We start from the raw sequence: 72,089 nt of genomic DNA, 5'->3' as shown, positions 1-72,089 counted from the left end.
CGTTGGATGCAATAATAATATATTATTATATTAATATTTAAACTGCTCTCATGGATTCAGGTTCGAACCCCGTCAACAACTTATTATATTTAAACTTTTATATTCTTTACTTAAACAATTTCTTAAACTTTTATATTCTTTACTTAAACAATTTCTAACAATTTCTACATGTTCAGGACTCGTGTCCTGTGAATAACATATTATATTATTGTTATTCCAAGTAAACTAACAATGAGTTTTACAGAAGGGGGGGTTGAATGTAAAACTCAAAACTTTTTCAAGTTTTGAGCAGTTTCTAGTCTATGTGTTTTGATGAGCAAGTGTGTATGAATTGCTTTGAGCTAATACAGACAGATATATATTCAAACACAAATGTAAAGAACACAACAGACTTAAAAACTTTTCTGGTGGATTTGTTGTTCCACCAGAGATGTGTTATTTCAGAAAATCTGTGATTCAAAGAATTAAATCACAGCTGCTTCCTAGTACAAACTAGATGATTTTCTCTCTGGATTTTTCTAAACAGCTCTGAAAAATTCACTTCTAATTACTAGCTACTACTTGGTTTATATTTCACCAAGTTTACAAGTGAAGAAAAAACTGTAAAATACAATTAAAAGGTTCTTCACATGTTTCTTCTTCATTTCTCTATCCAATGCAATTTAGGTTTGGCTGTGAATCTTTGAATACTTCCTTATTTGCACCAGAATGGAAATGCTGCATTTTCTTGATTCCTCCTAGAGGCTGTCACATTCCAGTTTGTCTCTGTCAACCCATGTGCCTCTGTCAGCTTATGAATTATCACTATCAACTGCTATTGAACTAAGCATCTGTTGAAGCTTTCATCCGTTGATGCTTTATCCGTTGATGCATTTATCAGTTGAAGCTTTATCCGTTGAGGCACTCATCCGTTGATGGATGTTATCCGTTGAAGCTTTAGAGACATCCATTGAAGCTTTGTTTCTTATCCGTTGAAGGTCTTTAATATCAGTTGATACTTTTTCACTTATACAAAATTACAGGGCATGAAATATTTATAATTAGCCCTCCTATTTGCATATCCACTAGTAGTCAACATGACTGATAATTTCCCACAATATCTAAGAAGTACAACTTAAATACAGAGACTGAAATGTGCTACAATACTAAACTTATTTCTAAGTAAAGCTACTCCTTCAATAGATAGCCAAGATGGTCTTATTCGTTGAGGCTACAAACACTAGATTTCTACTTAAGTGTTTTGTTTAACTTATCATCAAACTAATACACATATTCCTAACAATCTCCCCCTATTTATGTCTACTAGAATTGTAGGCATAAGTTTGGGTTTAACTTGATGATAACAAAACACTTAATAAACATATGAACTATAATAAAGTAGAAATTCAAAAGTGCTGCAAAAATGTGTATGCTGAGATGGAATTGAAGAATTACATTGTTTCCAAGGGTGCTCCTTTAACCTGAGCAGATTAATTTCTTTTCCTTTGACCCCTTGTTTTCTTTCCTAGCCTCCTGTCATTCTCCTCCATTTGGAGTTGGAGTTGTCTGTAGAACTCAGCTTCATCTTCTTCATTGATGTCCAACTTAGATTGCATATCCTTGAGAATTTCATTACTGGCAATCTTGAGCTGATCTTCAAGTCTGAAAAATCTTCTGACTCCTTTATTATCTCTGAACTCCATCAACCAGTGAGGTGATTTATGAACTGTAATTCCTTTTTCTTGGATGAGTAATGTTCTAGGCAAGGCATTGGGCTCCCACCAAGTCTTCCTTATGCTGGCAATCTTGTTGAGAATCTCAGTCTTGGCAGTCCTGGTAAAGCCAGAATCCCTTTTTATGGCTGAGTAAACTCTAACCAAGGTAGAGTAGCCTTCATTCAGAATCCTGTAGAGAGGCCAAGTCCTTTCCCCACTTCCTTTGTATTTGAACACTAGTCTTTCTGGAAGCTGTCTGTAGGCATCTATTCCCTTTACTTCCTCCAGCTCATCCAGATAGAGTTCAATGTCTGAAAATTCCTTTATGTCACAAATGTGAACATAATCATTCTTAGAGACTTGTGTCTTAGGCTTAGGCTTCTGAGTGAATTTGATTGAGGTTAGAGGAGGTGTTGATTTGATTTTCCTTTTCTGTTTCTTTGATGGTGGAGAAGTGGTTAAGAATTTGGGCAATTTGATGGTGTCCTAATCAATTGGTTCCTCCTTATGAGTGATTGTTTCACCATGGATGTTTATGAAGGGGTCAGGCACAATGGGTTTAGGAATAAAAGTTAGTGGTTTGGATTTTGATTGGGTTTCTTCAGTCTCATCTACCATCTTTCTTTTTGCATTGGCCTTCTTTCTGTTCCCTTTCTGCCATTCCTTTCTTTCCTTACTTCTTTCTTCCACATCATCACTAATTATGTCCCCCATACCTACATCTTCACTCTTGTCTTCAATTTTTTTCTTTTCTTCAGCTTGACTTGACTTTAGCTGTTTTTCAAGCTTTGTTTGTGCTCTTTTGTCAGCCTTTAGCTTTTTAGCTTCTTCCTTCAACCTTCTGGCTTCTTCCCTATTGGCTATTGAGAATTTGGGATGTCCTTGTATCACACATATACTTTTTCCCTCTCTAAAGATAATAGCCATGTTCATCCTTTCAACCACATCATTGGTCTCTTTGTGCTTCATGATATTACCACCCAAAATCTTATCTTCATCAGGCTTTGGAAGAGGAAAGTCCACTTCTTTCAGCTGAGCAAGGCTTAGAGAGTTCTTTGTAGAGTCCTTATTGGATCTGTTGTTGGGCTTGAGAACCATAGGTTTCAAATTCTTGGAAGAAGTCTCTCCAACCTTATTCCTCCTAACTGGCTTGAGCTCCATAATGATTGGCTCCACCTTTGTGCTATGCTTCACAGATTGTGATTTAGAAGTTGTAGAACCAAAGATTTGTTGCATCCTTTCATCAATTTTCTTCCTTTGCTCTTTGACTTTCATTTCAGCTGCTGCTATCTGGATTAGATCAATTCCATCAAGCTTTCTTTTAATTTGAAGAGTTGGAGAAGTGGTGATGACAGGAACTAGCACTTTAGATATTTGAACTGTTGTTGATGGCTCTCTTTCCCCTTCCCTTTTATTCTCCCCCTTTTTGTTATCATCAAGGATAGGGGTCAAGCCTTGTGCTTTTGCCAGCTGCATTAGTAGATTTGTCTGAGATTGTTGATTCTGAAGAATGGTGACCATAGAGTCTTCAATGATTTGAACTCTATTTTCCAACCTGGCCAGCCTCTTGTCAACATCAGATTCTTTCCTTAATCTCACCAACAAATCTTGCATAGTACCATAAGGCATGACTGAATCCAGCTTCTCAGCATTGTAGGATTTCAGATCAGCAATATCCTGCTTGAGTTCATCCACACTTAAATTATGTCTGATATGCTGCAACTACAAGAGATGCAGAGAGTTTAGATGAGCTTGAAGAATAGCATTTGTACCAGCATCTGTAGTCTCCTGAAGGGCCTTTTGAATAGTCATTACTTGCTTGACCAAGGCTACACCAAACTACCATGGTGTAGATTCTTTTGCCCATGCCCATTCAGGTAGATTTGGAACAGAACTTGGGCCTGCATCTCCCCCTAAGTTCATGCTCCCATCCAAATAATTAGAGTCATCATCATTAGAATTTGCTCCAAATTCTTCAGATGGCTCACCATCTTGAGAAGGCATGCTATTAACAGCAGCTTTGTCTCTTAGAAGAGATTCTGAAGTGTGTACAATGTTCAAAGTTTGCTCTGCCTCCACATTGCCCTGAGCAGCCAACAGTTGATAGGCTGAAACAGGATGAGTAAAAGTGTCAACATCCAAGGAAATGTTATCAATTTCAGCTTTGTAATGTTGCTGAAATTGTCTTCCCTTGTCAGCATCATCCACAATCATTGACTCACTAGCAATGGCTGGATCCACCCTTATAGCTTCTGTACCTGCCTTTCTCTCATTTTCTCTATATTCTTGCATCAGGGGCTCCCCCTGGCTCATACACACCCTCACACCCTCACCTTCACCTTCTAAGGTGGCACTCCCCTCACTTACTTTTGCCATGCTGGAAGAAATAGCATGCATGTTTTGACTCTCAGCCTCTCCTTTTGCCTGGGAGCAACCCAGCCTCTCACTCAAATTATCACTCCCTTCCCTCAATCCTAGAAGTGATTGTACAGTAACCATGTCTTCTACACTTGGAATTGAATCAGTTATATGTGTAGAGACCATCAACGGATAGGGAGTATCCGTTGAAGTGGGAACTGATGATATCAACTGATAACTGCTGTTAAGCTTATCCGTCGAAGAACAACCACTGGTCAACGGATGAGAGATATTCGTTGAAGAAGGAAAAGATGTAGATATTGAAAGTGACATAATTGTTGAATTTGTGTGAATTGATTTTGAGTGAGGTGACACAGATTCTTCAACTAAGTCTGAAAGAATTGGCTGATGATCCAACAAGTCATCTAATAGATGATGATCACCAGGATTTGAGTGGGGCTCCTCCCTAAGTTTTAAAGAGGGAGAATCAGGAATTGATGTGAATATCATATCCACATCCAGAGAGGGTGATGGAGAATTTGGTGATTGATGTGTGTCTATTATGAGAGAATGGGGCTGTGACTCCACATTTGCTGGAGCCACATCAAGCTGAATTTGAGAAGGCAAAGATACAGGTGGATGTATCTGTGCAGTGTGTGCCCCCTGTGTGGAAATTAGGGTTTTAGCCTTCTTTCTTCTTGAAAAAGCTTTGACAGGTGAATGTGTGGCTTCAGTGTCCCTCCCTCTTTTGTTCTGTGTCCCTGGTTGGGGACTATTTTCAATAGTTGCATCCTTTTGGGAGGATGCAACTAGGGATGTGTTTGACTCCTTTTGAACCACCACAGTCTTTTGAGAAACTGTGGCTTGGTTGGTTAGGGTACCACTCACATCTCCCACCTTATCCTGGGGGGTTTCTTGATGTTCACCCCTCCCCTCACCACTCACACCCTGTTCACGCCCTTCAGGGGTTTTGGTAGTTGTTACAACTGTTGTCTTTTGAGAAAAACAGAGGTGATTTTCTTTGACTTGTGTTTTGGAATTTTGGTTTTGGTGGCTTTGGTAGGGATCTGTTGGGACAACGACACAGATTCCATGACCACACTAGAAGGCAAAGAAACAATGGGGTTGGAAAAAGTAGGAGTTGCAGAAGTATTTACCTCACTTACCTGAGGTGCATTCATTATTGGTAAATATAATAATGGCACCTGGCTGTTGAGGTTGATACCATTTCTGTAACACCCCCAGATCCGGGGTCGGGGATCCGGGTCGTCACGGTCTTTCTTTCCACAATAACACTTCACTTAATTAATAATAAACAACCTTATGCTGTGACCCCACACTAACACACACCACAACCCGTTATAGTCTCAGAGATGAAATTCAAATAAGTACAAGTCTTTGAATCCACAATTTAAAAGTTATTACAACCCAAAATGATTACTTGATAAATTTACAGTTAATTGCCATTATCTGCCACAAGTTATAATTATACATAATTGATTCTCAAAAGTAGATGGTCTGATCTACAATAGATCTACCTCTGCAGCTATAGCAGCTACGACATCATCGGGAAGACGAGGGACGTTTCCCACGCATTTGCGCTGGGTCTGCTGGAGTCTGGCCATCCTTCCTAACTGTTGTTGTGTGATGAAGAAATAAAGCAAGAGTGAGCCTTACAGCTCGCAAGATAATACATAGTGATAACAATAATATAAGTATCTAAATGGATACTTACTAGAATCTTTATCGTGAGTAAGGTAATTACTTACTGGATATAAGTTTTAAAACAAGGGATGAAGTTACCAAATACTTCACTATACTTATATCATTTATAAAGCTACTTGAACTACCACTGTTCAAAGTATAATAAAATTCACGAGGTCATCCCATAGATGAGACCACAAATAAAACTTGAAAATATTTGATCTTTGAAATATTTTGAAAAGAGATGAAGTTACGAGATACTTCATTCAATGGATACACCAATAAAAATGTTTGACCCTGTCAATGCTTCGGCAACCACCTATTAGTAGCCTTTCGATCGAAATGCTACGGGTAGTGTTGCAGAATTATCCAAATGGATGATGAACTCATTACGGGAGTTTACCGCGCCAGGAAGACCACTTACGATGATCAGTCGTAGTAGTACAACCCCACCATTTTCTACATGTAGAGGAGAACCTGTCGGATTTACTTGTCAACCGAACACTGAACTCCTAAGGAATGGACCGCCTTAGCGGAACTTCCAGGCCATTTGGGCCAATATAATAAGGCTGGGCCGGCGCTACTCGACCACTTACGCCACTCCTAGTTCAGATGAAATCCATGACTCTGAAACGTAAAGCTCGTTTCCCCCTTTCCCCAAGTAGAAACTTGTTGATACGGCTCCACCAAGAAGTCGTATCTAGTTGGAAAGGAAAACTCACCGATATTTCCCAGGCGATGCCTGTTAATGGATTAACTTGTTCCAAGAATTTTACTTCCCGAATATTGGGTAAGTAATCAAAAACTCTTTTACCAAGACAGCAACCTTGTTGCGAATATAAAACACACCACCGAGCCGGATCCCCCATGTTTTGAGCGAGTATTTAAATCCCCTTTTTAAAAGGAAGATCTTAAATATAAAAATAGTTTTGGGATCCGCTCTAACTTTTGAAAATCATTTTAAAGACTCGAAAACACTTTAAAGAGTGTTTGGAGTAAAACTGATTTAATGAAGTAAATCAGTCCCCAGAATATTTAGAAAATGACTGAATATTAATATTTAAATAATATTCCCATAAAGAATAATCTTTATAAAAATAATTGAAGTAGAAGTATTAAAACTTATACTTGAAACGAGTACTAAATAATCAAAGATATACTTATATGAAAGTATTATCTTTAGTTGAATAATCGAAAATAAGTTTGATTATTGACACCTTATTCTTTAATAAAATAAAGAATATACCTCAGCAAATACTCGGAGTCATAGATCCTCAAATGAATATTCAAATAATATTCAATAAATAAAATAAGCTGAGTAATAAGCCCTCAAATGAATATTCGAAATAATATTCATTAAATAATAAGCCGAGTCATAATACCTCGAATGAATATTATAAATAATATTCATTAAATAAAATAAAGGAGTCATACATCCTCAAATGAATATCCAAGTAATATTCAATAAATAATATAAAGGAGTCATAAGTCCTCGAATGAATATTCAAATAATATTCAATAAATAATATAAAAGAGTCATAAGCCCTCGAATGAATATTCAAAATAATATTCAATAATAAAATAAGGCTAAAGTTATCGAATAAACCTTATTCGATTAATAGTTTGGAAAACTATAACCATATATATATATAAATATATATATATATATATATATATATCCATATCCATATATACAAGATTACTCGGGATCCTCGACTCCCGGTTTTTAGAAAATATTCACCTTTTATCCCCTATACTAAGGGTATACGCAACTACTTGCTTATTTCTAGCATAGGTATTATGCAACTATAAGTACTTGAACCAACAGATATATAAATCAAGAATACGAAACAGGCATGCATATATATACCATATCAGCATGCTTCAATATATCGCAACATTTGCTAATTAACCAACATGCATCTATCGCAAGATAATGCATATATATATTCATCACAACAACAGTATAACGGGTAGAAAACTTGCCTGAGCGACTTGGGGTGATAAAAGGCTCGGGACGAGTCTGGTAACCTATAAACAACAAGTAAGTTGGAATTAAACCAAAATCACTTGTAAATCTATACTTTAACTAACTTAGACTCTAACGCTTGTTTTGCGCTCACTGATTTGCTTAAGTCACTCGGGTACCCTCGGCTCCACCATTTTTAATAATTTAACCTTTACGAGTTTTAAAGCGATTCCTTCGCGAGTGTCTTCCCAACTGCCTAACACACTTACCATAAATGTTTCATACATTAATTAACCCTTTTTGGTCTTTAACCTATGTTTCAAAGTAAGGCGAGGGGAAAAGTTTCGTTCGCGAAACGCCGTTACTTGAAACGGTCGTTTCTCCTAAACCGTGCATCGGAATCGAACGAACTACATATCAAAACGAAGCTCGTAATATGAACTATCTAAACATGGCAATGGTCAAAATCTAGCAGGGGGTTCTCGGGTCCTAATGTTATGCACAAAAACAGTCTAAAGAAAATCGGACGTTACGACGGCTATGTTTACGCGATTTCCCAATTTTAACCATTCAACACCAACCACAAACCAACCTCAAATCCAACATACAACCAACATCCATCCTCATCACATCATAACAACCCCAACCAATTCAATTTAATCATTCATACTTATGCCTAAACTTAACTTTAATCATACTTAAGTTCCTTTAAATCAAAACCACAACAATTACCATTCCATTTCACTACCATTCCAAATCCCAAACTCTAAATCATAACAACAAGCTACAATATCAACCCACTAATCAAAATCATCTTATAATATATAGGAATCTAGGGTTTGGAGATGGTATACCTTCCTTGAAGTGGTGGGTGGAGCTAGGAAGCCTTAAGAAGCTTTGAGAAGTCTTAAGAATGCTTGGATCTTCAAGAAAACAAGAAAAAGTTCAAGTTAAAAACTTGAAAACACTATTCATTGTCTTCTTCTTTGATTAAATGAAGAAGATTGAGAAGGAATTAATGGCTTAAACTCATGATATAGTCCTAACTAAGCATGAAGATGATTAGGGAATTATCTTACCAATTTAGGAAGCTTGGATCTTGGATTTTGAATTTCTCTTGCCTTTTGAATAGTGAAAAGCCGTGAGCAATGAAGAACAAAGCCTTGGTTGCTTTTGATTTTTGATGAAAATGATTTTACTTGGCTTGGTTGATTGGTTTTTGTGCTTGCTTTAGTCAATTACCTTCTTGCCCTTGGATTTGTGTGGTTACAAAGCCACCACACCTCCTTCCTTCCAATGTCATGCTTATGTCATCCTCATGATGTCATCCTCACTTCCTTGTCCTCTTTCTATTGGTTGGATGACATCATTCCCACTAATCCCTTTGATTAACTTCCTAATCGTTTTCCTAATGACCGCTGATCTGTTATACGGTTCGCTTAACTTTCGTTCTCGTTTATCGTTTGAAGGATCATACCCGGGATCTTATTACTTAGGTTCCCTTAACCTTTCTCAATACATTATATTCCTTTTTATGATCCTCTATTATAATCCTTTAATTTAAATCCTTTTTATCCTGTTACCTTATACTCAATTCTCTCCGTATCTTGTGGATTTCCGGGAAAAACCAAAGTGTTCGGAATTGGATTCTGACGATCTTTACATACACTTATATACTTCATAGAGTACTAATAATATCCCATAAGATCAATAACAGAACCCCTACATAGCGTGGCATGAAAAGTTTTCTCGTTCAGCAAAAACACTATTCATAAGGGTTTCAAAATTTCTCAAAAATTGGGGTTATTACACAAAAGGTCTGCAAGGACCCTTTTCTCTTGTGCCCAACATTTTAGTTTATTGTTCTCATTAGTTATGACCAAACCTTCAGCAACATGGTTAGCCAATAACATAAAGAATCTAGCATAGTAGATGTTATGAGGTCTATTAGCTTTGTTACCTAACCTGGAACCTAATTCTAGCATGACATAGTTGTTAAAATTAAAGTACCTATCAGAAACTAGCATGTAGAGCATATTAACAAGAGATGAAGTTATGGCATCAAAATTGCTAATCTTCCCAGAGAAAACCTTGATAAACGCATCTCCAAGAAAACTCCATTCTTTCCTAAGGCCCTTTCTTCTAATGCTTCCTAAACTAGCAGAATTAAAAGAATAGCCTATGGAATCTAACATAGCAGATACATCTTTATCAGTGTGTGGTGTCATGGCATTATTCTCAGGCAACTTAAAGCAAGACTGTATATCATCATAGTTAATACAGTAATTCTTACCTTTGAGAGACAAAGCAATGGTCATATCTGTGGAGTTGAACTCCGCAGTTGTCCAAATCTCCTAAATTACCTCACAGTAAATGGTTGGGGCTTCCAGCATTGCATAGCTTAGTTTGCAGTTTTTGATGAAGTCCATCATCTTGTGATAATCAGAGTGGGCTTCATTCTTTTCAACCAAGGCTACAAAATTGTTCTTTTCATAAACAAATCCAGACTGAGACATAATTTTGACTACTGGTGCCATTATTGTGAGTAGAGGTTGCAGAGAAAAACTTGAGAGTTTTGGGAGAGAAAGAGAGTAAAATTTACAAGAAAGCGTAAAGTGAAAATAAGAATTCAATGGGCTTTTATACTTTCTTGAATTAAAACGTAAATAAAATGATTAAATGATACTTTTAAATAAATTACAGCCATTTGAGAATAAAGAAAACTGTAGAAATTCTGAAAACTGCCTTTAATACAAATACATACACCTGTGTATATATGTATCAATGGGTAAGTAAAAGAATCAACGGCTGTGACTTACTTAAAGTAACTGATGTGACACTTCAACGGATGAGGTAAATAATTATTTGTTGAAGATTAACACAGTTTTTATCCGTTGAAGGATAAAATTACCAGAAATGTATTTGTCTTTCAACGGATAATGAACATCCGTTGATAGAACAATTTTGGCTTTCAACGGATAGGGAATATCCATTGACAGAATAACCTTTACTTAAAGCCAACTTTGTTCTTGCAGCAGATTCATTTCAGGCTTCAAAGCAGATTATAAAGAGGACATAAATTTATGAATAATTAAGCATACCTAGCTCACTTACTAATCTTGTGAATGTTGATTCATCAAGTGGCTTGGTAAATATGTCTGCAATCTGATTTTCACTTGGAACAAAATGAAGTTCCAATGTACCTTTCATCACATGTTCCCTAATGAAGTGGTACTTGATGTCAATGTGCTTGGTTCTTGAGTGTTGCACTGGATTTTCAGTAATGACAATGGCACTTGTGTTGTCACAGAATATAGGAATTTTGTCAACATTTAGTCCATAGTCAAATAATTGATTCCTCATCCACAGTATCTGTGCATAGCAACTACCAGCAGCAATATACTCAGCTTCAGTTGTTGATGTAGAAACAGAATTTTGCTTCTTGCTGAACCATGACATAAGCTTATTCCCTAGAAATTGACAGGTGCCAGTTGTGCTTTTCCTGTCTATTTTGCAGCTTGCATAATCTGCATCTGAGTAGCCAATTAGATCAAAACCAGACTCTCTAGGGTACCAAAATCCTAGATTTGGAGTCCCTTTGAGATATCTGAAAATTCTTTTAATAGCCACTAAGTGAGATTCTTTAGGGTCAGCTTGAAATCTAGCACAGAGACATGTAGAAAACATTATATCAGGTCTACTAGCAGTTAAATATAAAAGTGAGCCAACCATGCCTCTATAACTTGAAATGTCCACAGACTTTTCAGCCTTGTTTAATTCAAGCTTGGTAGCAGTGGCCATGGGAGTTTTTGCAGATGAACAGTCCATTAGGTCGAACTTCTTTAAAAGAACATAAATATATTTAGTTTGACTAATGAAAATTCCACCACTAACTTGTTTAACTTGTAAACCAAGAAAATAAGTTAGCTCTCCCATCATGCTCATTTCATATTTACTTTGCATTAGCTTAGCAAACTTTTTACAAAGCTTATCATCTGTAGATCCAAATATAATATCATCTACATAAATTTGAACAAGTATTGTAGAGCCATTAACATTTCTAAAGAAAAGAGTTTTGTCAACAGTACCTCTTGTGAAGTGATTATCTAGAAGAAATTTTGACAAAGTCTCATACCAGGCTCTAGGTGCTTGCTTTAGTCCATAGAGTGCTTTCAACAGATAATACACATAGTCTGGAAAATTTGGATCTTCAAATCCTGGAGGTTGGCTTACATAAACTTCTTCCTCCAATTCCCCATTCAGAAATGCACTCTTGACATCCATTTGATAGACCTTAAAATTGGCATGGGCTGCATAGGCTAGAAAGATTCCGATGGCTTCAAGTCTGGCAACTGGAGCAAATGTCTCATCAAAATCTATTCCCTCTTGTTGAGAATAGCCTTTAGCAACCAATATGGCTTTATTCCTTATGATAATGCCATTTTCATCCATCTTGTTTCTGAATACCCATTTTGTGTCAATGGAACTCTTGTTCTTTGGTTTGGGTACCAACTTCCATACTTTGTTCCTCTCAAATTGGTTTAGCTCATCTTGCATTGCTAAAATCCAATCTGGATCCAATAGAGCTTCTTCCACTCTCTTAGGTTCCTCCTATGACAGAAAGCTACTATACAGACATTCATCTTGAGTAGCCCTTCTAGTTTGCACTTTAGATGTAGCATCACCAATGATTAGTTCAAAAGGGTGATCCTTGGTCCATTTCCTTTGAGATGGTAGATTAGCTCTAGATGAGCTTGCCTCAGTATTGTCATGATGTGAGATAGACTGTTGATTGGTTGAGACTCCCCCTGAGTTGTTGATCCTTTGAAAGGAGTTGGGAGTCCTATCAACTGATGAAGTGAATTGATTATCCGTTGACAGACTATGATCAACGGATGCTTCATTATGAACTTCAACGGATGATGCACTTTGTCTTTCAACGGATGCTACATTGCTTCTATCAACGGAAGCTGAATTAAGACTTTCAACGGATGCAACATTCTGTGCATTATCCAAAGGCATATTTTGTATTCTTCTCGAGGTGCCTTCTTCATCATTCTCATCTTCACTATCATCACAATATATCCCAATGTTGTCAAATTTGAGTCCTTCATGATGTCCCTCATCTGTCAGTCCATCAATCTTTTTATCATCAAACACAACATGCACAGATTCCATGACAATGTTGGTTCTTAGATTGTAGACCCTATATGATTTTCCAGTAGAATAACCAACAAATATTCCTTCATCAGCCTTTGCATCAAACTTTCCTTTGTGATCAGGTTGATTCCTTAGAATGTAGCATTTGCAACCAAAGACATGCAGAAAGTTTAAAGTTGGTTTTATTCTCTTGAACAATTGATAGGGAGTCATGCCTTTTGCCTGATTAATCAGAGAAATATTCTGAGTGTAGCATGCACAGTTAACAGCCTCAGCCCAAAAGTATGTTGGGAGTTTTGACTCTTCAAGCATTGTTCTTGCAGCTTCAATTAGTGATCTGTTTTTCCTTTCCACCACACCATTTTGTTGTGGAGTTCTTGGAGCTGAGAACTCATGCATGATCCCATTTTCTTCACAGAACAACTTCATGGTTGAATTTTTGAACTCAGTTCCATTGTCACTCCTAATATTCCTTACCTTTAAATCAGGATGATTGTTGACTTGCTTGATATGATTGATAATGATTTCACTAGCTTCATCCTTTGATCCAAGAAAATGAACCCATGAGAACTTTGAAAAATCATGTACAATCACTAGGCAATATCTTTTCCTTGAAATTGACAATACATTGACTGGTCCAAAAAGATCCATGTGTAGCAGTTGTAGTGGTTCATCAATTGCAGATTCAAGCTTCTTGCTGAATGATACTTTCTTTTGCTTTCCTTTCTGACAAGCATCACACAGCCCATCCCTTGTGAATTCCACTAGAGGCAATCCTCTAACTAAGTCCTTTTTGACTAGATCATTCATTGTTTTGAAATTCAAATGGGACAGCTTCTTGTGCCATATCCAACTTTCAACTGGACTTGCTTTGCTGAAAAGACAAGTAATTGATTCTGCATCTGTAGAGTTGAAGTCAGCTAAATACACATTCCCTTTTCTAACTCCAGTTAGAACCACTTTGTTGTCCTTCTTACTTGTGACAACACAGGCTTCAGAATTGAAGGAAACAGTATTCCCTCTATCACATAGTTGACTGATGCTCAATAAATTGTGTTTGAGACCATCAACTAATGCAACTTCATCAATGATGACATTTTCTTTTGAAATCAAGCCATATCCCATAGTGAACCCTTTGCTGTCATCTCCAAAGGTTATGCTAGGGCCAACTCTCTCCTTAAACTCTGTGAGTAGGGTGAAATCTCCTGTCATGTGTCTTGAACAGCCACTGTCCAAGTACCATAGATTCCTTCATTTTCCCTGCACACAACAAAATCAATCAAGTTGATTTTGGTACCCAAGTTTCCTTGGGTCCAGCCTTGTTAGTCTTTTTCCTAGACTTCATTCCTCCTGCATCTTTTGACTTAGGTAACTTTGGGTCAACCTTGATCTTAGATGTAGTTGGTTGAAGAGTAGGGTTAGTCACAGAATCATTTAGCACATTTGATTGAATTTGATAAGGCATGGATTGTGCAAATATATTATTCCACATAGGCATGTTGTATGGCATCTGAGGCATACTGAATGCAGTAAAATAAGGATTATTAACATATGGCATGTTTACAAAATGTGCATGAGGATTCTGATGAGACATAACAGGCATAGCATGTAGAGGTGACATAGACATGTTAGGCATGGAGGGAATTAAAGGCATGGGAGCATTCTTAACAGATTTGCAGTTATCAGATAGATGATTAACACTTTTATAATGAACACAGCTTTTTCTAGGAGCATACTTATCAGGTGTGTAATTGTTGTATTTATTAATCCCTACCTTCCCATTTCTATTAGATTTTCTTTTAGTTTCCTTTTTATCCTCAACCAGTTTAAGCCTATTTTTCAGCTGATCTAAAGTCATGTGTCCTATGTTTACCTTACTGGCATCTTTGGATGTGCTAGCTCCTTCTTTGACAAAGTTCTTGAAAGTTGAACCATCCTTCTTATTGAAGTTTTCTTTTTAGAATCACTTGCCTGTTTTAATTGATGAGCTTTCAACGGATGCTCTTTTTCTTCCTACAACGGATAACTTTCATCATCCGTAGATGTTTTTCTTCCAGGCATTCTCACAGAATGACTCAATTCCCTGAACCTTGGCAATCTGAACACTAACATCCCTAGATGTTTTCCAGGCCTTGATTACCTCTTGCTCACTTTCTAACTGTTTAGAAAGAATTTCTACTTTCTTAACAGCTTCTTCTAGTTCACTCTCTACAATCAAGCATTTAAGTTTAATCTTTTCAAGCTCAATTACCTGATCCTCTAACACAACATTCCTATCACTTAAAAACACATTATTCTCTTTGATCCTAGTGTTTTCTTTAGCTAGTGATTTAAGGGAAACACGCAAATGATATAATTCATTGGACATATCATTTATGGCTTCATTGCATTCATTTTTAGAAAGCTGAGAGAGGTCAGTAGTAATTACCTGGTTGCTTGATGAACTAGTTTCATTTTCATCAGAATTAGCCATCAGGGCTAGGTTGACATATTCCATATCATCATCTTCATTGGCTCCATCAGCTGCCCAATCATCTTGAGTGAGAAAAGCTCTTTCCTTTTATTTGAGCAAATCAAAGTACTTCTTTTTGTAATCAACTTGCTCAAATTTCTTCTTATCAGAGGTTGGCTTCCTGCACTCATTTGCAAAGTGTCCACTAATGCCACAGTTATAACATTTGAACTTAGATTTGTCCACCATATTTTTGTTTGACTTAGTGAATTTTGTATTTTTCCTGAATTTCATCTTTGCAAACCTCCTAGACAGAAAAGCCAGATGTTCATCAACATCATCAGAGTCATCTTGACTGGAATTGTCTTCATCTTCAGCTACTTGCTCTTTTCCCTTGCTTGATTCTGATTTGCTTTTGCCAATTTTGAGACTTGGCATTGTCTTCTCCTCATTCCTGGCTTCAATTTTCTCATTGTCAGCTACAAGTGCAACTGATCCTCCTTTTCTCTTTCCCTTTTCCAACAGCTCATCTTGCTCCATCTCAAGTTCATAAGTCTTCAAAATTCCATATAATCTTTCAAGTGTGAAGTTCTTATAATCTTGAGAATTTCTTAGAAAAACAGTCATAGGCTTCCATTTCTTTGGTAGTGACCTCAGAAATTTTAAGTTGGAATCTTTGATCTGGTATACTCTACCATACAGCTTCAATCCATTTAATAGTTTCTGAAATCTGTTGAAAGTATCATTTAATGATTCTCTTTCTTCAAAGTGAAAATATTCATACTGTTGAATAAGAAGCTGCATCTTGTTCTCTCTAACCTGCTCAGTACCTTCACAGGTGATTTACACAGTATCCCAAACTTCCTTTGCAGTTTGGCTATTGATGACATTGTCAAACATATCTTGATCTAATCCATTAAACAGAATGTTCATGGCTTTCTTGTCCTTGCGAATTTCTTCCATGTCTTCAATAGTCCATTCTGCTTTTGGCTTGGGAATGGACTGTCCAACAACAACTGTTGTTGTAGCAGCTGTGGCCACTTTGTGAGGAATGTGAGGACCATTTTCAATGCAGTTAATGTAGCTTTCATCCTGAGACAGTAGATGTAAATGCATCTTCACTTTCCAGTGATGATAGTTATCTTTTTCCAGAACTGGAATCTTTATACCAATATCCTTCCTACTCATGTTGGTAGCAGGAGGATTCTTCTGTTCACTCATGATGTTAGCATAATAGATATTTAAACTCTTTGTAAGTTAAGAGCTTGCTCTGATACCAATTGTTATTCCCAGTGAACTAACAATGAGTTTTACAGAAGGGGGGTTGAATGTAAAACTCAAAACTTTTTCAAGTTTTGAGCAGTTTCCAGTCTATGTGTTTTGATGAGCAAGTGTATATAAATTGCTTTGAGCTAATGCAGACAGATATATATTCAAACACAAATGTAAAGAACACAACAGACTTAAAAACTTTTCTGGTGGACTTGTTGTTCCACCAGAGATGTGTTATTTCAGAAAATCTGTGATTCAAAGAATTAAATCACAGCTGCTTCCTAGTACAAACTAGATGATTTTCCCTCTGGATTTTTCTAAACAGCTCTGGAAAATTCACATCTAATTACTAGCTGCTACTTGGTTTATATATCACCAAGTTTACAAGTGAAGACAAAACTGTAAAATACAATTAAAAGGTTCTTCACATGTTTCTTCTTCATTTCTCTATCCAATGCAATTTAGGTTTGGCTGTGAATCTTTGAATACTTCCTTATTTGCACCATAATGAAAATGCTGCATTTTCTTGATTCCTCCTAGAGGCTGCCACATTCCAGTTTATCTCTGTCAACCCATGTGCCTCTGTCAGCTTATGAATTGTCACTATCAACTGCTATTGAACTAAACATCCGTTGAAGCTTTCATCCGTTGATGCTTTATCCGTTGATGCATTTATCAGTTGAAGCTTTATCCGTTGGGGCACTCATCCGTTGATGGATGTTATCCGTTGAAGCTTTAGAGACATCCGTTGAAGCTTTGTTTCTTATCCGTTGAAGGTCTTTAATATCAGTTGATACTTTTTCACTTATACAAAATTACAGGGCATGAAATATTTACAATTAGCCCTCCTATTTGCATATCCACTAGTAGTCAACATGACTGATAATTTCCCACAACATCTAAGAAGTACAACTTAAATACAGAGACTGAAATGTGCTACAATACTAAACTTATTTCTAAGTAAAGCTACTCCTTCAACGGATAGCCAAGATGGTCTTATCTGTTGAGGCTACAAACACTAGATTTCTACTTAAGTGTTTTGTTTAACTTATCATCAAACTAATACACATATTCCTAACAATTATATTATTTATTTTCTGTTAAGTCTCAAATTATTATAAAATATATATTGTTATAACTTATTATATCTTCAATTTATTTTTCAACTATTGAAAATTATATTATAAAATATATTATTAAAAACTATTGAATGTTAAAAGCAATCCGTGCATCGCACGGGTTTTAGGCTAGTAATAGTATAGTATAGATTACTAAAATTAATCTTGAAAGTGTTTGGTTCCTATAAAAGAGGTAAAATAGAAGTCGAGTGTGATTAGAAATTAAGTTGGATAATAATTTATAAGAGTATATAGTTATATTAGATAAATGGTTTATTTTTTTAATTAAATTATAATTGTTTAAACTTTATTTTGAGAAGGTGTTAATAGACTTTTTAGGAAGGCGTGAACCAACCAACCAAATTATCCTATGTTTAGCTTATAATAGTATAGTATAGATAAGTAATGGGTATGAAAAAACACTAGTAACAAGAACATCGATATTCATATTTAAGAGCAATTCCATTGGTGTTGTTATAATACAAATAACTATTATTATATTTTAAAATAAAAAAGTGGATTTCAATGTAGAAATAGAACTTGTGTTCCAATTAATGGTTTTATAATTACACAAAATATTCCGGATGAAACTGTATTTCAACTTATCTTTAACAAAATTATGTTTGTCACAATTGCTTTAAATATCCTTTTTTTTCTCTTGTCAAAGGAAAAATACCCATTTCTTTGCATTTATCTGTTTGCATGCTTATATGATAATTATATCAACATCTATAATTTTTTTTTGCCAAGTCTACATACACGTAGATGAATTATATGGAGATATAATATTCATTCCAGAAATTTCCTTATTTCAAGAAAGTTTATTATCTAACTGAGAGACGTATAAATATATTTTCGGACATTTAGACAATAAATCTTCAATAATCGAAATGAGAAAATCCATAAATGTCAAGTGATATTTCTCCGAAATAAGCCTACAAACCACATACAAGTGAAATAATTAATTAGTCTTAATTATCATAACAATCAAATGTACCAACTTTTCTAGTATAAATAAAAAACTATAACTTATATAGTTATATATAAAAATCTAGGAAAAACTTAAAAACTATATCTATATTATACTATTATAAGCAAAACACATGATAATTTGGCTGTTTGGTTAACACCTTCCCAAAAAGATTATTAACACTTTCCAAAAAATAAAAAATACATATAATTAATTTAAAAACACGTTAATTCCTTTTAATTAAAGGTAAAATTACATATCTTACATAACTACCAAAATTGCACACTCCCATCATAGCCAAAACTATACTAATAAGTCTTAGCAGAAACCCTCCATATATTTCGCATGTTATTAATTAATGTTAGTAATTAATATATAATAATTCAAATAAGTTACTATTATCAACCTCGTCAGTCTTTACTATATTTCTTAAATTTACTTTGTACGAGACATGTCTACATAGCTGTTGTTTATAAAGAAAAAAAAGAGTACACTTATTAAGTGGGAATATATAAACGAATTGTACATCTATACGAATTAAAGGGAAAATGAAAAAAAAATCAAATTTAGTATACTCAACTATTGAGAATATATATGTCTTTTATAAGATTATAACAACTATAAAAATTGTTAAATGGAGTTTTTAGCAGGAAAAACTACAGTTTTTAAGAAAATAAAAAGTTTTGTTATTAACTTTTTTAATCTCTTAAGATAGAATAAAAAAATTAATTTTCAATTAGAAATAACACAAAAGGCCATTATAGTTGAAAGATAAATAAATTGAAATAAAAAAAATAAATATATAAAAAAATAAACCATTTAACACTTGACTAGGTAGTCCGTGCATCACACGGATTATAGGCTAGTAATATATTACAAGGAAGATGAACCTCTAACCAAAAGGAAGAGGTTCCTTTGGTTAAACATAATCTGAATAATTTTAAATTAAACTATAATAATAGAGAGAAGAGTAAATTTGAGAATTAAAATATGTCCAGCGACATTAACAAAACATATATGGTCTTCATCACAACAATTATCATCAACGGTATATATTGTCTCTTGAAGACACAAAATGCCACCTGTCATGGCGCTATTAATTCAAAATCAATTATAACACAAAAAATTATATATTAACCAAAAAATTGGTATTATAAATTGTGATTAAAATACTGAAAAATAAGTCATCACATAGGAAGTTTTAGTAAGTAATAAAGGTGATTAAAAATTACAACTCTTTTAAAGAACATTAAAGCATTAATCACATGTATTATACTGCAAAATTATAGCTAAATTAGGAAAATAAACAAAAATAACCTCCTATACTAAATAGGTGCTATAATTATGGACCCAAATTGATGTAAAATAAAACCTAAAATAACAACTAAGGAGAGCATTAATCGAAATTAAAATTTTACAAATATGAAAAAGAGTTTTATAACAGTAGAAACAGTCAAAAGTCATAAATGAAAATAATAATCAATTAAGTATTAGATGTTACGCTAATATTAAACCCGTTTCTTACTCTTATCATTAAATAAACATTAATCGATTACGACTAACTGATCCTACTTAATCGCGCGATAATCACGTCCGCCTATTAATAAACCCAATATTGCATTTCAAAAAATCAGATGTCAATTTTTAAACAAACTATGCTCAAAACAAATATGAAAATCAAGTATATATGAACTTACCCTTTAACGTAAAACTCTATAAAACAACTAAAGTACATAACATGCCCAATCACAGTAAATTTTATTACGTAATCAAATATCCGTCATGAATTCTAACCAATTAGTCTCATGGTACCAAAGTAAATTGTATATAAAATTAATCAAACAACTAAAGCATATGAAGGAGGATTACAAGTCTTTAGAAAAATATCATTGTCGAAGGCACATGCTATAAGTGACAATTACAACTATGTAAAGTATCGTTAGGTAGAACAAGAGTGAGACAAGAAATCATGTTACAAAATTGGCCAATTAAAAGATTCACAAAATCTCACTTAAACTAAATAGAAAAAGAATACGTAAATAACTTACACGGGTAATAGGGTCTGAAGATATGCAACCAAGAGAATACAAAAACAATAATATAACAATAATCATATAACAATAACTGAAATAGAAGGAGCTATACCTGAGATTCTACAATCGAATTATACATGGGATTGTGGAGTCAATACACACAACACATATACTTTTTTACTGCAAAATAAACAGAGGAATGAACAATAAATTGACTAATCCAAACCTGACTCGCTTTCTCCATCCGAGTCGACTTTTTGGTTTGTTAATTTTTCATAACCCTCGCAATACCAAAATTACCCGACCTGATATAAGTAATATCTATTACTTTCGTGCATAATCGACATATCCATACCCGATGTTGTAACTGCAACCCGATCCATCTCTCTGATATTTTAATACGAATGATTTGGTAATGTCCATTTGTTGTATCTTCTCGTTTATGCAGCGTTCATTTTGCTCCCTTTTACATTCACCATGCAATACAGATGGGGTGAGTTTCGATAGCTTAGGGTCGTGTAAACTTCCAGTTGCGTATGATTGATTGTCTTTCCTAGGATTAACATATTTTGTATTGAAGTTACAATTTTCTTGATTACAGCAAACTTGGGTCATTTTTTGGCTCTATCCATTCTTTGATCAACAACTATTTCACAAATTGAATTTAAGGATTTTAGAAACCATAATCAAACCCTGCTTAAACCCTAATTTTATAAATTGGATCCTAACGTCCCTTAAATCTGAAACACATGCAAATGCAATACATTTTACACATTAATATTATATGAAAATTGTTTGCAAGGAATCACATCTCATCTACAATAAAATAAAACGACACACACACAAATAAAATGAATAAATATAAACCCCAAACAAAAATATTTTCACATACCAGATTTCATGTCCTTTGTTGCGAATGTACGGCAACTGGGTTTTTACTTATTACAATATACACTTATTACAATACGAGGAAAATATCAACATTTATAATTGATTCTATATTTAACAACAACTATAACATTTTACTATTTTGAACCAAAATTAAAGCACTATACAGTTAAATCTCGATAAAGTAATAATTGATAAATTAATAACCTCACTAAAATAATATTTTTCTCCGGTTCCAATATAATGGACACAGTGTATTTTTACTCCCGATAAAGTAATAAACTCGATAAAATAATAATTTTTTATTCCCGATACTATTACTTTAAAGATGTTTAACTATCTTTCCTACCATCGTGATTACTTAAAACATAATATTTAATATTTATACCTCATATGAATTATAATATTAAAATAATAATTAGTAAATATATTTAATTTTTACTTGAAGTTAGATTTATATATAATAATTATACATGAATTAAAATTTAATTAAATTTAATTATATGATCATATCAATAATTGTTTTGATTAAAATAGGAAATATTTATAAAGTGCCCCTTCCGAATATAGAAGGGAAATAAAATTTGAAATTAAACAGAAGGAATCGTAAGCGTGCAAAGTTTGTGCGTTTTTAGGGTTTCGATGTCGGAGAGTAGCGGGGGCGTGCCGGAAATCAACTCCGGCGGAACAATTCCTTCCGGTGAAGATGAAGCATATGCTGCTGCAATATGTAAGTATACACACACACAGACACACTTATATATGTTCATAATGATCTGTAAAAATCGTATAAAGAAAAAAATTACTGGTGGTAGTTCGTATAATGATATGAGTAGTGTTGGCAACGAAACAGAATGATAATTATAATAAACAACAGAGTAAGGAAAGTTGAGCTAAATGAAATGAATATAAGAAAGGTTCATTATCCTATTGATATAGTTTATTTATATGACACTGTAACAAATTACATTTGGGTGTTGGTGACAGAAGAATTTACGATTTATCCTCACAGATTATATGTAAATATTTTTTCCAGACACTGATAAAATAATTAAATAATTTACCAATGGAACAGGGTATAAACCTATGTTTTACTCAAATCCGTTTGCAGTGGGCTATGTGTGCATGATAAAATAAATAAATAGACAAACTCAAACAAAACCACCCCACTAATACAGGTAAAACATACAAACAAAACAGTTATTATCACGGTGTTCATTTAGACTACATTATACAACTGTTGATAGGAAAAGGATAGACGAATTTAATGTAGAACATAAGAAACTACGCCTAAAAGAATGAAGTATTAAGTTATAATACGAGACTACTAAGTATTAATGTATTAGGCAAATTAGGCTATTGCCTAGGCCCTCACCTCATATTAGAGCCCATAAAGAGGCAAATATTATTACAATATGTTTCTAATTATAGGTATTCTACCGTAGTTTTTAGGATTTATATTTTTTTAATAAAGATTTTTTTTTTTTTGCCTTTAAGTGGATAAGAGAGTTCAGTTACGCCGAAAGTATTTAACCAATCCGATTAATACTCTTCTACTTGATTACGAGGATTTTTCCTTTAATTGTTTTCTCCCCCTTCTCCAACACCCTCTCCTTAAATATGTAACTGAGAAAGATCAATTTATTAACCTACCAAGGCCTATCTTTGAAATGAATTCAAAACTGTATTAGACATTGCTAGTTGCTACAGAGACTTACCAGTCATGTTTTTGTTCAAAATTTCTAATTTACGCACTTAATTTGTTCTCTCTCTCTCTCTCTCTCTCTATCTGTTAATGTTTTCACCTTTTGCTATCACGTTTTAAAATGTGAGTTACGTTAATCAATGCCAGGGAGCAACAGTGGAGGTTGGAGAAAAAATGTAATATTGAATTAAATAATGTCAAGAAAACGGAAATCGCTGTTAGATGAAGTATTCTTGGTAGCTACTAATATTTTGAATAGCTTAATTTCTTGTTAAGATGAAGATGAAGCTGTAACTACTACACTGCCATGAGACTAGGTCCGATGATATAATGGTAACATTTTATTTCTCTATTACTGTTTTGATTTTTAGGACTAAATATTTTTTTTGTGTAAGCATTTAATTTTATTATTGTTTAAATACTTTTTTATGTGGCTTGAGGCTACATTTATGTAGGAGTAGTTTCTGTACAACGAGAGGTGGGAAATCGTCAGGAACTGCTTGTTCCTGAAATGTATATTTGATTGTTTTGTGTGTTTTTGTATGTTTAAATGACGAAAAATGCAGAAACAGCAAAGAAACAAGTAGAAATAACAGACTTAAGATAGAAACCAAAGAGATTAGGGCAGAATTAGAGATATAGCAGCGAGATAGAGATAGATCAGAGATAGGTAGTTCAGAGAAAGAGAGAGATGGATTGGAGCTAACTGCATGAAAAGATAGAGAGAGAAAAACAACAGAGAATTTCAGAGAAATAGAAAGAGGGTGGCGGAAAAAAGTTTCCTTCTCATATATTAATGCACAAATGGAGATTCAAGATCCTCACAACTGTCTATAGACAAATGAATTCTAACTAACTTTTGAAAGAGATGAATTTACTGAACAACCTTTACTACTACTACTACTACACTACTGCTGTAGTTCCTAACAGAAAGGGCTCCAACTTTTAGGTAATTTTTTTCTGTTAATCCACTTCTATAATTAAAAACTAAACCAAACCATAACACTTAGCATGGAAGTTCAAAGGCTAAAGGAGCAAGTATATGGTACTATAAGTTACTCTCTATGTGTTTGCTCATATTTTCAGGTATATACCTTTTCAAATTCGACAAGTTTTTACCTAACTTAAAATTGCAATCAACATCTATTTTGTCCTTTCAGAAATCTTACTTTTATTTTTCAACATAAAAATATTCAGAATGTTGTAGTTATCCTAAACTAATACTTACAATTAAACTTCCGTCTCGTCTCAAAATTCATTTATTCATTTGTATTTGGTTCATCTTAAGCGATTGCGGCAAGAAATTATTCTAGTTGAGATTTTGGCTTAAAAAGTTATACTTTTTGCTTCTTTTTTAAGTCTAATAATTGTGTATATATTGTTTACACATAAATAATGTTTTTTAATGTTACTTAGTTGCCCATATTAATTTTCCAGAACCTACAAGTTTGTGAGCATTTTTAATTTAACATAGTGTGTTAGAGAACTACCAAATTGTAAAGTTATGATGTTATGAAAAAATAGCATTTCCGGCTAGGTTCCATACTTAAATTGTGGCACAAAAATGTGCAGTATTTGATTGGCTGGAACACTGGACAATTTTTGGCCAAATTAATTTTAAATACTCATCTGCCTTTAAGGACTTTAACTCTTATGTTTAAAAGATGTTTAGTGTTCATCGTGCCAAATGCTTTGTCAAGATTTTACATTTTAACTACGTGTTGGGCACATGAGATGAAGGTGTACAAAATAGACCAAAAAGTTAAACAAATTTAACATAGTGTGTTAGAGAACTACCAAATTGTAAAGTTATGATGTTATGAAAAAATAGCATTTCCTACTAGGTTCCATACTTAAATTGTGGCACAAAAATGTGCAGTATTTGGAACACTGGACAATTTTTGGCCAAATTAATTTTAAATACTCATCTGCCTTTAAGGACTTTAACTCTTATGTTTAAAAGATGTTTAGTGTTCATCGTGCCAAATGCTTTGTCAAGATTTTACATTTTAACTACGTGTTGGGCACATGAGATGAAGATGTACAAAATAGACCAAAAAGTTAAACAAATGGCCTAAGAAAACAGTTGAATGCTGTTATTTTATCTATGAGTTATCTTTAATGAAATATGAAGTACTCGTTTAATTTTCTAGTATATGTGATGATTTTTTAGTTGATCAACAAATCAATCATATTGTACCACATCGACAATGTTATTTATCAACTAGCAAACTGAAGTAGAAGTGATTATAGTAAATATTCCACGTTTACATCAAGGGGCTCTGCTTGACAACTTATTAATTAAAATTAAATGTATGCGATTTTTATTTCATGTTTCTTAAATTTAATTTGTTTTTGTCATTCTAAATTCCCCCCCTCTAGATTTATGTATTATATATTTATTTGGTACAACTCTTTGTAAAACATGAACATATATTCCATACTTAAGAAATTATTTGGGAAAGAGGGTTGTTTTTTAGTAGAATTTTTCAATTTAAGTTTTATTATAATAATCTCTTGAATAACAATCCCATTACGAACTGAAGGCATATATTTTGTTGGAAATCAAGGAAGATATAATTTGCGACTAATTTCCTTAAACTAAAAGTTTTCTTATTTTTTAGAGGTGGCCCATCTATTTTCTCTCCCTTATTAATTCAAATTTAGGTGATTAAAAATCTTTATATCCTGTCATATATAGTATTACTTAAAATTATTTGATTTTTCATTTTGACACTGATTATGTGTCATGGAATTGCTAATTAATTATTTGTATTAATCCTAATATTCTTTTGTATAAATTGTTCTTGCAGTTTTAGAATTGTTGAATTCAAGAAAAAAAAGAAAATGAAAAATAACAATGTCTAAATTTTGTGGTCTGTAATTTTATAATTGTTATACCCCGGACATAATAATAAAGCAATTTATCGAAATTTAGCTCGAGGCGAGTATAATAATATAATTTACTAGTATTTTTTTTTAATTTTTTAATTGCTACTTCTAAATGTCTGGCCTTGTTTATGTGAGGATACGTGCATATCTCCTTTTCAGTTTATTTATTGTCTCATTATATTTTAAGAGTTTTCTCCGTTTCATTCTTTATCTATAACATATGGTTTTATATACAATACATGCCTAAATATTTTCCAGCTGCGCAGAAGATGTTATGCACTGTGTACTCTTTTGGATGTTTGACCTTCTCTCATTTTTACTTCTAGCAGTTGTATGTCATTATGTAATCTTACTTGAAAGATTTTCCGGTAAGAGAACTCTAAAATATACCACCTCGGCTACGTTAAATGACTTCCGAACCAAAACTGAATCTGTCCCCGGAATATATCTCATCCGTTGGTCTTATTAATCTATTTTTTATGCAATCCGTTGTTCACATCAAAGTCTAAATTGCCACTATTTTTCAACCCTTTTGGTAAACGTCTAAATGTCCTTGTCTGCATTCCTTGGAATTGTTTCCAGTCAAGGCAAGTGCTTAGGGAAATTTATTACACCAGATTGGAATGGCCTTTTTGATAGTGATTACGTTCTTATTCATCTTGTTATAATTTCTATAAACTTGTATTCTAAATTTGTAACTAATTGTTCATTACTTCTAAAACTTAAAACTTTAGGGTGGGGAGGAGGTCAGTTTTACAGAATGTGGAGCCTTGATATTTATTAGATTTATTCTATTATTTGTAGCCTGCTTATTTTGGGAAGTTTGGTCTTTTGATTTTATAAGGTACGCATTGTATAATCCTGCGTACTAGTTTAATTCTGTAATTATACCATTCTTTTTTGGAAAAGAGGGCTATTTATTAGTAGATTCTTAGCATCTTGATTTTATCACCATATTAACCTCATTTTTGTAACATTGTTGTTGAAAGAAAATTGCGATAAGCAATGATTACTTTTTTAATTAATGAATAGGACTAAAAAGTTATCTAACTTCACTATAAATTGATGATCATCAGTAATAGGTGATCCATTTATTTCTTGCTTAATTTTTTTCTTATGAATTTGTTAAACATGAACTTGAAGAAATTTGTAGAATAATATATAGTAGAAATTTAGCTCAAGTCAACTGTAGCATTGTAAATTATCAGTTTTGTTAATTTGTTGTTATTAGTTTGCTAATACTAATCATCTAGCCTTGTTTACCTGAGCATAAATGCACATATTGTTTTCAAACAGTTTATTGTCTCTCTGTACATCTCAATGGTTTTCTCTTTTTCGTTTTTTTGTGCAGAGCGTACATTGAGCTGTTTGCCAGCTCTGGAAAAGATCCAAAAGATGTTACTGATGCACAACGTAATCTTCTTGACTTCCTCACTCCTCTTTACTTCTCTATCTCAATCGTATGTCACTCTTTTATCTTAGTTGAGATAACTCCATAAGATGCCACCTCATCTGCATTCAGTGGTTTAACATCCCAAATTAAATGTCGATAGTATATGTTTTAGCTGCTGTTTTGGTTGGTCCTTTATAAGTCTTATTTTCGTGCAAGCCGTCCTTTAGTTTGAAGCCCAAACAGCCCTCATTCTATAGGCAGATTTTCCTCTTTTCTCCACACCTTAATTTGTTGCAGTCAAGGTTAGTATTTAACATGGATCTGTTATAGACTTATAGTTTTCCACTTTTCTGAGATTTGTTGATTTCTTCAATCCCCAAATTGCAGTATTAGTTTTGCTATTTTATTTGTTGCTACTAAGATTTTAGCCTCGTTTCAGCCCTCCCTCCCCCCCGCTCCCCCTCCCCCCCTCTCCCCCCCTCCTCTCTCTCTCTCTCTCTCTCTCTCTCCCCCCTCCCCCTCTCTCCCCCCTCCCCCTCCCCCTCCCTCCTGTTTGCTGCGCCATACCTTCGTAAATCTGTTATTTTGAATCATCATTCCACTTCCTTCTTTTGTTGCTTCGCATTGATGGTTCGATTACGGATCTTCTTGAGATGATCTCTTGTTTTGGATTTAATTATTTAGATCTATGATATTCTATTAGTGATATGTGTTTGCTAGTTTTAGTGTAATATTATAGTTTCGTATACTTTTGGGCACTCATCTTTCGAGGATCTCTGATTTCTACCAAATATATTCAATTGAATTGATTTCACTGCCATAATTTCTTTAATTGCCTTAAGGCGAGACAGTTGGTTAATATGAATATCTTGTAAGGTTTATTAAATGTTCCACTTTTAAACGTCTTTTTTTATATATATATTCAATTGAATTGATTTCATTGCCGTAATTTCTCAATCGTTTGTTTCATTGGGAGTATTACCCCTTTTGATGTAATCTATGTCGGAGTCCCAAAAGTCTTTTTTTCTTCAGCAAACATTGCTGCGTTTGTTAGTGTTTTACCTGATAGCATGTAAATCTAATATTTATTTTCTAATTATGTCCCATTTCTATGCTTCTGGACCTTTATCTTTTTGTTGTTGGTGCAGTTTTTGGGCGGGGGCAGTTTTACAGATTTGTTTAATTACTATTAGCCCTGTGATTCAGTTAAAAGTTTATCTTTTTGATTAAATTCAGTATTTCTTTTAAGAAGGAATACAAGTTTGAGTAATGCATTTTATACAATGATCTTGATTTTTTGAGTGTCTTTATCATCAGATGTCGGGAATCAAGTGTACTTATGAGGCTTGGGCGGAGAGAACAATCTCCGAGGCGAAGGGACGCCGTGTAATCCACTTTTACCTGGTATCTACTTCTGAAAGGCCATTACTTGCTGTTGTCGCGACTGAGAAGAATGACCGACATTTTAGTTACGAGGTTTCTGATAACTATATAAAGGTCTTCGGGTCCAGCCCATCCATCAATGCTCAAACAAAATGGACATCGCGGAGCATTATGCTCGAGTGGCTCAGTTCATTGGTGCGAAAGGACAACCTTCCACCCCCAAATTCAAGTATGAATCCCTTCTGTAACGTGATAAAAGTATTTGTTTAATTTTACCTTACTTGATAACTATCTGCAGTGTCATTGGTAATTAAGCGTTTGAAAACAAATTGTTTGGTCACCATTGTATCATGAATATTAGGGCCAGAGAATAGAAATATTAATATCATACATCCTGCTAGCGAAAAGCTCTTTCTTGTGGTCTTAAATTATCTTTTTAAATGAAGAAATAATAAGAAGGAAAAAACGTTTTGCCTACTAACTAAAAGCTTTTCAATAAAAATGAATATAGATGTGCCATGTAGTTAAAAAAAAAACTCTCTATCTTCATTAATTGTTAGATTCTCTCTCCGTCTGCAACCAATTCTTTTCCTTCCTATTGCCACTAAATCTAGTAATATGCATACTTTTCTAAGCCCAAAATGGCACACTAAACGTCTAAACCTATTGCTATTTGCTATCAGCGGTTCAATCGTGTATTCCCTATAAACTGTGACCTTTTTTAGAAAAAATATTGGGAAATGAGTCGCCTGTTTAGGTTTGTGCGTATTCTGCTTTTAAATGGTTATCCTTACTTTTGTTGGATGTAAATTGTATTGATGTAATAATTCTGAGATTGTACTTTCCAGTTCATTTTCATTGATGTCTACAGTAGTTCAGCCGTAACAGGGTGCACAGGGTGCACAGCAAGTGTGCATGACCAATTCTGCTCCTGTTTTCTGATAATTGTAAAAGTTGTCGTGATTTTAGGTTTTGGGTGTTAGTTTTTTCTAAGTCTATTGGAATTAGTTCTTCTGGAAGCTTATATAAATATCTTAGTTCTGGAATTAGTAGTTAAATATTCTGTTTATCTTGTGGGGAATATTAAATTGATACAACCAAATATAATTCTGGAGTCGTGTTATTGTCTAGTGTTCTTTAGTTAGTTTGTTGTTATTACTTGAAAAAATTCAATAATTTCATGACTTCAGAGAAATTGACCAAAATCCAAAATTTTGAATTTCAAAATATCGAAATTGGGGAAGGATGCCCTTTTTGCCACATTAAACATATATTTTAAAATGTGCGCAATGCGCTAAAGGAGTAATGCATCTCCAGAATGTGCATCAGCTGATACGTATGTTGAAGAAATGATACTCATTTGCACGCAATGCGTGGAGGTTTAGCATTTTTTCACACAAATTTTTTCTACTGTCTGACAGATTTTGGCCAAATTACAAAATCCATGTATCTATCCAACAAATAAAATCCAAGTAATCATATATTTGGTGCTTAGTGATGTATCATGGTGCAGTACTTGGGTCTAAGATTACTATGATTATTTATATCTCATATATGGCTTAACATAGTACAATAAGAAGGGTCCATTTAAGGTATTTTCGATACATATTTATAAATTTTCTTCATCTAACTGACCTAATCGTTTTACCTTTTCATACTCTCTGATCCTTAGATCCGCACAATGCTGAGACCCATGAAGGTGATGCACAAATGCCGGAACCTATGCCCAGGGAGCCGGCATCATTTAAGGTTGGGGATTATATAGAATTTCTGTCAAAAGATGAGAAGATGCACGACTTCTGGTATAAGTGCAAGATCTTGGAAATGTATAAAAAAATTTGGAAAGTCCAGTGCAGTGACAGGAAGTATGAAGAAGTATCTGGCAACTTAGAGCAAGAGGTAAATAATTCTATCCCAAAAATACAAGTTGCATAAAATGATTAATGCTAAATGATCAAGCTGTGCTATTATATTGTGCACTTTATTTATTGGATGATCACAACTTTCTGACCTTAGTGACAAGTTAAATTATATATTTTGATTTAACAATGTCCTTGATGCATCATAAGATTAAATTCTGCTGTTCACTGAGGCCCAACCTGGTCCTAGGCACATCCGGTTTTCATGTATATCATTATTGTGCGAATGACATGTTTTTAATTGAACCAATGGATTGTTTTTCTATTTTTTTTATTTTATACATGGGGATGGGAACGCTATATGATGTGTAGCACTGTATTCCTCCACCAAGACTTGCACCTCCTGGTGAGCTCAGCTTGAGACACACTGGTCGACTTACTATCCGCCCGTGCCCCCCTGAAGAAGAAGCTCCTACTACTTTTGAGGTTGGAGCTGCAGTTGATGCATGGTGGAAAAATGGATGGTGGGAAGGTTTTGTAATTACTGTCGAGTCACTCTCCAGCAGTGACCGTTATCATGTCTTCTTACCTGGTACGCTAAGTTTACATTTGTCGTATCACATTTCTTATTGTAAAAAGTATTTTATACGTAGTAAAGCAAAAACCGGTAGTCATACGCTACAATTAATTAAATGAATAGCCATAACTTAGGTAAGCGCTTCACATATTTTTTAATTTCTAGGTCACCGATGTTTGTATTTTTGTACCATGGAAGGTTCAGTACTTGCTCACAGGTTGAATCATAAGTATAGCTACATAGTCTATATATATGTTGTCAAAACAACATAGTCTACATATGTCTGATCAAGTTTTTTTTGTTTTTGTCAAATTTAGGCCCCCGCAAGTTCTTAACTCTTCATCGAAAAGATTTAAGAGCATCAAGGGACTGGGTTGATGATGCTTGGGTATTAATCAGGTCTCATCCTGATATTCTCTCCTTTGTATATTCACATGTTTGATATGAAGGGTCGGATTATGAAGATGTTGACGACTGTAGTCGTGAGTCCACTCAACCCTCCGGCTAGAAAGTCAAATAGAGGTTTGGAGGCGGCAGTTTGTTGGGGAGTTGGTTACATTGACTATATATAGATTAGATCCTGTATCTCCATATAATCTTCTTTATTTTCTATTGTAATACATAATTATAATTTGTCCATGTTTACACCCTAGTTAACTTAACATGTCCGAGATGACATCAAGAGAACCCATATAGGTTTACATTAAGTGCATGAGTTTTGTTCTACTTGCCCTAATTAGGATGTCATCTCCCTAATCTTTTATAGCCAAATTGGGAAAACTTTTTCTATTAATGATTTTCGTAATTTTTTAAATATTATTTTTTCATTAAAAACGATAAAGGAAGTCTGAACGAGTTAAGCGAGAGATAGACTGCACGACAATTGAAAATCAAACTTTTGATTCGATGATCGGGCAAGACTGAAATACCCGATTTTAATAAAAAGAATTCAACTCAAATCATATCATGCCAATATGTCATATTTATAAATGTCTATTCAATATTCAACTCTTAATTTTCCTTTCTTTTTTCATTTCCGAACATATATTAAAATGCTATAGTTTTCACTCAATTCAGTAATTTCCACCCATTTGCTCAGATTTTTCTTAATCTTTTTTAACCTTTCTAAAACTAATAGTGCATAATACCAGAACACTTTTTTAATTTTCAGAGCAAAAAACATGTGTAAAGACTAAAATGCCCCCCTGAATGTAAATTACAAATCCTAATAAAAATTAGTGAGAGGGTAATTTAGTATTTTTCTGAGCTCTTTTGCTCCGGAAATTAAAATCCTGAAAAGTGTATAAAATTTGGCCAAACGCTTTTTGTCAAATTTAAAATTAACATAAAATTTATAAATATATTCAAAATCAAGCAAATTTGTGTTAAACGATATTGTTTTTCATGTATAAAAAGTACATAAAAATTGATGTGTTGAGTCATTATTTTTTTAAATCCTGAGTTCATGTACGTTTGATAATTAAAATATTACATACAATATTACAGAACATATCTGTTTATCAAACATATTATATAAATATCAATATTTTAATAAAAATCATGCAAAATCACGTTTATTAAAACTTTGATGTATAGTGATTATTTATAAAACATGATTCGCAGCACCAGCAAAATAATATAATATGTGCTGAATGAAACATGACTTCAAAAAAACAAGGCTTTGTTCTGTGAAGGACGGTGATTTAAAAAAAACCTTATTGTTTTTGCACTTCACTTGGATAAATATCTTTCTAAACCTTCAATTTAGGTTTCCGATGTCGGAAAGCAACGGTGTGTTGCCGGAATTCATTCCCGGCGAATCAACTTACCCAGGAAAGTATTTCCATATACAGTTGAAGTTTGAAAATATATATTTGCTTAAACAATCCAAAATTCGTTTGGAAACCTAGGTTTAGATACTAACTAATTATCATCAGTTGCTAATAACTAGTTTCTTTTTGTGATGCTTGTCAAGTTGTAAGTTTAACTCTTCTTGCTTTGTTTGTACTTTTCTGCCAAAACAAGACATTTGTATTTTGTCATCTTCTTCTTCCCGGGAATATGATTTTCTTTGATTCCACCATTCCGTTTATAACAACTTATTTGGAATCCCTTTACATTAATTAACTAGACTCGATGTTCGATTAAGTATATAAACACACACACACCCTTTCCATGACTCATCCCGAAGTCGTTTGCTACAGAACAGTTTCTAAGATAAGATAGGTATATTATGTCAATTCACTTTCCAGGATTTAAAAGAAGAAATGCACGAAAGTGTCACTTTGCTGTTAAGGCGGGCTAAAGAATAGTTTGGCTATGATCATTATATGGGTTGCCTTACAGTTCCGTGCAATGAGGAAAACTTCATCAATGTGACCTGTAGTTTGAGTTCATGCAAGTCGTGAAGCTATGAAATGCAGTGTAAATCCCTAGATTTAGTCTTTGATAGCAATTTCGTTCCATGTGTAATTGTTCAAAGTGAGTTTAGGAGATAAACTTGCTGCACTTGTTGCACTTGTATCTGCAACTTCTTATAAATGAGAATGCGCTTAATCAAAACAATGTCCAGTAAGTCATAATTCACTGTGTGAGTAAGTACTTAAATATTTACATAACTTTGTGTGCTAATTGAATTGGTGAACCTGTCATATTCACTTGTGGTAATGCTTTGCATTATTTGAAATCTGTAGTTCACCTATTAACCTTTCAAACAGTATAGTAGTACCTGGAACAAGAGTTATGGTTTTGCAGTATACACATTAGAAGAAAGTTTTTTCCACAACAGAGTAATGAAAGTCAAGCAAAGAAAACTGGGAAGTATGTTATATTTAGAATAACTACTGATTCTAATGAGTATACCCAATCTTGTAGTTCATTGTGACGCAAGGGAACAAATGATCAGTTCTTGGCAAGAACAATAGGGTATAATATTCACCTTGAACGATTTAAAATAATCAAATTCCTATGCTATACTAGCAAACTCATGTTACATCTTTTTCCTAGGTATGCTTGGACACATTTGGGGCTATCTGGAGGGAAGCGCCTCTACTTGATCAAGAGAAGAATGACCATTGGACCAAATCCCTTTGTCAAGAGACGTAATGTTTATCCCCTCCATTCACATCTGTCTTGAACATTTACGAAAGAGTAGCTATGGTCGACAAAGTTAGTTAATGAACCACAGGATAACTTTCTTGACAATTGAGGTAAGTCATATCTCGAGGCTCAAAGAAAAATTTAAATTGCCAATATGATTCTGTGGTATCTGTGAAGACCTTATGGTCTTTTTAAGAACTTGATTTTAATTTGAAATTTTTGATTTGGGTCACGTTTGGTATTGCTGTTGAATACAACAGTTTTGCATGTAAAATTATTTGGTAAAATTTAAATGTAGCTTTCTTGAAAAGTGCTTTTAAGTCCAAAATTTGCTTTTTTATGAAAGCAGGTCCTCCAAATATATTAAAAATATTACCAAACGGTAATTTGATTTTTGCAAAAATTCTTTTTTCAATAGCGCATTTTTTAGCAAAAGTCTGAAACACTGAAATGACTTCTTTGAAATACAAAAAGAATTTGGATTTGGATTATTTGCAAACACTAAAATCTAAGACATAGTCTTAGGTTGTTTCACCGAGCGTTTTCCCCAGTGCGCGGAGCCCCAACAAGCTTAAATGAAATGAAATTGGGAGAGAATGAAATGAGATTTATACTCTTTTATGGAGGAATGTTTATTCTTTTCATTCTTTATCTCACTAGTCACTACGTTTTCTAAAATCTAAACTACAATTGTCAAGTTTAGGAAAATTTGTTGGTGGTTCCTCAATATGCTTGCTAGAAAGTTATAAATTGTGCTTAGGTGGAAGCTTGTTTTATATCTCTACTGATAGTATCATACCTTTGAAGCAATGCACCAAAAACATTTATAAAGGAAAAAAGATGTAGTATACATAATTTTTAAAAAAATTACAACTCTTAAATACGATAGTAAAGGTGTATCTACTCTGTGTACTTCAGGATGGTAGCTATTGTGAACCGATATTGGAAGTTGAGTAAACACGTAACTAGTTATTGTTTACTCGGGGGAAAAAAGATTATAGATTTTAATAAGCTACTTCAAAACACAATATGAATTTAAGTTACCAAATGGGAAAGGAATGCTCTATCCTCCATCTTCCTCATTTTTCCGAAAAACTTCATCATTTTCTATTGTTTGTTATTCTTTCCTAAATCCTTTCTTTCTCCTTTATGTATTTCCTGATATTCATTTTATTCTTTCCTTATGCATAAGATAGGCGCAATAATGTCTTCATTTCTTGCTGAGAGAAGAGAAAACAAGAAGTTCGTTTCTTCAAAATAAATGCGTAATGTTTCACTTTACATAATTAAATGGTAATATAAAATTTAGAAAAAATATTCCCAAGGTGTTGGATAATAATAGTACTGCATGTAAGGTACTACATCATGTTGCTTCCCATATCGTATGTGCGCTAACATAACACACTGCAAGCCACTCTGAACATCTTTTACTCTTTCAATGACAAGACCTCATGAAACCAAACTACTTAGTTTCCCTTTATATTAGATATCCTTCTCTTCCATGCCTGAAAACAAAGAAAAAATATATTCTAATTGTATTTGCAATTTAAACATTCAATATAAGTATATAAGTATATAACCTATCCAAGTTAAAATAATTTTTTTGGCTTATGTCATACTTAATTTACATAAAAGAGATATCTGAATGTCAAGTGTATAATATCATTGATAAATGTAAGTTAATAGACACAAGTCTCTTTGGGGTTTATGCAATGCTAAGTTTATGCAATGCTAAGTTTACACAAGCGGAGCAAGAAAAGTAAGCGAGTAAACATACAAGCTTGCAGAATTAAGCCTAAGGGAGGGTTATTAAATAAATCTAGAGATTGAACATGGTATATGCAGATGTTATACTTTAGTTTAGTCAATAATATGACGGGCGATGTACCATAACACTTTAGCTTATGAGTAATATAATATTTATTAGGATATAACATGTTTAGTGATTTGATCGAATAGATAAAATACTCAGAATATCGTTACTGTCAATTTGAACCATACTAGATAGAGTATAGGATTATTTGAATTATTTATTAAACCTTTTTAAATGAATCTCCTAGTTTCATATATGAATTTATGATACAAACTTGAGTTCTTAAGAATAAAAGGGACGTCCCATCCATGTGTTTACAAATGGATTGGGAACGTAGATTAGGCAATATCTAAAGTAGCGGTAAAGGGTAAGATAAGTGGGTAAAGTGGTGGGACATGTTAAGATTTAATTAATTGATTAGAAAGATAGTGGGGGTTCGTGGGAAGTAGTGGGTCCATTTGAATTTCAAACTATTTAAACTATACAATTTTTAGAAAGTTTTGAATTGTAGGGAATTGGTTGGGCATCCTTTGATGAAAATTGTTAACAATCCAAAGGAACAAAAGGAGTATATAACAATATTTACATATTAATAATATATTATGTCAAATTTTACCGCACTCGGATCCCCTCTTTTTTTGTCAAATCATCGTACCTCCGTACTATCCACACCGAATACTTGTATCATCGCTTTTCTAGTACTCAACCTTTTAAACTTCTGGTGTGCTTTCTCAATAGATCAATAATCACAAGATTCTTTTTGACTAAACTTTTACCTTCAATTTCAATGACGCCAAGAGGATGTTCCTTAATAGTTCTTCCGATAATATTTATATTTAAAATTAAAAATTACTTTCGGTCAATTTTTTTTTATCTTGTTTACTAATTTTATTATATGAATATGCCTATTATTTTTGGGAAAAGGAAGCATATATTAATAGAATCTTTGCATCTTAATTATATTACAATAATCTCATTATAGTTATTGTGTAATCTTGTGAACTTAATTTATTCAGTCATTATGCCTATTCCATTCTTTTTAGGAAAAAATTCATATCTTAATTGAATCTTTGATTCTTATTTTTAATACAATAATGTCATTATTGTAAATTGATTGCCGAAGAAAAAGAAAAATTGTTCGTAGCAACTATTATTTTCTTAAATAATGAAATGACATTTTTTCTTTCTAATTTTGGGTTAAGACCGTTTATACCTCATAAACAGTAAGCTCACTCGTTGAATGAATCCAAAACTTTTAACTAAAAAACTTTCTACCTCAAATCAAAGCCCCAACCCCCAACCTACATCCCTTCACTTTTTTTATATTTATTTGCTTTTTTCTTCTTTTTATTTTATAATAAACAATTTGCTTTCTTCTTTAACTAGAAATATCTCAAACTGTCTCGTTAAACCATTCAATGTTTTTATATCCTTAATCGCTATCAATTAGGCTGCCTTCACTAGGTAGACATCCTTAATAGTATCTTGTATAAATTGATCTATCATCAGTATACCTCGACTGTATACCTCGACTAGGTAGACATCAACCTTATGGATGAAATTTTAATAAAAAAATTTGTTTTTCTTTGAAGATACGGTAGATGAATATGCTTACTACAAAATATGCGTAAGCTACACTTTTAATTGTATAATCTTGTGTGCTGATTTTATTATATGAACATGTCTATGCTTTTTAGATAAAGGAGTCAAATATTAATAACATCTTTGCATCTTAATATAATTATAATTATCTCATTACTTTTATTGCATAATCTTGTATACTAATTTTATTTTGTGATTATGCCTATACTTTCTAGGAAAAAGTCACATATCAATAAAATCTTTGCATCTTAATTTTATTCTCATTGTTGGATAATAATGGTTAAAAATATCATTAGCCATTGTCTTTTGAAAAATATAATAATATGGAAATTTGTTATCTAATCTCGGGTTAAGACCATCCATACCTCATAAACAACTAATCTCTCTCTTTATACGACTCAAAAACTCTAAACCTCAAAATTATCTTATTCCTCTACCCAAAGCCCTGTCCAGCATCCCTTCATTCTTGTTAGCTTTCTTCTCTAAGACCTCAAATTGTTGCCTTAAAACGTCCATTTCCTTCCAGATCTGTTCTCAATTGCCATCAGTTAGGCTACCTCGACAACTACAATTGAAAAATATAATTCGGTGTTGTACAGATCTCGCGTTCATCAATCGCAACTTCAATTAGGTACGCTTTAGCCTTATGCATAAAACTTAATTCTTTTTTGTAATGTATTTGATGAATATTTGTATTATAAACAGTGGATGCACATTTAAAGATGCACTGGTTGAGCTACACATTTTGTTTGTGTGGATTATGACTTTTTTAGGACTTTTTTTTCTTCTAATTATGCGTACTTGATGGGCATTAAGTTCCAGATCTCTAAAGCATTAGTAATTTAGGAGTCGCTGCAGTTCTGTAATAGGTAATTAGGTCATTCTTCTCTAAATTCTTTAGGAATTGAGTATTAATGGTATACAGGTGCCCCATTTATTTCTCTCATTTGATATATAGATTTCGTATTGAATATTAAATTAGGGAATAAAATTTTGCTAGAGTCAAGTTTAGCATCTTTAATTTATGAGTTTTGCTATTAATAAACATTTAACCTCGTTTATGTGAAATTAAGTGTGCATTTTATTTCCGGTCTGTTTATTGTTTCATTCTTTATTATATTTTAACAGTTTTCTCCTTTTCAGTTTATCATCTCGAGCATAGAATACCCTGAAAGGTGCCATATTGCGTATCTTGAACTTGTTGTCACCTAGCCCAATGCAATTCTAGTGTTTAAAATGACATATCTCCTGCATTTAATTGTTAAGCAGCTATGTACTTATTCATTTTGTTAATCTTTCTGAGACCTGTAAATATGTAATCCATCTTTGGTATGTCACTGTGATTGACATAGGTCTGTTAGAGTCTCTCGAGCTTTTTTTGCGGCAAAGGCCTGCTAGATGTGTTTGTTTTTTGCCCGATTTGGATAGTAATCTATGATTTGCTCACCAATTATATCATAACTATATGATTCCTTACCTTTTTCTTGTCTGTCTGTCATTAGGATGTCAGGAAACACTCATGTCTATAAAGCTTGGACAGAGAAAAGAATCTCTGAGGACAAGGGAAAGCGGGTACTCCACTATTACCTGCTGTCTACTTCTACGAGTCCATTGCTGGCTGTTGTCGGCACTGAGACGAATGACCGGCATTATAGATATGCGGTGTCTGAAAAGTATATAGAGGTCTTCGGGTCCAGCGAAGACATTAACATTCGAACAACCTGGACAAACCGGACGGTGGTGAAGGAGTGGCTCCAGTCGCTGGTGAGAAGATAATTACTCCTGCTTTAATGTGATGAAAACCAATTGTTTGGGCACCATCTTATCATGAATATTAGGTTCAGAATAAAAAATATTAACATCATACATCCTGCTAATCACAAGCTCTTAAATATGGCCTCGAATTATTTTTTAAGTGAAAAAATAAAAGAAGGAAAGATGTTCCTCTAGCTAAAAGCTCTTCAATAAAATGGATAAAGATAAGCCTAGCAGTTTAGAAACTCTCCGTCTTCATTAAATTTGTAGATTTTCTCTTCGTCAGCAACCAATTCCTTCCCTTCCCGTTGCTACTAAATATAGTAAGATAAATCCTCTTCTAGGCTCTAAATAGCACATCAAACCTATTGCTTCAGTGGTTCAATCATGTATCCTATATATCTTGACCTTTTTGAAAGAAAAATACTGAGAAATGAGTTGCCTCATTATCAGGTTTGTGCATATTCTACTTTTAATCGATTATCCTTATATTTGTTGGATGTAAATTTTAATGATGTAATGAGTCTGAGATTGTACCTTCCAGTTCATTTTTTTGATGTCTACTGTAGTTTAGTCTTAAGAGGTCACAACATGCACAACAAGTTTACATCACTAATCCTGCTCATGTTTTTTGATAATTGTAGAAGTTGTCGTGATTTTAGGTTTTGGGTGTCATAGCTTCCTAAGTCTATTGGGGTTTTTTCTTTTGGATGCTTATATAAATTCTTTTGTACTGGAATTTGTAGATAAATATTATGTTTATCTGGTGGGGAGGGTTTAATTGATACAACCAAATATATTTCTGTAGTCTGTGTTATTGTTAAATGTTGAGTATTGTTTAGTTATTATGTTATTATTACTTGAATAATGTAAGTAACTATATTACTTATGAGAAATTGACCTAAATACCATCTTTTGAACAAATTGGCGAAAATACTAAAGATGGGGAAGGAGGCCCTTTTTTCCACATTAAAACATATTTTTAGAATGTGCGTAGAGTGCAAATTTTTTTGAACCTCTTGCACAATGTGCTAGAGGAGTAACGCATCTCCAGAACGTGCATCAGCTGATTGTCTGAAGATTTGTTACTCATGCAATGCTCGGAGGTTTAGTATTCTTTCATGCATTTCCTCTCTACTGTCTGAAAGATTTTGTCCAAATAACAATAAGTACGTAATATTTCCATGTATTTAATCTGGAAATCTAGTACTGTTTCTTCCTCCTAATATGTTGATTATAATTTTTCATGTATTTGGTGCTAATTGAGGTAACTTATAATGGTGCAGTGATTGGGTCTAAGATTAAGTTATCTTCTATGATATTTATATCTCATTTATGGTTTAGCATAGTACAATAAGAAGGGTCCATTTAAAGTATCCTCCTTGCAAATTTATAAATATTTCTCCTGTAATTGACCTAGCCGTTTTATTACTTCATACTGTGGAGAGTTTCTCTGTTAATATGTTTTCTCTGTACAGATCAAGAGACTTCCTGATCCTTAGATCTCCACAATGTTCCAACACAAGAAGGTAATGGCAGTATAATTGTGATAGCAACGACTGACCCAAGTGGTGTACAAAAATCAAGTTCCTGATTCTTCATCAAAAAGATTCAAAAGCATCAAGGGACTGGGCTGATGATACATGGGTTCCGATCAAGTCACATCCTGACATTGCCTCCTTTTTGTGTTCATATTTTTTATTTAAAGGGTCAGATTATGTAGATGTTACAAACATAAACAGTAGCAGCTTTATTGGCAAATCAACTCTACTCTCCAGCTAGATAAAGATTACATCTTGCATCCATTTTTAATTTACTTCTTTTTATCTTAATCATACATAAATGACAATGTATCAGGATTCAGAGCATATAATTTGCCCAGTTTTACTCCATTATTATAAGGTCTGATGACATTAAGAGCTCCTAAATAGGTTTGCATTTAAGTTCATAAGTTGTTCTACGTGCTGTCATATAATTCCTGTTTCAATGTTTCTGTTGCTTTGTTTGTCACATGTTATATGTTAACTTGCTTCGGAGAGAGTAGTTATAACAATATTAAGCAATCAAGAATTGAAACAATGACTTTTTTTAAAGAACATAAACTTTCAAATAATTTAATAATTATACAACAATAGACTACTAGAACAGATGAAAAATAATATTATAGCAAACTACACTAACTTTGTTTAAAACTGTAACTTTCAAATTTACAATAATTTATTTAATGAAACTAATAAGTATAGCACGAGTCTTCACCTATCATAAATAATAATACAATTTTTTGTTTTTTATTGTATTCGAACCTAGAAACTAGCTATTATTTTAATAATAATATTTAATTATGCAAATCATTTGACATCATTTGACAATGAAGATCCCATTGTTGTAATTTAGTACAGATACATAATAGATATACACATTTGACAACACAACTTGTAAAAGAAACGTCACAAATTCTTACACATTTCTATATATCAAAGGGCAGATAACATGTACAAGCTTTGTATGAAAAAGCTTGTATGTGACCAGAAAATTTTCTATCCGGAAATGTGAGTTTTGTTTCAAGTACTAAACATGCTCCTGATTTTTGACTTGTATAATATTTGAATCTGCGAGCAAAAAAAAATCTATAAAAAAATGCGAGATTTGTTTCAATAAGTACCAAAACATGCTCCTCACACTACTAACAAGTCACAATCTTGCATGACTAAGATTTTTCATCAATTTTCTTATGGGAGGCCAAATAATTTTCCATCCCGCCATTTAAGGTCCAGTTCAAGAGGCACCAAAGCTGCAGCCAACATGCTCCTGAGTAATGATGCTTAAACGATCTTGCATGACTTCTAATGATTGGTAAGGTGGAAAAGACAAATGATAGAAGCATGTTTGAGATGACGGAAGGAGATTGCAACTCTCGTTTCTCTTGTGGATGGAAAGTCGAGAGGTTAATCCGCGAAAACCTTCTACAGGAAGATACTTCAGTGACGTCCAAAAGAAGAGTAAAGCTTTTCTCTGCTCCGATGACATACTCCCGACAGTCTGCAATTGAGATGGATATTTCTACAGTAAGAATTAATAAACATAACGATTCTCTTGCCAGACAGACGACAGTAGGTGCTTCAGACACTAAGAAGCTCCAGATCTAAAAAAAAATTCACAGTAATTGTTTGCAGTATTCAAGTAAACAACACTTCCTCTAATTTCAGGAGTAATTGAATTCAACAACCATGATACAACCATATCATTGCAACGTTTCCACATAGCATAAAGAATAGAAGTTTGTTCAGGGATCCATCAATAAATCCTAGCTTGAGCTTAGCAGATAACGCAAGAGTAATTGCACGACTCCATTGCGGATAATTGTGTTCAGTAAGGAGTTGAGAGACAATAGTCATACCTGGATTATCACCATTATGTAAGAAAAATGGATGATTCACATCAATAACTGTGGAAACAGACGTTGTTGAAGATGTTGAAGAGGACGCCGTTGAAGCTGATGAGTTCGTCATGTTCGTCGGAACAAATGAAGCAGTGTGAATGATATTAGCTCACAAATCCTAGTTTGTTCAATGTGGATTTTTACTCACAAATTTAATTCTAATGGTGTTTTTGAGAGGCATAAAGCCCGTCTTGTAGGTGATGGTAAAACACAACAGGTTGGTGTCGATTGTGGGGATACTTTTAGTCCGGTTGTTAAACCGGCTACTATTCGGACAGTCCTCAGCATATCTCTTTCGAAGTCATGGCCAATTCATCAATTAGATGTCAAGAACGCTTTTCTTCATGGTGAGCTTCAAGAAACTGTGTACATGCATCAACCATTGGGATATAGGGATCGTACTCATCCAGACTATGTTTTACGGAAGTCTATCTATGGACTTAAACAGACATCACGGACTTGGTATAAGCGTTTTGCTGATTATGTCCTATCTCTTGGATTCACTAATAGCCGCTGTGACACTTCCTTATTTATTTACAAAACAGGGTCCGATATGGCGTATCTTTTGGTATATGTCGACGACATTATTCTTACTGCTTCTTCACATGCTCTCCGGCGTTCAATTATAGCTAGCCTCAGTTCCGAGTTTGCAATGAAGGATCTTGGCCCCTTACATTATTTTTTGGGTATAGCAGTCACTCGGCATAAGGGTGGTCTGTTTCTTTCTCAACGCAAATATGCTGAAGAAATCATTGAACGAGCAGGAATGGCATCATGTAAACCCTCAGCTACTCCAGTTGACACCAAGTCCAAAGTTAGTGCCACATCTGGTACTCCCGTTACTGATCCTACTCGTTATCGGAGTCTTGCCGGGGCTCTACAGTATCTTACTATTACACGGCCGGACATATCTTATGCCGTCCAACAGATTTGTCTTCACATGCATGATCCGCGGACGGATCATATGTCTGCTCTCAAGCGTATCATTCGCTATGTACAAGGTACTTTAGACCAAGGCTTGCATTTATATCCATCATCTCTTTCATCTCTGATTTCTTACACTGATGCGGATTGGGGTGGGTGTCCTGATACAAGGCGCTCTACATCAGGTTACTGTGTTTTTTTAGGGGACAATTTATTATCTTGGTCCTCCAAACGACAGCCTACACTTTCTTTATCTAGTGCCGAGGCCGAGTACTGTGGCGTGGCCAAAGTCGTATCAGAATCATGCTGGCTTCGAAATCTTCTTCTCGAATTGCATTATCCACTACAAAAGGCTACATTAGTATATTGTGATAATGTGAGTGCCATTTATTTGTCGGGTAATCCTGTTCAACACCAGCGTACCAAGCATATAGAAATGGATATTCATTTTGTTCGAGAGAAGGTTGCGCGTGGGCAAGTTCATGTTTTACATGTTCCATCCCGGTATCAAATAGCCGATATCTTTACAAAGGGGCTGCCCCGGGTATTGTTTAAGGAATTTCGGGACAGTCTCAGCGTTGGAAAGCCTCCTGCTTCGACTGCGGGGGAGTGTTAAATATAGAATATATTTTGTAGATAATTGTTAATTGATTGGTGTAGATTTAGTCATCTATATCTATGCCTACAATCTCTCCCTGTACATGGTTGTTAGGTAATTAGTTTCCTGTAAAGTAGGAGATGATAGTGCTGATGTATGTTGTATATATTGTTACTTTGATTAATGAGAAAGGGGACGGATGAATTCTTTCAATTTAGAAACTGTATTTTGCTTTTTACATTTCCATGAAACCAAAGCATTACCCAACATCACACAATAACCAGTTAATGAACACCGGGTGTTGACACAACCCCCCCAATCTGCATCACAGTAGGCACGAGGAACCAGGTCATTGTTAGAGGGAAATAAAAGACCCTGACCAGGAGATTGCTTAAGTAGCGAACAATCCGTAAGGCAGCATCTAGATGATCTTGTAAAGGAGAGGCAATGAACTGCGCTAAGATATGCACGGCATAACTGATATCAGGACGGGTGATAGTTAAGTAGATAAGACAACCAACCAAACGTCGAAACACTTTAACATCAGCAGCCACTAGCGAAGACGATGTAGATTTTTGTAAATTGTGATTTTGTTCGATTGGAATCAACGAGGGTTTAGCAGCTTCAAGTCCAGTGTCCTTAAGAATGTCCGGACAATATTTTCGCTGATGTAAGTATATACCAGAGTCAGACCTTGTAATTTCCAACCCAAAAAAGTAGTGCATATGCCCCAGATCTTTAATATTAAACTTTGTTTTAAGAAAAGCCTGCACTTGAGCAATAAGAGTAGGAGATGACCCAGTAATCATGAGATCATCCACATATACCAATACAACAACAAAATGACCCTCTTTGTGAATTGTAAACAGACTATGATCAACAGGACACTGATTTAAACCAAAGCCAGCAAGAGCATTAGCAAGTTTTAAATACCAAGTACGAGGAGACTGTTTAAGTCCATAAATCGACTTAATGAGTTTGCACACCCATGGAACAGAAGCAGCAGCTGGAAAAGAATTACCAGTTAACTGAGATAGACCAGGAGGCAAACGCATATAAACAACTTCTTGAAGATCACCATGAAGAAACGCATTGGTGACGTCCATTTGATGAAGAGGCCAATTATAAGCAGCAGCAAACGCTAATAGAATACGGACATTGGTCATTTTAACCACGGGGGCAAACGTCTCAAAGTAATCGAGACCTTCAGTTTGCGTGAATCCTTTGGCTACAAGACGAGCCTTATATCTCTCCACTTCACCACTTGCTTTATATTTAATTTTATAAAGCCACTTACAATCAACAATATTAGTGTTGGCAGGCATAGGAACTATCCCCCAAGTTTTATTGGATTCCAACGCCAAAATCTCCTCTCGCATTGCTTGACACCAAACAGGGTACTTAACAGCTTAAGCATAAGTATAAGGAGTAGGCACATTAGCTGTAGCAGTAAGAAAACTGGCATAATGAGGTCGAAACACATGATACGACAAGTAATTTTGTAATGGATATGTAACAACATGAGCAGTTTTATCCGAAGAAGAAAGAAAAAATGGAAGACCTGTATAATCACCAAACTTGGCAGGAATAGTGCGATGTCGAGTGGGACGACCATATGGAATAATAGTGGAAGAGTTATCTGGTGAAGATGCAACTGTAGGTAACTCCTCTGTTATAGACGGTATAGGAACCACCACATGATCTGTAGATGCAGATCCATAATTACCAGCATCAACAGGGGTAATAACTGCAGAAGGCGAAGCAGACAAATCCAAGAATGGAAAACTATGTTCCACAATTAAACATCCCTGGAAACGAAAGTTTTCCTGGTTTGCATCTCCATAACCCGATAACCTTTCTTACCAAATGGGTAGCCAATAAAAACACAAGTAACTGCTTTAGGAGCTAACTTGTCTTTAGGACCAGCAACTTGAGTCATGTAACTCAAACAACCGAAAACCTTAAGCTCATCATATTTAGGAGGCTTTTTGAACAACACTTCATATGAAGACTTAAAATCTAAAAGCTTTGAAGGAGTACGATTAATTAAATGAGCTAAAGTTAATAAACAATCTCCCCAAAGAGAATCAGGAATGTGAGCTTGAATTTTGAGAGCTCTGGCAACATTCAGGAGATGTTGATGTTTCCTCTCAGCAACCCAATTCTGCTGAGGGGTATATGAACAAGATGTTTGCTGAATAATGCCTAAATTCAGCAGATGAGTACTTAAATCTTTGTTGATAAATTCCATTCCATTATCAGTACGTATAGTCTGAACAGTAACAAGAAACTGTGTTTGCACATAAGCAATAAACTGTTTGATCAACAATGGAACCTGAGTTTTATCAACAATCAAAAACACCCATGTACTTTTAGAAAAATCCTCCACTATAGTCAAGAACATATTACATTTTCCATGAGTACATGTTTTGTACGGCCCCCAAAGGTCACAATGGATTAAGCTAAACAAAGAGCTACTTGTAGAAGTACTAGTAGGAAAGACTAATTTGTTTTGTTTAGCCTGATGACACACACTACAATCTTTAAACAAAGTAGTATCGCACTTAGGAAATATCTCTAAATGAGTAAGAACTGAAGTGGAAGTATGCCCCAATCTTGAATGCCATAACTTGCACTGATCCCCACCAGACTGTTGAACGGACAGAGTAATATATGGGTTAACAGTAGAATCGGACTTTAGATGTCATGGCAGAATCTTGTACAGACCCCCAGAGAGCTCACCAATCTATATCATCCTCTTCTGGGGTTGGGCCTGCATAATGCATTTATTCACAGAGAAACTAACATGATAGTTAAAATGTGCTGTCAGTTTAGGAATGGATATAAGATTGCACCTGAAGTTAGGTACACACAAAACTTGTTGAAGCATAATATCATTGGTCAATTTCACAGATCCACAATGAGTAATAGATGTAATTGTGCCATCAGGTAAGTACAAGCAATCTTGCATTGGTATAGGATCAACTAACAAGTGTAACTGACATGTAATATGATCAGTTGCACCTGAATCTAAAATCCACTCAACAGGTTGAGAAGTATTCAAAGCTTGTAAAGTATGCAAAGAAAAGACAGAGCAAAACACGTTACCTTGTAGTAAAGTAGATGAGTTTCCAGTCAAAGGTGTTGTTGAAACGTGATGACTCTGCCAAGGAGGAAGAGTCTTGAGACTTGCCTGGATTATAGCGGCAATTTGTTGACATTGAGAATCAGTAAAACCAGAAACAGAAACATCAGATGTAGCACCTTGAGTAGCACCTTGTAGGGAAACTTGAGCAGCCTGTTTACCAGAAGCTACAGATGCAGGTCTAGTACTAGAGTTGTAAGAATCGCCAGTAGCAGAACGTGGCTTAGGCTTAGGATGTCCAAATAACCGATGCCACTCCGGATATCCATGAAGACAGAAACATTTCTCTTTAGAATGTCCATTAAGTTGACAGAAATCACAATATAAGAGAGTCTGAGGCTCATTGATAACATTAGGCTTCCGTGTACCAGTAGCAAAATTGTTTCTGAATTTGTTGTTATTAGTCTTAATATGCATTGCAACATTCTCAACAACAGGAGTATGACTATGACACTCCCTCTGCACTTCCTCTTGTAACAACAAAGAGTATGCCTGACTTAAACTAGGTAAAGGCTTCATCATCAGTAATTGCCCCCTCACTGCTGTAAATTGATCTCCGAGTCCCATTAAGAACTGACTCAATTTGTGAATTTGTTCATACAAATCCAGTTTTCCAGAAACATCACATTGACAAGTACTATCCACACAAATACAGCGAGGAATAGGAGACAAATCATCCATTTCATCGATTAGAGATCGAAACTTAGTGAAATAAGTAGTGATAGACATAGAACCTTGAGATAATGACATCAATTCCTTTTTCAATTGAAAAACCCTAGGTAAATTGCTCTGAACAAATCTTACAGCCAAATCATCCCAAATTAGCTTTGCAGTATTCAAGTAAACAACACTTCCTCTAATTTCAGGAGTAATTGAATTCAACAACCATGATACAACCATATCATTGCAACGTTTCCACATAGCATAAAGAGCAGAAGTTTGTTCACGTTTAATAAGAGATCCATCAATAAATCCTAGCTTGAGCTTAGCAGATAACGCAAGAGTAATTGCACGACTCCATTGCGGATAATTGTGTTCAGTAAGGAGTTGAGAGACAATAGTCATACCTGGATTATCACCATTATGTAAGAAAAATGGATGATTCACATCAATAACTGTGGAAACAGATGTTGTTGAAGACGTTGAAGAGGACGCCGTTGAAGCTGATGAGTTCTTCATGTTCGTCGGAATAAATGAAGCAGTGTGAATGATATTAGCTCGAGTTACAGCGGAATAAGAGCGATTATTCATGTGACATGATGTCATTGAAACCCTAGATGATCGAGAAATTGCTTTGATACCATCTCAGAATATATGCATATTGAAGAAGAAAACAGATAACTGTGTATTTTATTGATATAAAAAAAATGTCTATTAAGCTTAAGCTGAGCACCCTCTGTATATATACTAATATGACCTCTACATATAAAGGCTATATCTCTAAACTTGCAACTAACTAACAGCTGTCAAAACTACTCTCCACTACTCTTATTTACCAGCTCACTCTCTTGACTTTCCAGATCAGCTGCTGTTTGACTTGAGTTAGAACTATATACTGTAACAAATAAACATAACGATTCTCTTGCCAGACAGACGACAGTAGGTGCTTCAGACACTAAGAAGCTCCAGATCTAAAAAAAAATCCACAGTAATTGTTTGCAGTATTCAAGTAAACAACACTTCCTCTAATTTCAGGAGTAATTGAATTCAACAACCATGATACAACCATATCATTGCAACGTTTCCACATAGCATAAAGAACAGAAGTTTGTTCAGGGATCCATCAATAAATCCTAGCTTGAGCTTAGCAGATAACGCAAGAGTAATTGCACGACTCCATTGCGGATAATTGTGTTCAGTAAGGAGTTGAGAGACAATAGTCATACCCGGATTATCACCATTATGTAAGAAAAATGGATGATTCACATCAATAACTGTGGAAACAGATGTTGTTGAAGACGTTGAAGAGGACGCCGTTGAAGCTGATGAGTTCGTCATGTTCGTCGGAACAAATGAAGCAGTGTGAATGATATTAGCTCGAGTTACAGCGGAATAAGAGCGATTATTCATGTGACATGATGTCATTGAAACCCTAGATGATCGAGAAATTGCTTTGATACCATCTCATAATATATGCATATTGAAGAACAGATAACTGTGTATTTTATTGATATCAAAAAAATGTCTATTAAGTTTAAGCTGAGCACCCTCTGTATATAAACTAATATGACCTCTACATATAAATGCTATATCTCTAAACTTGCAACTAACTAACAGCTGTCAAAATTACTCTCCACCTACTCTTATTTGTCAGCTCACTCTCTTGACTTTCTAGATCAGCTGCTGTTTGACTTGAGTTAGAACTATATACTGTAACAAATAAACATAACGATTCTCTTGCTAGACAGATGACAGTAGGTGCTTCAGACACTAAGAAGCTCCAGATCTAAAAAAAAATCCACAGTAATTGTTTGCTACCATTAAATCAGTGCTTCGCCGTATGTTGACGATGTTGATGCTTATGAAAAGCTATCCTTTATAATACAATAATTACAGCACCAACGTTTTTTGAACCACAAAACATTTAATATTCTAATTAGTAACACGTAGTCATATCTCATATGCTGTTTAAGAAAACATTTGCACAAATGAAAACATTTGCACATATGAAGTTAACAGCTATGTGGTGCAAGTAGTGCATTGTATGCGCAGAAAGGCCAATAGATGAAACATCGGAGCGGGATGATAGTGCTAACATGTCGTAGCTAAGACAAAAACCTTATAATGGAAAGAGACTTAACACAAACACCTTTTCCTGAAAAGCCTTAAAAAATAAGAGCAAGTACTTTTTCTTCACATACCTGCCAGAACCAGGATATCTGAGGATCAGTCTCCTTGTAGCCATGGTACTCGACGTTAGCTTTCCAATCTTCGACACTTATAGCTTTCTCGCTCCCATATAGCATCCCATCAACATCTTCAATTTCTAAGCATTGGAAGAATGATTTTCGAAGTCTTGCGGAACTTATGATATCATCAAATCCCCGAGTAAACTGAGCTACTTGCTCTGCAACAGAACCAACAAAATAATTTTGAAGAAGAAGATCAACATAAGTTCCTCTATTTTTACTATTCACAACCGTATTTTTCCCATTAGGGCAGAGCTCCACGACGTTCCTCGATCCTAAGTCTTCAGTTTCTACAACAAATGTCAGAGATAAAGCATCTTGATCAACTACCTCAGGATCCATCTCCAATATATTCTTGCAACTATTGTACAATAACGGATCTGCATCACGTACATCTTCTAGAGAAACATTCCTTCCGGCCAATTGTAGAAAAAATACTCTATCAAAGACAATTCCGACCTGTACTTTGTGAGTGAAGGCCAGTGCAATTACCCGGCCAGCAAACTTGAAGTACTCCAAGTGCAATGGATCCACCTTGGACGCTGCAAAATAGATCAAGCCATAAATTTCCAAATTAAAGTATTTATCTGCAGGTACGTCAATGTTTCTGTTCCTTTTTTTCTCACATGTTATATGTTAACTTGCTTCCGAAAGAGTAGTTATAACAATATTAAGCAATCAAGAATTGAAACAATGACCTTTTTAAAGGACATAAACTTACACAAACAAAACTGTCAGATGTTAGATTATATGTACTCAAAACATTGTTATAGCAGATTTTTGTGCATTCCTGATAATTACGAAAAGTATAATGAAAGAAGCACCAAGCTTACCTGAATTGGGAAAGAACCTTCTACGATCATTTGGACAAGCCACAAAGAGGGCATTTTGAGGATCAAAGATGGCTTGACAAACTAAGACAAACCACTCCTTCAGTACACCAGGGCCAGTAGCTTGTTCATCTTTAAACTCTATATATAAACCAGCACGTAGTCTTTTAGCCGCAGCATGTGCAATGTACGCAAAAGACTGTGCTAACAACTGTGATCTTTCAATAAACATCTCTAGGAGGAGCTCACCATCCTTAACCTTAATTTCTGGAAGCAACATCATTGCCAAATGCCTTCTGCACTCAAAATTTGTCACCTCCTTATGCTCAGAAATCCATCCATAATCATCAGTCCTCCTAGCATGCTTGATAATTAAGTAGCAGAAAGAAAGCTTCCTATCCCTTATGATTGTCCATAATTTTGTTCCTAAGCCTGGAAAGACCTTAGAAATATTATTTAGTTCCATTAAGATAGCAAGATATTGGTAGCACCCAAGAGTTTCAGTTTCCGTTTGCAATAATACCTCCAATATTCTGAGACATATATGTATCCTCTCCAACAATTTGCCAAAAATATCATCAAGGTCTTTATATTCTTCCTTGGACAAAGAAATTTCATAACGACCATTTTCGGAAGGCTTTAAGAACTTAACCCTTAAAAATATCTCTTCCTTGATATATTTTTGTATAGGAATCATAAAGTTTTTAAAAGAAAGGACATCACTCATCAAAGGAAGATCAAAGGTATTTGGTTTTAGACCAGCATGCATATTTGCATTTATTCCAGCAGCAGCCTCACCAACAAAAGCTACTATATCTTTTAAGGTAACAACTAGATTCGACCCTCTCCTAATTTTAAAATTCCCTATCATATTACTAAGATGACTTCGGCACATTACATATGTATCATCCTGGAATAATGGCCTACAACGCAGTGTTTTACAAATCACTTGTGGTAATGCTTTGCCTTATTCAAGGAATACCCTGAATTATGCCATTGTGTGCATACCTTGAACTTATTGTGACTCAAGGTAAGCGCTTATTCCATCTACCCCCTTCCCCCCGATTAAAATGACATATCTGCTGCATAGAATGGTTAAGCGACTAAAAGCCAGGTTTGTTAATTTGTAATTCGTCATACCAATGGTCAACTGTCCGGTTAACATATATCTGTTGGAGTCCCTCTAGATTTTTTTGCAGAAAATTGCTAGATTTTTAAAATGAATGATATGGATAAGGTTAATGTGATTCTTGGGTCAGTCAACTGATTAAATAACATTATCACGGTCTCATTATACAGAGAAATCTATACTTGAGAAATATGGTTATTCAAATTATAGAATTGCTAGTATACCATATGGTTCAAAAATTTCTTTTGTTAAAAATAATTCAGGATATTCCAGGAGTTCCTGTGTTTTAGTTAAGTTATTCTCGGATCATTTCGGATCATTGGGAGTTTGCAATACCTTGTTAATGTGATTAGACCATATATTTATTATTATGTATCTAAGTTAGCTAAATATACAAGCTTTACAAATAAGACTCATTGAGAGTCACTGGATAGAAATCTTAGATATCTCAAGGGAACTATTTTTCTTGGTTTGCATTATCGAGATTTCCGGGGGTACTCGAGGGGTACAGTGATGCAAGTTTGATAGCTAAGAAATCCGGTTCCCATGGAGTGAGGGGATATGTGTTTACCCTTGCGGGTGGAGCAGTATCTTGGAAGTCTTCTAAACAGACTTTTATTACTCGGTCTACTTTTGAGGCTGAGTTGTGTGCACTAGATGCCACGGGGATGGAGGCTAAATGGTTACATGGGTTTATGCACTTGTTACCTGTAATAAGCAAACCGCTTCCTGTCATTTCTGTTCATTGTGATAGCCGTACAACTATTGACAAGATTAGCAATGTGAAATATAATTCTAAAATAAAGAGACACGTTCAAGTTAAACTGAAGTCTATAAGGGTCTTCTGTTTGATAATATTATTGCTATAAAGTTCATAGGAACTCATGATAATATAGCTGATCCGCTGACTAAGAGGCTTGAACATGTTGTAGTCCTTAAGTCAAGGTTGGGGATGAGACTAGTAACCTATCATGATTCATCAATAGCGGGAACCCAATGTAAATGAGAGAAGATCCCTCGAGCTATATTCAATTTGGTAATAACAAATTTTAAGGATGAATTGGTTGTACCTCTACCATTTACATTTATATACCTATGTATCTGAGTCTATCTCCTGTAAACCTTAAGAGGTACTTGAACTGCTAGTGAGCAAGAGTTTTAATAAACTCTGATGGAAACAGTTTTGGATCAGAATTTGTTAAACTCTGATAGACCAAATACCATGTCGGGAATTACAAACTCTGTATAGGGTCAAGTCGTAAGATGAAATATTGACATTACATCTTTGGAGATGTCCAGCTAAGCGAATACAATTGTGAGGTCGCAATTAGAGTAATGGGTTTGTTATGGATTAAAACTACTATATATAATTGCTGTATTTAATACTAAGGAACGTGAGCTCCAAGGCTCGATTTGACTGCTCTTGTGTTTCGTGACTCAATCTGCCTTAACAAGATGCCTACGTACCTTGCTGATTGCCAAGGATCAAGTCAAAAAACGTAGTTCTGATTTGTGGGGTGAGGTCCCTTATATAGATGTGGGAGTCCTTGAATTGGACTTGGTATAGGAGACTTGGTGGACAAGCCTCTGAATTAGGATAGACTTAGGAGTCCTAGGAAGTAGGAAGCTGATTCCTTATCCTTTTAGGTCCCCTTGAGGCTAATCTATAAGGATTTATATCCTTATCGGGACTCTTCTCAATAGCTGATTTTTCCCTTATTAATTAATTACGAAATTAATTAATAATCAGGGCTTTTGGGCCTTTTTTATTCCACCAGGCCTGATCTGGTCCATCAGGCTTAACCTTTCTGGTCTGAATATTATACATCTTATTATTGGGCCTAGCAGCCCACAACTTGTACAATTAATGCAGTATTTAATTATACAATCATAATTTATTTATCCCTATCATTTGCCCCCCAACTTTTGGGAAACATTGAATAGGTTTCGCAGAAGTTAAGTCTATTTGTTCCCTTACAGGGTTTCGTTTTTCCGTAAAGTGTGGAGCGACCTACACGTTTACAACGAATTTTTCCTTTTATTTAGGAATTATTTTGATTTCCAGGAATTTTTCCCTTATTTCCGGGATTTTTCCCTAATTTCTGGAATTTTCCCTAATTTTTCTGGGATTTTCCCTAATTTTTCTGGGATTTTTCCTTATTTTTCTGGGATTTATCCTTAATTTCTGGATTTTTCCCTTAATTTCTGGGATTTATCCTTAATTTCTGGATTTATTCCTTAATTTCTGGGATTTATCCTTAATTTCTGGATTTTTCCCTTAATTTCTGGATTTTTCCCTTAATTTCTGGGATTTATCCTTAATTTCCTGGGATTTATCCTTAATTTCTGGATTTTTTCCCTAATTTCTGGGATTTTTCCCTAATTTTCTGGGATTTATCCTTAATTTCTGGATTTTTTCCCTAATTTCTGGGATTTATCCTAATTTTCTGGATTTTTCCCTTAATTTCTGGGATTTATCCTAATTTTTCTGGATTTTTCCCTTAATTTCTGGGATTTATCCTAATTTTCTGGATTTTTCCCTTAATTTCTGGGATTTATCCTAATTTTTCTGGATTTTTCCCTTAATTTCTGGGATTTATCCTAATTTTCTGGATTTATTCCTTATTTCTGAAAATATTAATATTTTTCAGAAATTATTTAAGGAATTTCCTTATTTTTTTTTTTTTGTGCAGATTTCGACCAGGAATCCATTCGGCCAGGATCCTGGTCGAATTAACCTTCAGTATGCCTTGGTCGACTGAATTTCGAGCAGGTTCTATTCGATCAGGAATCCTGGTCGATTTTCGGCCAGGATTTTCACCCCTTCCCTTTTTTTTTTTTTTTTTTACAGTTTTCGAGCAGAAAATTTTCGAGTAGGAAATTTCAATTTCGGTTAGGATTTTCGGTCAGGAGTCCTAGTTTTGACCGAATTAACTTCCCTTGGTTGCCCAGGTCGACAGAAATTCGGGCAGGATCCATTCGACCAGGATTTGGCCTTGCTTTCTGGTCGACAATCTTCTCAGGGTTAAGAAAAGAGGATCAGGATTTTCGGTCAGGATTTCTATATAATTCTTGGTCGAATAGGTTTAAATTCTGGTCGAAATAACCATTTTCTTTAGCCCTTGTCGACAGAATTTCGACCTCAACTCTTTGGATTAGGAATGTATCTGGGTTTATCTGGGTTTTGCATTTGGGCCCTAATTCTTTAATTAACTGGGCTTCTTTGGGCCTGGGCTAGTTCATGTCTTTCCAATCTGGGCCTTTTTCTGAATCTGGGCTTCTTGTACCCACAGGCCCAATAATTCTGGGGCTGGTCTAAAAAAAATTTTAGAACCTTCTGGAATTTTCGAGGTTTTTATGGAATTTCCAAATGTTTCTGGATTTTTCTAGAAAGTTTCCCTTAATTCTTTCAATTCCTTGTAGAACATTCCAGAATATTCCTTACTTTGGGCCAAAATGGGCTTTTTAAGGCCCATTATCCACTTATTTCTCCTATATATAGGTGGGATGAGAGTGTGCTTCTTCACACCTCTCATTTCATTTCTCTTCATCTCAAACTTCCTAATCTTCTCCTCTCTCAAATCCACTCCTTCCTCCTCCCAAGTCTTTTCCAGTCTTTACTAGATGGCTGACAAGAGTTCCGAGAGGGCGGCCAAGATAGCCTCGGCTTCAAAACGAGGTAAGGATATCGAGATCCGCTCTTCATATATGTCTTTAATTGATATGATTAATACTAGGGGGGATGAATATCCTTCCACTACACATCTCGACTCCTTTAATCACTGTAATACTTGGCATAACATAGATTTCAATAAACTAAATGCTCGTTATAACGTCCCTCCCCCCTTTAGACTAGTTCTAGTCTCTGGTGGTGACCGTACTTGCCACTGGAGGCCCGATACTCTCTTCATCTACACCGACGCCCTTAATGCTGGGCTTAGGTTCCCTTTCCATCCTTTTATCCCTCATCTTTTGGCTGACTTACAAATCAACCCGTGTCAGCTTCCTCCAAACGCCTGGAGGAATATTCTATGTTTTATGGTTTGTTGTCTTAGGGAGGGCTTTCCTCTTTCTGTAGCCATTTTTTAGGAAAGTCTTTCAATGTTACAATAGTTCTTCCAATATTTGTGGCTGGGTTTATGTCAAACAAAGGCCCAAAAGCAAACATATCTTTAATAGCGCCTCTATTCCTGATAATAATCCAAATTGGAGGAATAGTTTCGTTGGGTTACGTTGGGAGAATGGCGACTGGGGCACGCTCTTTCGATCTTCCTTCGGGAAGGTCAGTGATGGTAGCCTCAAATCCATTCACTTAACTCCTGAAGAAACTATCATTTACAATGGGCTCACTCAGGATGATGGCACCACCACCAGCTGGACTCTTTTAGAAGAGTTTTCCCTGATTTATGTGGGACTATCCTCTGTTTCTCAACAGGGTATTTCTCTTCCCTTCTCAATTTTTCTTTATTTCACGCATTATTAACATCACTTATTTTGTCTTTTGCTTTGTTTCAGCTGCTAAGGAGATTAACGAGGATAATGTCCCCTTGGTCGAGGAAACAGCTAGGATGAAGAAAGCTCGGTTAGCAGGCCTAGACACCCGAGGAAAGGCGACAGAGCCTATCTTCTTGAGAAAGCACAAGGAGCCTATGGGGGAGGCTTCAACTGAAGGAGCTGAGGGCCATAATGCTCCTATCACTGCTGCTGCCCCTGCTGTTGCTGCTACAGGCGCCTTTCAGCCTCTCTGGGGATTCCGCCGAGGGGATACCGTGGTTGGTTCCACGAAGCATGCTTGGGATTGGTCCTACCATAGCGTGACTCCAAAGGACTTTACTGATGTGGTGGCCACCCCTGACCTTGAGAGGATTAAGCTCATGGGAGCCCAATCTCTGGCTTCGGTATGCCTTCTCTTTTTTAAACTTATTTCTCGTTCTTGTAGCACTTTCTTGCCTTATACTTTGTTAATTGTTTTGTTTCAGTCTAACGCCTACTTTCAAGGCGCTGTGAGGCAAGCCGAATCATGGAAGCGGGCTTCTGATAAGGCCGATAATGCCCTCAGGAGGCAGCAGAAGAAGTATGCTACCCTGGAGAAGAAGCTCAAGCGCAAGGAGGAAGAACTCGGAGAGTCTAACGCCGAGCTGGTGGTACTTCGGGCGGATAAGGATAAGGCTATAGACAACTATCTGGACTCGGAGGAGTTTGCCCAATCTATGAGGACTAGGGATGATTCAGTCTTTCCCGAGTTTTTTAGGACTGGTTGGGACACGGCCCTTGGGACCGTGAACGGGGCTTGTTCTGATATTAACCCGGCGGACTATATCTGCCCTGATGACGAGGCTTTGCTACAGAGGTTTCGTACCCGAGTAGTTGTCTCAGACCATGTTCCTCAGGATCCACTCCTTCCTCCTCCCGAGTCTTCTTCCAGACCTGCTGAGGATGACAGCTCTTCCTCCTCCTCCGAGACGACAGAGACATCCAGCGAGAGTGGAGAGGACGATGATATGGATGCCGAGGGTACTTCAGCTCCTTAGAGCTTTTTCAGCCCTGCGTGGCTTTTTTTATTTTCGAGACTTTATTTATCAAACTTTTGTAACATCTATCAGATCTATTTCATTTATCACCTTTTATGCTTGCATCCATGCATTTGATTTTTATTTGTTAGGCCACAAACATACTTTGAAGAACTTATGAATTTCATAAAATTGTCTGGGATTCGTCCCTTACACAAGTCTTAATAAATTTCGTAATAAAACTAAAACATATAAATCCTAAGCAAGCAAAGCTTCAAGGTGCTTTTCAACCTACTCGCCATCCTGACGAGTGAGAATCGTACTTCGATCATCTCACACGTAGTAAACCTTCAGGTTTTGTGCGTGCCAGGTTCTCGGGACTTCAAAACCATCCATAGTCTCCAGCTTGTAGGTTCCTCTACCCTGAACGCTCTTGACTCTATACGGCCCTTCCCAATTTGGGGCAAGCTTTCCTTTCTGTCCGACACCAGAAGCCTCTATTTTTCTCAAGACTAGGTCACCTTGTTTGAAAAACCTCTCTTTAACCCTTAGGTTGTAGTAGAATGAAGCCTTTTTCTGATATTCTACTATCTTTGCGTGTGCTTTATCTCGCACTTCATCGATTAAATCCAGGGCTAACTTCTGCCCTTCCTCATTTTCTTTTTCATCAAAAGCCTGAATCCTTGGAGAAGAATGTGATATCTCCACGGGAACTACTGCTTCCGCCCCATATGTCAACATGAAAGGAGTTGCATTTGTCGTGACTCTACAGGTAGTCCTATAGGCCCACAATATGGGAAGTATCTCATCCACCCAGTTATTTCTTGACTTTTCGATCCTCTTCTTTAGTCCATCCAGGATTATCCGATTTGCTACCTCCGCTTGCCCATTGGCTTGCGGGTGAGCCACAGAGGTGAACCGTAACTCAATTTCATTTTCTTCGCAATACTTCTTGAATTCCTCGTTGTTGAATTGTGTTCCATTGTCAGTGACGAGGATACGGGGAATTCCATATCGGCACATAATGTTTTCCCACAGGAATTGTGCAACCTGCTTAGTTGTGATTTTGGCCAAAGGTTTGGCTTCGATCCACTTGGTGAAATAATCAATGGCTACAATCAGAAACTTCCTTTGTGCTGTGGCCATAGGAAAAGGCCCTAGAATATCCATCCCCCACATAGCAAAGGGAATAGGTGAGTTGATAGAGGTCAGCATCTCGGGGGGTTGTCTGGCGACTGGTGCATGCTTCTGACAACGATCACACTTCTTTACATATTCTTTGGCATCAGCCATCATTTCTGGCCAATAGAAGCCTAAACGAGTTATCTTATGAGCCAAGGCCCTGCCCCCCAAGTGTTGCCCACAAATACCTCCATGCACTTCCTCAAGAGCTAAGCGTGCCTCATCGGGCCTGAGACACCTCAAGTAAGGAACCACGAAAGATCTTTTATATAGAATCCCATATATCAAAGAGTACCTTAGTGCTCGAACAGTTAACTTCCATGCCTCAATTGTATCGCTTGGCAACCAACCGGTCTGAATGTGAGCCTTGATGGGATCAATCCATGACGTCCCCAAGCCTACGGGAGCCACAAGCTTAACATCTATGCTTCGTGTCTTCAAAACACGGAAGTACACACTTCCTGAACTTTCTTCAATCTCAGATGAAGCAAACTTTGATAGCGCATCTGCTTTAGCATTTTCTTCCCTTGGAATGTGTTCAACATGGCATTCATTAAATTGGGTCATCACAGCCCTTACTAGGCGAACATACTTTGCCATCGTATCATCCCTTGCTTCAAATTCTCCCTTTACCTGGGATATGATCAACTTCGAGTCTCCACGGACCTTTAAGTTTTTGACTCTAAGTGTCCCAGCTAGACCAAGGCCAGCAATCAGGGCTTCATACTCTGCCTCATTGTTTGTGGTTGGGAAGTCTAGCTTCATGGCATACTCAATTAAGAATCCATCAGGGCTTTGCAAAACCAACCCTGCTCCACTGGAATTTGTTTTTGATGCTCCATCAAAATAGAGAACCCAATATTCTTTCTCCTTGTCCCCATTGTCGACTCCCTTGTCTTGAGGTGTGGTATCTTCCTGCCCCCCGACTTCTTGGTTGGGTATGGTACATTCCACCACGAAGTCAGCTAGTGCCTGGGCTTTTATGGCCATACGTGGCTTATACTTGAGATCGAACTCTCCCAACTCTATTGCCCACTTAATCAGTCTCCCACTTGCCTTGGGACTGTGAATGATATTTCTCAGTGGCTGATTTGTTAGCACTTCAATTTGGTGAGCTTGAAAATAAGGACGCAGCTTTCTTGAAGCCATTACCAAGGCTAAAGCGAATTTCTCAATGGCTGAATAATTCAACTCAGCACCATGCAAAATTTTGCTGACATAGTATACGGGTTTCTGGACTTTCAGTTCCTCCTTAACCAACACCGCGCTCAAGGCGCTTTCTGAAACAGCCAAGTACAAGAATAAAACTTCACCCAGAACTGGCTTGGCCAACAACGGGGCCTGGCCCATATACTTCTTTAACTCTTCAAATGCCTTCTGATTTTCCTCACTCCATACAAAGTCTTTAATGTTCTTTAATGACTTGAAGAATGACAAGCACTTGTCTCCTGACTTGGAGATGAATCGTCCTAGCGCAGCAACCCTTCCTGTGAGTTTCTGAACATCCTTGACAGTTTTTGGGGGTTCCATGTCCAGGATTGCCTTTATTTTATCGGGGTTAGCCTCAATTCCCCTCTTTGAGACCATCAATCCCAAGAATTTTCCAGATCCTACTCCGAAAGCACACTTCGTGGGATTCAACATCATCTTGTGGTACCTCAGGACCTCAAAAGCTTCCCTCAAATGGGTTATATGATCAGTCTTTACTAGACTCTTGACTAGCATGTCATCAACATAGACTTCCATAGTCTTCCCAATAAGATCCTTAAAAATTTTATTCACCAACCTTTGATAGGTGGCTCCTGCATTCTTGAGACCAAACGCCATAACAAGATAACAATAAACACCAAAGTCAGTGATAAATGATACCTTTGGAATGTCATCCTTATGCATTTTGATCTGGTTGTATCCGCTAAACCCATTCATAAAACTCAGCATCTCATGTCCAGCGGTGGCATCAATCAAAGTATCAATTCTAGGCAGCGGAAAACAGTCTTTGGGGCATGCATCATTCAGATCGGTGAAGTCTATACACATCCTCCACTTTCCATTAGCCTTCTTCACCATTACAGGGTTTGCTAACCACTCCGGAAATTGAATCTCCTCAATGAAACCAGCCTCTAAGAGCTTTTCCACTTCCTGCTTTATAGCCTCTTGTCTTTCCGGGGCAAAATTTCTTTTCTTTTGTTTCACTGTCTTCCGGCTTGGATCCACGTTTAACTTGTGGGTAATTAACTCCGGGTCTATGCCTGGCATATCAGCTGCTGACCATGCAAACACATCACTATTTTCTTGAAAAAATTTCACTAACTTCCCTCTAAGGGGCTCCTCTAATGTAGCTCCAATGAAAGTCATCCTCTCAGGATTCTTGGGATCTAAAGGAACCGAAACCAATTCTTCTGCTGGCCTTCCTCTATTCTCATCATTTTCTCGAACATCCATATCTTCAATAGGAAGAACCTGCCCCCCGACTCCATCTGCCCTCAAAGAGGCCACATAACAGCTTCTAGCCATTTTTTGATCTCCTCTCTCTTCTCCAATCCCGTTTCGGGTGGGAAACTTCATGACTGAATGGTAGGAAGAGGGGACTGCCTTGAAGGCATGTATCCCTGTTCTCCCCATGATAGCATTATAAGTTGAACTAGCCTTTACCACCACAAAATCCAGCATCTGCGTTGCTTGCCTTGGCTCCGTACCTATGGTGGTTGGCAATTTAATTATCCCTTCCACAGGACATTCTACTCCAGCAAATCCATATATCGGCATGTCGGTTGGTGTCAACTGGGAGTCGTTATACCCCATCCTTAGAAAGGTGTCGTGGAGCAAGATATCCACAGAAGCACCATTATCCACAAGGACCCTCTTAACCGGGCTATTTCCTATTATCGGCGTTATGACCAGCGGGTCGTCATGGGGAAACTTCACACCCTCTAGGTCGGAATCATCAAAAGCCAATGTTACTTCTGTCCTGGCCCTCTTCGGGGCTTCTCCAACAATATGCATAACCTCTCTAGTATATGCCTTTCTGGAATTTTTGGACAATCCAGCAGCAGTTGGACCTCCAAAGATCGTGTTTATCACAGGCCCTCGAGGTCTCGGCCCTCCATAAATGGTGTTTATAACTGGTCCTCTAGGTTGGGGATTCCGCCCCTGATCATCTCGGTCCCTCCTACGATCTTCAAAGTTCTTCCTTCCATTATTATTTCTGTCTCCTCCATCTCCAGTATACTTGTTCAATCTTCCTTTTCGAATCAAAAACTCAATTTCATCTTTCAACTGCCTACACTCATCGGTGTCATGGCCAACATCTTTGTGAAACCTGCAATACTTGCCCTTATCTAGCTTGGCGGGATTAGCCTTCAAGGGCTTAGGCCAGCGAATATCTCTGTCTTTCTCAATCTCCATCAAAATCTGACTTCTGGGAGCATTCAGCTTAGCGTATTCAGTGAACTTTTGCCCAGGTCCTCCCTTCTTGGGGGTTGAATCAGGGTTTTGTTCAGTTCTAGGATATTTATCCTTAGCGATATACTCCAAATCAGTTTTTCGTTTCTTGCCTCCAGTGGGCTCATTACTTACTACGGTCTTCCTCATACTTTCTTCAACCTTGATATACTTCCCTGCCCTCTCTTAGAGCTGCAACATGCTCTCAGGGGGTCGTTTGGCCAAAGACATCTTGAAAAACTCATCCCTAGTTCCTTGTTGCAGTGCTATCATGGCTACCTTATCATCAAGGTCTGGGACTTTTAAAGCCTCCTTTGTAAAACGATTTAGGTAATCTCTTAAGGATTCTTTAGCTCCCTGCACAAGACTCATAAGAGATGCTGAACTTTTCTCATGGACTCTTCCACTGATGAATTGCTTAATAAAAGCCTGACTTAATTCTCTGAATGATCCAATAGAATTTGGGGGTAGGCGACTGTACCATCTTTGAGCCATACCCGACAGGGTTTGAGGGAAGGCCCGACATTTTATAGCATCATTCACGGGTTGCAGCAGCAGTGCATTAGAGAATGTCCTAACATGATTAGCGGGGTCTCCCGTGCCATCATAGGCTTTGATAGTGGGCATCTTGAATTTTCTTGAGATATGGGCATTCATTATCTCTTCTGTGAAGGGTGGAGTTGGATCATCAGGATCTCCAAGGGGAAGGAGATTGCTTGGATCAGTTCTTGGGACAGCAGCCCTTCTTCTTACCGGACCATCCAGGTCTATGATAGGAGGAGGATTTCTCCCCCTAGGAGGTATGTGGGGTCTGGTGGCTTGGTGAGCCTCCAAATCACGCCTCAGCCTTTGGATTTCAGCCTCATGAGCCCTGATCTTTTCCTGCACTTCTTGGGGATTCGCCCCTGGGGTGCTTTGGGGGCGTTGCCTTCCATCGGCCATTGGCTCTTTTCCAGGACGCCTCCTTCTCGGGGCCACTTCATCATCCGAAGATTCGGAGTCTCTCTCAGTGTATGGACCAGAAAATTCCCGATCCTCAGGGATAGGATCCAAACCTCGTATATAGGGGGGCGACCGCCCTCGTGCTTCGCTTCGCCCAGCATATCCACTTCCTCCAACCTCAGGGTGAAGGGGCATCCCATAAGGGGGGTTAGTAGTAACAATAGTTGAATATTCATACCCGACGGGTCGAGAATTCACAGGTATATGTATTTGTTGAACTTGAAGATTCGTACCTTGAATAGTCGGGGGAGTTGTCCCTTGTGGCTGAGGATGAGTTGCCCCTGTCTGGGCTTCCCCCTGAGTAGATGCATAAGTTGAATGGGGAGGAACCTCCACGGTTGATGAAATCACCTGGGTTGTCCCTGATGGTGTTCCCTCCTCCAGAGTGCTGGTTGTTCTCCGTGTTCTCACCATGGTTGTTGTTCCGTTATTTCCCACAGACGGCGCCAAATGTTATGGATTAAAACTACTATATATAATTGCTGTATTTAATACTAAGGAACGTGAGCTCCAAGGCTCGATTTGACTGCTCTTGTGTTTCGTGACTCAATCTGCCTTAACAAGATGCCTACGTACCTTGCTGATTGCCAAGGATCAAGTCAAAAAACGTAGTTCTGATTTGTGGGGTGAGGTCCCTTATATAGATGTGGGAGTCCTTGAATTGGACTTGGTATAGGAGACTTGGTGGACAAGCCTCTGAATTAGGATAGACTTAGGAGTCCTAGGAAGTAGGAAGCTGATTCCTTATCCTTTTAGGTCCCCTTGAGGCTAATCTATAAGGATTTATATCCTTATCGGGACTCTTCTCAATAGCTGATTTTTCCCTTATTAATTAATTACGAAATTAATTAATAATCAGGGCTTTTGGGCCTTTTTTATTCCACCAGGCCTGATCTGGTCCATCAGGCTTAACCTTTCTGGTCTGAATATTATACATCTTATTATTGGGCCTAGCAGCCCACAGCTTGTACAATTAATGCAGTATTTAATTATACAATCATAATTTATTTATCCCTATCAGGGTTATTACTCGAAGCATTCGACGAACATGATCGAGACACGACCATAACGTCTCCAAGCCGTAGATCTACACCATAGCCTTTGACTTGTCTTTGTCTATGTAGTGTGGTTACACCAAACAGATGAAAATTCAAGGTGAAACATTCCATCTATATCCGGTAGCCATCGAAGTAGGGAACTAATTAGGAGGGTTCAAACTCAGAAGGGTACCGACTTTAAAAACAAGTCATGATAAAATCTGATATGCATTTCTGTATTGATTTGTGGGGGATTGTTAGAAAATGAAAATTTTAGGACACATGCAATATGTGTTCTTGATGTAATTTCAGGATAATAACAAGTGGAGGTTGTTGTTTATTATAAGTACTTAAATTTTCATATTTGTATCTAAGACATTTTATTACTGCAACCATATAGAAATAAGAGCAAGAATGCTTATTTGTATAAAAGTTGTTTTGGTTTTAGCTAAGAAAGATGTTGTGAAATTTATGCAATGTTCAGGACTTGAGGTTAGAGGTTCAGGGCCTGGTGATGTGCTGAAATAATTTTTTGCAATGTTCAGAGGCGGGAAGCTCAGTGCCTGTTGTTTACAAAAGAGAAAATATATTTCATTTTACCATACTTTTTATCCTTACATGAATCCATATATATAGTACAGACACCTTACAATCAAGCTACCTATAATCAAGCTAATGCAATCAATCAAGCTACCTACAATATCAATTAAGATACCTACAATCTTTTCCTATCTTTGACAATATCAATCAATATCAATTAATCCAATAATCGCAACACTTCCCCTCAAGTTGGTGCATAGATGTCACACATGCCCAACTTGTCCAAAAACTTTAAGAACACTCGACTTGAAACATATTTTGTTAGAATATCTGCCAACTGATCTTCAGAACGAATCTTAGGTAACTCGACAATTTCCTCATCCAATTTTTCCTTAATAAAGAATCTGTCTATCTCCACATGTTTTGTTCGATCATGCTGTACTGGATTATGAGAAATATCATGAGCTGCTTTATTGTCACAATAAAGTCTAATCGGTTGCGTAGACAGATAACCCAAATCCCTCAAGAGGAGTCTTAGCCACAACACTTCACATATTCCAAGTGCCATACCTCTAAATCCAGCCTCTGCACTTGAACGTGCTACAACATTCTGCTTCTTGCTTCTCCATGTAACGAGATTACCACCTACAAAGGTGAAATATCCCGAAGTAGATCGTCTGTCATCTATCGCTCCAGCCCAGTCAGCATCACTATATGCATGTACACTTTTACAATCAACATTTTTTGTGAACAAAATGCCCTTTCCAGGAGCAGACTTCAGATACCTTAGAATACGCATAACTGCATTCATATGTTGTTCTCCAGGATTATGCATAAATTGACTAACAATACTTAATGCATAGGCAAGATCTGGTCTAGTGTGTGCTAAGTACATCAATCTTCCAACGAGCCTTTGATATCTCTTTTTATCAATCGGCACCTGATCAGTCTCATCACTTAACTTCAATCCTTCTTCTACTGGTGTATCAGCTGGTTGACATGCTGACATGCCAGTTTCTTATAACAAATCTAAAGTATATTTTCTTTGAGATAAGAAAATCCCTTTATCAGATCGAGACACTTCGATCCCAAGAAAATATTTCAAGTCACCGAGGTCTTTCATTTCGAATTCGCTTGACAAGTAGCTTTGTAATGCCTTCATTTCATCAGGATCATTTCCTGTAACCACTATGTCATCAACATAAACAATAAGGGCAGTAATCTTACCATTTTGCCTTTTTAAGAATAAAGTATGATCTGAATTACTCTGATGATAACAAAAGGACCTCATGGCCTTCGTGAATCTTCCAAACCATGCTCTCGGAGATTGTTTTAGCCCGTACAATGCCTTTTTCAATTTACACACTTTACGACGAAACCCTTAAGGTATCATGCACCCTGGTGGAAAATCCATGTACACTTCTTCAGATAATTCACCATGTAAAAAAGCATTTTTTACATCAAATTGTTGCAATGACCAATTCGGATTCGCAGCTAGAGATAATAAAACTCGAACTGTGTTAATTTTAGCTACAGGTGCAAACGTATCTGTACAATCAATTCCATAGGTTTGGGTGTACCCTTTAGCTACTAGTCTTGCTTTGAAACGTTCAATTGTACCATCTGCTTTGTGCTTCACAGTATAAACCCACCAACATCCAACTGTTTTTTTACCTAAAGGACGATCAACAAGTTCCCAAGTTTCATTCTTCTGCAAGGCTTTCAACTCCTCATTCATGGCAGCTTTCCACCTTGGGTCAGCTAAGGCTTCCTGCACACTGTTAGGAATAGATACAGTAGATAATTGATTTATAAATGACTTATTTGATTCAGATAAACGATGGTTAGACACATAATGACTTATTGGGTATTTAACTTTACTTGAAAGCTCAGGTTCATACGTGGGCCTGGGAATACCTCTAGTTTGACGCTGTGGTAGTTGTTTTCTCGGTGGTTCAGACACTATAGAAGGATTATCCGCAACAGGCGATTGGTTTGGTGTATCAGTTGCATGTGGTGCGAGAGATTCAGATGGAGATTGTTCCACAACTCTATCTTCTGTATCTTCATCATGTTCATCACTATCAGTTCCATGTGATGCTATGGGTTCAGATGAAGGCTGCTCCACAACTTCATCACTATTGTGGTCTTCATTTATACCACTCAAATCCAATTCACCATTATTCTCATTACCAAGTTCCATTTCATTTCCATTTAGATTGTTACCAGGTTTATTTCCATTCAGATTGTTACCAGGTTCATAGGATTCTCCTCCTATAGAGATGAGGAACTCATAGTCTAGAGCTTGAACTTCTTCCAAGTATCCCCCTTGAAGTTCTGGCTCAGAATAAAAATACATCGAGTCTTCATGAAAGACTACATCCAATGTAACAAACATTCGTTTGCTTGGAGGATGATAACATCGGTACCCCTTTTGATAAGCAGCATATCCTAATAAAACACATCGTAAAGCTCGAGGTGTCAACTTGTCGCGTTGATGCTGATGCAGGTGTACAAATGCTACACAACCAAAGACATGAGGAGGTAAGTTTGGAATGTCCGGAGCTACAACTACTTCAGTAAGAGTCTGGAATGGTGTTTGAAAATTAATAGTGCTAGACGGTACTCGATTGATCGAATATGCTGCAGAATTAAGTGCATGTCCCCAATAAGATAAAGGCATATGTGCTTCTATTAATGAAGCACGAACAACCTCCAATAAGTGACGATTTTTCCGTTCCGCCACCCCCATTTTGTTGGGGTGTATATGGACAAGTAGTCTGATGGGTGATTCCATGGGCTTCTAAATACTGCTTCAATTCAAAACTCAGATATTCACCTCCATTGTCACTCCGGAGTACCTGAACATGTGCATTGCACTGACTACAAATCATTTTATGAAATTTTTGGAATAACAAATTTACTTCGCTTTTGGATTTCATCAAACATACCCAAGTCATCCTAGTACAATCATTAATAAAAGTAACAAACCAACGTGATCCATCCAAAGTAGGGAATTTAGATGGTCCCCAGACATCAAAATGTATAATCATAAAAGGAACTGGACTTTTATTTAGATTTAATGGAAACGATGTACGATGACTTTTTGCAAGTTCACAAACTTCACATTTAAAACTAGAAACATCAAAGTTCATAAATAAACTAGGAAATAATTTCTTTATGTAGCCAAAAGAAGCATGCCCCAGACGTCGATGCCATAAAGGTATCTCAGATTTTTCCTTTGATCCATCAATTGTTAAAGCTCGACCCAAGTTATCTAGACTTTTGGGCACCAAGTCTAAGTAATACAGCTTCCCTCGCCTAACACCACAACCAATCGTCTGCTTTGTCCGGATGTCCTTAAATACACAAAAGTCAGGCCAAAAAATGACAACACGAGATAAGGAAATGGTTATTTAAGAAACTGATACAAGATTATAACTCAAAGTGGGAACAACCAAAACAGAATCTAAATTCAAGGTATTATTAAGAGACAAGGATCCTTCCCCAATTATCGAAATTGAGTTACCATTAGCAGTGGTAACAGATTTTTGTGAGGAAGGTTTAATAGGAGAAATTTGTCTGGAATCAAACGTCATATGTTTCATAGCACCAGAATTAATTATCCATGCACTATTAGAAACAGGTGTAGAAATATCATTACCTGCTGCTGCTGCCAATGCCAAGAGCTTTTTATGATCATCATCTGTCTTTGTTTCAGTAATTACAGCAGTAGAGGCATTCTTAATTTTTTTTTCCGAGAATCACGACTATGATCCCACCATTCAGGATATCCCACAAGTTCATAGCATCGATTCTTTGTATGACCTGATTGATTACAATGGGTGCATTTGTATGATGATTTGTCACCACCATTAGCATTCTTAGGATGGATGTTTTTTCGATTATCTTGCTGGTATTGAGAAGACCAGTTTTGATTAGACCGGTTCTGAATCACCATGGCTGAAGCTTCAACATTTTCCAATTGTCCGTTCATCACCCCGCGTCGAACATCTTCGTGACGGACCAGAGCATAACACTCTTCTAAATCAGGGATAGGATCCTTCCTCAAGATTTCACCGCGCACTTGTTCAAAATTGTCATCTAATCCAGCAAGAAAGATATGAACCCTTTGTCTCTGAAGCGACTTTTGGTAGGATGCAATATCTTTCTCATTTACCATAACCACCTTATCACGATGATCCAACTCACCAAAGATTTCAGTCAGTTCCCCATAATATATAGAGAGCGATCTACCATTTTGTTTGGCGGAGAAAGCCCTCTGATTCAAGGTAAAAACTTGTAATTCATCAGCTCCATCATAAAAGGCTTTAGACAGAGCTTTCCAAATATCTCGTGCGGTGGGTAAGCGAATGTATCGCTTCATAATCTCCGGTGACATAGACATCAATAACCATCTTTTGACCTTCTGATTGTCTGAATACCATTTTTCATAACCATCTTCTTTCTCTTTAGGCACCGTTGATGTGTCACGAATGAAAGAGAGCTTTTCTTTCTCAGCAATTTGCATCTCTAACATTTGAGACTATAGTTCATAGTTGGTCTCATTCAATACAATTCATGCATTGAATGATGAACCTTCATGTTGAATAATGATAGGGTTTGAATCTGACTTGCTCATGGTTGATGAATCTTCGTGTTGAATGATTGATGAATCTGACGTGCTCATGGTTAAAGGTTTCAGAAAAAGATTTTTTGTGGCTCTGATACCATGTTTACAAAAGAGAAAATATATTTCATTTTACCATACTTTTTATCCTTACATGAATCCATATATATAGTACATACACCTTACAATCAAGCTACCTATAATCAAGCTACCTACAATATCAATTAAGATACCTACAATCTTGTCCTATCTTTGACAATATCAATCAATATCAATTAATCCAATAATCGCAACACCTGTTGATCTGCTGAAAACTTTTCTGGGGGCCTAAAGTTAGAGGTGCGGGTCTTGAGGTGCTGAAAAATTTTGGTTTGTTTAGGGCCTGAGGTTGGTGTTCAGGGCCTGAACTAAAAAGTCAATTGTTAAAATTATATAAACTTGATTTGTATATATAAGTATATCATATATTAATATTTGAGTGAGCATTATTATTTTGTTATGATAATAATAATTAAACTCTTGTACAATATATAATAGATCATATGCATACGTCACTTTTGTAGAGAAAAGAAAAAGATGAAGCGTGAAAAAATCTAAAAGAGGAGATCGACTGGGGAAAAAGATAGAAATCCTAAAACATCATCTCTCTGGCTCTCTCCCACATAGACTTACATATATTCATTGATTTTAATAATATATTATTTGTGCCTTCGTGTTTGTTTCGTTATTTGGCTTAATTTATCCGTTCTTGTTAATTTGTGATATATAACTGTCCCATAATTGCGCGTATAGTAATATTTGCAACAACAAATGTAACATAAGTCTCTCTCAAGCCAAGTGAAGGCTTTCCCAAATGCTGCACGGTTCGGTCAAAATCACAATTTCAGGGTGAAGAAGTCTACGAGCAAAAGAGGAGAAAGAAGATGTAGAGGATATACCGATATTACTAGTGATCGATGCGATTGAATATGATGGAGACTGAGTTTATCAACTTAAGAGCTGATCTTACAATGCAAAGTTTGTGGGACTGTATTCAGGCGTCTGATCGTGAGAGTACTGTGCTTATCCTTCTTTCATGATGGCCGGTTCAAATATGATCCCATACACTATGCACTGTTAGTTCCGCTATAAGTCCCAATTTTAAAATTGAAAAAAGCATTAGTGTCACTATACTCATCTCCATCATCTCCATCGTATTTACCACTAGTCTGTTCAATCAGCTTGTTTCTTCGGTTCAAATATGATCTACACACTATGCATTAATTATTTGTTCCGCTCTAAGTCTCAATTTTAGAATTGAGAAAAATATTAGTGTCACTATACTCATCTTCATCGTGTTTACCACTATTCTCTTCTATCAGCTTGTTTCTCTTATTTGCTTCTTGACTTCTACATCCTTCAACTTTAAACATAGCATTGAAATACCATACGCGGAGTAGCATGTTGGTGGCTACCTGCATTGGATGATTGGTTAGTGTGACTTATCACTGTACTTGTCAATGCTTGTCTATTTCGCATATCTTCCCTTCTCTATTCACGCCCCATGTGCATGAAACTGGAAAATGAGTTATATGTCCAGAACTGTACCTATCCGTTGAGTAAGCTGAGTATTATCATTGTAATTTTGAGTGGATTAATACAATAATACATTTATTGTACAATACTGCTTGTACCCAATTACTAGGGTCTCAATCAAAGTACATGTATTCAGTGACTGCTTTATAAATTCTCTGGTCTTGCATTCATTAAACAAGGACCATTTAGAATTCTCATTAATCATATTACAAACAAATAAGTTAATTCCTAAGCTTACATTTAACAAAAACAATCTCATTGTAGGCTTTATTCCCCGAACCATTATCACACCATCAAATCTATCTATTTCATCGCCCGCACTTGTTTGTAAACTTGAAAAACAAAATTGAATAAATGCATCTTAAAAATAAATTTTCATTGCCAAGATTGTACATATGGCGCCGTAATGCCACAATTTTGCAACCCTAGCTACGTCATTTAATAGAAGAGCTTAAACATTACAAATCTCACTTGGGCATATCAGTGCAGGGACATTACTTTA

At 36.0% G+C, this 72,089-nt stretch overlaps 4 protein-coding genes and 1 long non-coding RNA gene across 9 annotated transcripts; 2 read left to right on the top strand and 3 right to left on the bottom strand.

Moving 5' to 3' along the window:
• Positions 1 to 22,199: 22,199 nt before the first annotated feature.
• On the top strand, positions 22,200 to 32,153 carry LOC141671319 (uncharacterized). Of its 4 annotated transcripts, XM_074477510.1 has the most exons (7): positions 22,200 to 22,348; positions 23,471 to 23,656; positions 27,567 to 27,628; positions 28,926 to 29,220; positions 30,664 to 30,890; positions 31,223 to 31,442; positions 31,745 to 32,153. In XM_074477510.1, the coding sequence occupies exons 3-7, from the start codon at positions 27,611 to 27,613 to the stop codon at positions 31,867 to 31,869; spliced, it is 885 nt and encodes a 294-aa protein (XP_074333611.1). In that variant the 5' UTR covers positions 22,200 to 22,348; positions 23,471 to 23,656; positions 27,567 to 27,610; the 3' UTR covers positions 31,870 to 32,153. The 4 variants fall into 4 exon arrangements, with proteins under 4 accessions (XP_074333611.1, XP_074333619.1, XP_074333629.1 ...); XM_074477518.1 differs by lacking the exon at positions 23,471 to 23,656; XM_074477528.1 differs by lacking the exons at positions 22,200 to 22,348; positions 23,471 to 23,656 and adding an exon at positions 26,961 to 27,059.
• A 923-nt stretch (positions 32,154 to 33,076) lies between these two features.
• LOC141671308 (uncharacterized) lies at positions 33,077 to 41,588 on the top strand. Of its 2 annotated transcripts, XR_012555050.1 has the most exons (5): positions 33,077 to 34,352; positions 34,434 to 34,636; positions 38,468 to 38,572; positions 39,444 to 39,705; positions 41,175 to 41,588. It is a non-coding gene; the product is annotated as an uncharacterized LOC141671308 (long non-coding RNA). The 2 variants fall into 2 exon arrangements; XR_012555047.1 differs by lacking the exon at positions 38,468 to 38,572 and having other exon boundaries at positions 33,085 to 34,352.
• Positions 41,589 to 42,471: 883 nt separating this feature from the next.
• Positions 42,472 to 52,412, bottom strand: LOC141711618 (E3 ubiquitin-protein ligase UPL5-like). The gene is made up of 3 exons (XM_074514197.1): positions 51,545 to 52,412; positions 50,664 to 51,253; positions 42,472 to 42,735 (listed from the first exon to the last, which is right to left on the bottom strand). Exons 1-3 carry the CDS (start codon positions 52,410 to 52,412, stop codon positions 42,472 to 42,474), a joined length of 1,722 nt encoding a protein of 573 aa, XP_074370298.1.
• Positions 52,413 to 65,626: 13,214 nt separating this feature from the next.
• Positions 65,627 to 66,391, bottom strand: LOC141711611 (secreted RxLR effector protein 161-like). The gene has a single exon (XM_074514190.1). It carries the CDS (start codon positions 66,389 to 66,391, stop codon positions 65,627 to 65,629), a length of 765 nt encoding a protein of 254 aa, XP_074370291.1.
• Positions 66,392 to 69,106: 2,715 nt separating this feature from the next.
• Positions 69,107 to 69,913, bottom strand: LOC141711595 (uncharacterized). The gene has a single exon (XM_074514169.1). The coding sequence runs from the start codon at positions 69,911 to 69,913 to the stop codon at positions 69,107 to 69,109; it is 807 nt and encodes a 268-aa protein (XP_074370270.1).
• Between the last annotated feature and the right edge of the window lie 2,176 nt (positions 69,914 to 72,089).

Source organism: Apium graveolens, chromosome 1 (assembly GCF_009905375.1).
Source record: "Apium graveolens cultivar Ventura chromosome 1, ASM990537v1, whole genome shotgun sequence".
Taxonomy (NCBI): Eukaryota; Viridiplantae; Streptophyta; class Magnoliopsida; order Apiales; family Apiaceae; genus Apium; species Apium graveolens.
Note: the sequence above shows the minus strand (reverse complement) of the source record. Positions and strands in the feature narration are given on the sequence as shown.

What these genes read in the sequence shown, in the direction of transcription:
- LOC141671319 (XM_074477518.1), top strand. An exon ending in CCTTCCACCCCCAAATTCAA is followed by an intron (nt 29,221 to 30,663) that starts GTATGAATCCCT and finishes TCTGATCCTTAG; the next exon opens with ATCCGCACAATGCTGAGACC. An exon ending in TTATCATGTCTTCTTACCTG is followed by an intron (nt 31,443 to 31,744) that starts GTACGCTAAGTT and finishes TGTCAAATTTAG; the next exon opens with GCCCCCGCAAGTTCTTAACT.
- LOC141711618 (XM_074514197.1), bottom strand. Translation starts at nt 52,412, where the DNA reads ATGATAGGGAATTTTAAAATTAGGAGAGGGTCGAATCTAGTTGTTACC. An exon ending in AAGGTTCTTTCCCAATTCAG is followed by an intron (nt 51,254 to 51,544) that starts GTAAGCTTGGTG and finishes TCTATTTTGCAG; the next exon opens with CGTCCAAGGTGGATCCATTG. An exon ending in AGATATCCTGGTTCTGGCAG is followed by an intron (nt 42,736 to 50,663) that starts GTATGTGAAGAA and finishes TCTCAATTGCAG; the next exon opens with ACTGTCGGGAGTATGTCATC.
- LOC141711611 (XM_074514190.1), bottom strand. Translation starts at nt 66,391, where the DNA reads ATGTCAGCATGTCAACCAGCTGATACACCAGTAGAAGAAGGATTGAAG.
- LOC141711595 (XM_074514169.1), bottom strand. Translation starts at nt 69,913, where the DNA reads ATGCAAATTGCTGAGAAAGAAAAGCTCTCTTTCATTCGTGACACATCA.